This window comes from Dendropsophus ebraccatus, chromosome 7, assembly GCF_027789765.1.
Source record: "Dendropsophus ebraccatus isolate aDenEbr1 chromosome 7, aDenEbr1.pat, whole genome shotgun sequence".
Lineage (NCBI taxonomy): Eukaryota > Metazoa > Chordata > Amphibia > Anura > Hylidae > Dendropsophus > Dendropsophus ebraccatus.
The window spans coordinates 2,085,046-2,157,134 of NC_091460.1; the positions used below are offsets into that span (position 1 = coordinate 2,085,046).

General features: G+C 48.8%; 1 protein-coding gene across 1 annotated transcript; it reads left to right on the forward strand.

Moving 5' to 3' along the window:
* Positions 1 to 2,256: 2,256 nt before the first annotated feature.
* On the forward strand, positions 2,257 to 41,144 carry LOC138797201 (zinc finger protein 268-like). The gene is made up of 4 exons (XM_069977038.1): positions 2,257 to 2,347; positions 2,532 to 2,619; positions 16,335 to 17,557; positions 40,167 to 41,144. Exons 2-4 carry the CDS (start codon positions 2,577 to 2,579, stop codon positions 40,959 to 40,961), a joined length of 2,061 nt encoding a protein of 686 aa, XP_069833139.1. The 5' UTR covers positions 2,257 to 2,347; positions 2,532 to 2,576; the 3' UTR covers positions 40,962 to 41,144.
* Positions 41,145 to 72,089: the final 30,945 nt, after the last annotated feature.

Sequence of the window (72,089 nt, forward strand, 5' to 3'; positions counted from 1 at the left end):
ACCCCTCCCCCTGTAAGCTTACCTTACTGCTGGGGTCACACTGATAGTAACACAATGTAACATCCCTCCTCCTGTAAGCTTACCTTACTGCTGGGGGGGGTCACACTGATAGTAACACAATGTAACATCCCTCCTCCTGTAAGCTTACCTTACTGCTGGGGTCACACTGATAGTAACACAATGTAACATCCCTCCTCCTGTAAGCTTCCTTACTGCTGGGGTCACACTGATAGTAACACAATGTAACATCCCTCCTCCTGTAAGCTTACCTTACTGCTGGGGGGTCACACACTGATAGTAACACAATGTAACATCCCTCCTCCTGTAAGCTTACCTTACTGCTGGGGGGGGTCACACTGATAGTAACACAATGTAACACCCCTCCTCCTGTAAGCTTACCTTACTGCTGGGGTCACACTGATAGTAACACAATGTAACATCCCTCCTCCTGTAAGCTTACCTTACTGCTGGGGTCACACTGATAGTAACACAATGTAACATCCCTCCTCCTGTAAGCTTACCTTACTGCTGGGGGGGTCACACACTGATAGTAACACAATGTAACACCACTCCTCCTGTAAGCTTACCTTACTGCTGGGGTCACACACTGAGAAGCAGAGATCTCCACACACAACACAACAGCAGTGACTGCCCGACCAGGAGCTGCTCTGTATCTGGGAGATGCTGGAGGTGTAGGACCTGTGATGATGTCACAATCATGTGACCAGTACATGTGGGGGCGGAGCTCAGCAGTGCAGGATAGAAGAGATTGTGGTGAAGGACCTGTGATCATGTGACAGGAGTGGGCGGGGCTCCCCACACACTGCACTGCCAGGACCTTATACCCTTCTATATGATGGAGAAGGACAGGAATGAGATCAGTAAGAGAATATTACACGTCACCTTGGAGATCATCCGCCTGCTGACCGGAGAGGTAACTTCTCTAGATTTCCACCATTGTTGTCTGGGCTCTTTGGCCCCTCCCTCCCTCCCCCGCTCTATGTTCTGGATCTGGTCTCCTCTCTGTAGGTGCGGTGGTCTCCAGCACTGACCCCAGTAGTCCAGATGTGTCTCCTCCTCCTCCTCCTCCTCCTCCTCCTCCTCCTCACTAGAGCTCTATACAGGGGGACAATCTCCTCTTTGTAGTGAGGAGGAGGCAGGAATACTGGGCTCAGTCCCCTCATTGTCTCTCTCCATCCCCAGGATTACACCATAGTGAAGAAGACATGGGGGGAGGGTGTGGCCTTCCCCCAGGAGTCAGGAGGGCGGAGCAGGGCCCGGGGCCCCATCACGGAGCCTCCATCACTGATACATGAGCAGAAGATCCTAGAACTCACCCACAGGATGACTGAGCTGCTGACTGGAGAGGTGACACTGGGGAATGCTGGGAGATGATAGAGTAATCCAGGAGGCAGCAGGCTGGGGGGGATGACTGTGTGATCATTGTGTGTGTCAGGTTCCTATAAGGTGTCAGGATGTGGCCGTCTATTTCTCCATGGAGGAGTGGGAGTATGTAGAAGGACACAAGGATCTGTACCGGGGGGAGCAGCCGCTCATGATGGAGGATCAGCCGCCCGGCCTCACAGCACAAGGTAAGAGGAGACCTTCCTGAAGCTAGAGAGCAGGGGGGAGGGGCCCCTAGATGCTCCCATCCTCCTCCTCCCATCCTCCTCCTCCTCCTCCTCCCATCCTCCTCCTCCTCCCATCCTCCTCCTCCCATCCGTCTCCCATCTTCCTCCTCCTCCCATCCTCCTCCTCCTCCCATCCTCCTCCTCTTCCTCCTCCCATCCTCCTCCTCCTCCTCCCATCCTCCTACTCCTCCTTCCCCCCATTCTCCTCCTCCTCCTTCCCCCCATTCTCCTCCTCCTCCTTCCCCCCATTCTCCTCCTCCCATCCTTCTTTTCCTCCTCCCATCTCCCTCCTCTTCCTCCCATCCTCCTCTTCCTCCCATCCTCCTCCTCCTCCCATCCTCCTCCTCCTCCTCCCATCCTCCTCCCATCCTCCTCCCATCCCCCTCCCATCCTCCTCCTCCTCCCCTCCTCCTCCTCCTCCCCCCATCCTCCTCCTCCCATCCTCCTCCTCCTCTTCCTCCTCCTCCTCCTCCCATCCTCCTCGTCCCATCCTCCCCCTCCTCCTCCCATCCTCCTCCTCCTCCTCCTCCTCCCATCCTCCTCCCATCCTCATCCCATCCTCCTCCTCCTGATGACATGTAGCAGTGTATAATGGATTGGCTTCCTGTGTGTTCCCTACAGATGGAGGCAGTGACAGGAATCCACCAGAGAGGTGTCCCCGTCCTCTGTATTCCCAGGACTGTCCAGAGGGAAATGTCCCAGCAGACAATCAGCAGGTAGATGAGGCTGATGCTATAGCACTATATCTCTATAGCGCCCCCCGGTGCTGGTGGTTGTTGCTCCTGCACTCATAGATGTGATGAGGCTGATAGATACATGTTGCTGGTTTCTTATGTTGATGTGTTAGATTTTCCCTCCTGTCTGCTGGATTGTACTGAATTGTTCTATATGTCCCATCAGGATAATTTTTTGACCATTATTAAAGTGGAGGATGAAGAAGAAGAAATGATGATTGTGAAGGAAGAATTAGCAGAAGCCAGTACCGCAGGTATGTAATAATGGAGTTATACCGGGAAGTTAACACCTTTTTTACATTGTCCCTCTCATTTCAAACAACTTCCCAACATGTGATCACCTATGTGATTCCAAGCAGCTGTGTACAGGATGAGAACTCTGGGCTGGGGTGATTTTTGGTAGAGTGCCGGGGAGGGGGAGCATGAAAGAAGTAATGTGTTTTCACCTCCCCGACTCCAGCGCTGATGGCGATATTGGGCTCCCGCCTTGGCTGCTGACAAGCTGGCACATCATGTCCCAGGTCTCGACTCAAACCTAGAAGCGTCCGGGACTGGAAGACTGGAGCTGCAGGATATCGGCATCAGTGCTGGAGGCCGACAGGCGAGCATGTTACTTCTTTCATCCTCCCCGACCCCTCTCCGGAGTTTTCCTGTAACTACTTCCTTCTGGGGAAATCTGTGCCTAGTAACAAGTAGTTTAGAAAAGACCATGCGATATGGGTGTCGCGTAGCATGTACCATGTGCGCTTGTGAGCTGTGTGCCTGTAAGCTCAGCCTGGGTGCCTGCTGAGGATGATCCATACTCCTGAAAGGTAAATCAATGTGAGGAATATGGAAGGCCTTGTCTTTATTCATGAATATGTGAAGTGATATTAGATGTGCTGTGCTTTTATATGTATTTTTACAGTGGTACCTCATATATTCTTCATATATTGCTCAGAGATGAGTAGTGAAATCTTCAAAAGCTCAAAATTCAATTAGAACGGACTGCAATATTTTTTGACTATTGGATTGAGTATCGAACCCCATTAAAGTCTATGGGAAAAAATGCTTGTGACTTGGTGACCTCCACGTGGTCAAATTTAGGTTTCCAAGTTCATAATGGTTAGAAAAACCATAATGGAAGATACCCCAATGTACCGAACACAAATGGATCTTAAGAACCTACTGAAGAAACTGGCACAACTGAACAGCGACATCTTCTTAAAATCCCAATGCAAAAAGGATAATTTAATCCCCAAGGGTCTGATGGTCAAGAACCCAACCGGTGTCCGTACAATACTTACTTTACACAGAAACTGTGCTACAGAACATCTGAACGTCTAAGGAACCACCTCATCCACGTTGTCTACAGCAAGGACCAACACAACACAAGGACGACACAAGGACCAACATTTTGCTCAACAAGAGAAATACTTTGGAAGCCTGGATTACTATTGGGTATTTTGGATAAACAACACAACCAAACACATAACCTCAGTGCAGAGGAAAGGAAAGCTATAAAATCCCTAAAACTTAACAAAGATATCACTATTAAAGCGGCAGATAAAGGAGGAGCTGTAGTGATTATGAACACGTCTGATTATATCAAAGAAGCAAAGAGATAACTCCAGGACAGAAGATACTACAAGCCATTGCAGGAGGACCCCACCAAACTATATACTAAGGAACTTTTAAACGCCATAGGGAGCTCCAACTCTACATCTACCAATCTACTGAACCTTGTACCGGACAATCCCAAAATGGGGACTTTCTACATCCTACCAAAAATACATAAAGAAGGTGATCCAGGGAGACCAATCATCTCTGGTATTGGGACACTAACAGAAACCATTACTGGCTGGGTTGAAAATATTTTAAAGCCTTTGGTGAAGCAAACACCCAGTTATGTCCAGGACACCACCGACATTGTCTACAAACTATCAGCCCTGGGCCCATTACCAGGGGACACAATATTGGCCACCATGGATGTAGAATCTCTGTATTCAAACATCCCCCATGGGGATGGCATTGCTGCCTGCCAACACTTCCTTCAGAAACACAGCAAAGCCATGGAACCAACAACACAGATCATCAGGTTTGTGCTTAAAGGGGAACTCCAGATAAGAAAAACTTGTTTTCTATTAAAAGTACATTAAAAGTTATATAGATGTGTCTATACAATGTATTACCGTATCTGTACAGTTCTGCCACACTGGTAGCTGATAGAAATCCAGGAAGTGAAAAAAAATGGCATGTGTGCCAATCCACATTGTCTTCTGCTCCTTCTGCACCTTAGGAAACAAATCTTCCATGCCTGTGTGTGTTTGCTGAGGACAGGCTGATGATGCAGACAGGGGGCAGGGTGTGATGTCACAGGAGGCGGGGCTGGATCCCCCAATCCCCTGAGTGATCCACCATTTCTGAATGGCCAGAAGCAGGTGCAGCACTAATTTTACTGATTGTGATGGGTGGGGGCTGTGATGGTCAGCTGAGGGAAAGCATTGCATTCTGGGAACTGCTCAACCAGGAAGGACAGAAACACAATACAGAACAAAAAAACAAATGGATTTTTGGTAGTTTAAAAACTGGGATACTCGAGTTCCTTTATTACTTTTGAGCTCTAACTCCCTTTGACTTAGTAGGGTATTTTCTTTGATGTTTATGCAAAGTTTCTGTGTACATGACCATTTTACAACTGTCATTTGCCATTTGCACATTGATTCTGTATTGTATAAAACAAAAACTTTCAATAAAAATTACAATTTTAAAAAAAATAAAAACTAGGATAGACAGGTAAGTAATGCTATATGCTTCTGCAAAAGTTTCATTTTTTTAACCTCTACCTGGAGTTCCCCTCTAACCATAACTATTTTTGTTTTGGGAAAGCCATGTATCAACAACAAAGGGAAATATGTCAATCTTTTCATGGCCAAGTTGGAGGAGGAGTTCCTAATGACTTGTATGATCAGACCTCTAGCATATTTCCGGTACATAGATGATTTACTCATAATTTTGACAGCATCTGAAGAGGAACTGCTCACCTTCCACAGCAACTTTAATAACTTCCATCCCACCATCAAACTCACACTCAGCTACTCAAAATCCATTTCCTGGACACAACCATATCTATAGAGAACACCACCATACAAACCTCCATCTACAAGAAACCTACAGGCCACCCAGCATACCTACAATGGAACAGCTTTCATCCAAACCACACAAAGATGTCCATCATCCATAGCCAAGCCCTCAGATACATCAGGATCGGTTCCGATGATAATGATAGAGAACATCACCTATCATCTCTAAGAGAGACATTCCTAAAACAAGGCTACCACCCAATAACCATTGATGAACAGATCCACAGAGCCAAAAGAATTCCAAGACAAAGCCTCCTGGAATATAAGCAGAAGGAGGAGAACAGCCGGGGACCATTAGTGGTCACCTATAACCCTCATATGAAGATCCTAAAAAAGATTGCTGCTAAACTACAACCAATATTCCAGAGGGACAACAGACTAAGATTGTCCCAGAATTACCTCTTCTTTCATTTAAAACCCCCCCAAATTTAAGAAACCTCCTTGTTAAAAAGCGCTCTGACATCAACAACATAGACTGGCACCTTCCTCTGCCACATCAGAGGCTAGCACCTTCCCCTGCCACACCAGAGACTGGCACCTTCCCCTGCCACACCAGAGACTGGCACCTTCCCCTGCCACACCAGAGCCGGGCACCTTCCCCTGCCACACCAGAGACTGGACCTTCCCCTGCCACACCAGAGACTGGCACCTTCCCCTGCCACATCAGAGACTGGCACCTTCCCCTGCCACACCAGAGACTGGCACCTTCCCCTGCCACACCAGAGACTGGCACCTTCCCCTGCCACACCAGACACTGGCATCTTCCCCTGCCACACCAGGGACTGGCACCTTCCCCTGCCACACCAGAGACTGGCACCTTCCCCTGCCACACCAGAGACCGACACCTCCCCCTGCCACACCAGAGACCGGAACCTTCCCCTGCCACACCAGGGACCGGCACCTTCCCCTGCCACACCAGGGACTGGCACCTTCCCCTGCCACACCAGAGACTGGCACCTTCCCCTGCCACACCAGAGACTGGCACCTTCCCCTGCCACACCAGAGACTGGCATCTTCCCCTGCCACACCAGGGACTGGCACCTTCCCCTGCCACACCAGAGACTGGCACCTTCCCCTGCCACACTAGAGACTGGCACCTTCCCCTGCCACACCAGAGCCGGGCACCTTCCCCTGCCACACCAGAGACTGGCATCTTCCCCTGCCACATCAGAGACTGGCACCATCCCCTGCCACACTAGAGACTGGCACCATCCCCTGCCACACCAGAGACTGGCACCTTCCCTTGCAACAACAGAGAATGCAGCACATGTCCCCACATACTACAAACAAACACAATCCACATCCCCAATACACAACGGGACTATACAATCACCAATGCTTTCTCATGTCCATCCTCCAATGTGGTCTCTATGATAAAGTGTACACGATGCCCCACAGGGATTTACATTGGGGAAATAAAACTTACAGAAATTACAAACTAGAATGAACTTACATAGACTTACAATAAAAAGAAGCCTCAACACCCCTGTAGGCCACATCAGGACTGGGCCATAGAACAAGATTTAAAGGTTATGGTGCTCAGAGGTCAGAGAGAGGAAAGTGTGGGAATTCACAGTGATAGAAACCTTCCAGTCACTTACACATGGACTAATACACCAGGACGCATGACCCACTACGTGGACTAATACACCGGGACGTATGACCCACTACATGGACTAATACACCAGGACGCATGACCCACTACATGAACTAATACACCGGGATGTATGACCCACTACATGGACTAATACACCGGTATGTATGACCCACTACATGGACTAATACACCGGTATGTATGACCCACTACATGGACTAATACACCAGGAGGCATGACCCACTACATGGACTAATACACAGGATGTATGACCCACTACATGGACTAATACACCGGGATGTATGACCCACTACATGGACTAATACACCGGGATGTATGACCCACTACATGGACTAATACACCGGGATGTATGACCCACTACATGGACTAATACACCGGGATGTATGACCCACTACATGGACTAATACACCGGGATGTATGACCCACTACATGGACTAATACACCGGGATGTATGACCCACTACATGGACTAATACACAGGATGTATGACCCACTACATGGACTAATACACCGGGATGCATGACCCACTACATGGACTAATACACCGGGATGTATGACCCACTACATGGACTAATACCCCGGGATGTATGACCCACTACATGGACTAATACACCGGGATGTATGACCCACTACATGGACTAATACACCGGGATGTATGACCCACTACATGGACTAATACACCGGGATGTATGACCCACTACATGGACTAATACACCGGGATGTATGACCCACTACATGGACTAATACACCGGGATGTATGACCCACTACATGGACTAATACACCGGGATGTATGACCCACTACATGGACTAATACACCGGGATGTATGACCCACTACATGGACTAATACCCTGGGATGTATGACCCACTACATGGACTAATACACCGGGATGTATGACCCACTACATGGACTAATACACCGGGATGTATGACCCACTACATGGACTAATACACGGGATGTATGACCCACTACATGGACTAATACACCGGGATGTATGACCCACTACATGGACTAATACACCGGGATGTATGACCCACTACATGGACTAATACACGGGATGTATGACCCACTACATGGACTAATACACCGGGATGTATGACCCACTACATGGACTAATACACTGGGATGTATGACCCACTACATGGACTAATACACTGGGATGTATGACCCACTACATGGACTAATACACCGGGATGTATGACCCACTACATGGACTAATACACGGGATGTATGACCCACTACATGGACTAATACACCGGGATGTATGACCCACTACATGGACTAATACACCGGGATGTATGACCCACTACATGGACTAATACACGGGATGTATGACCCACTACATGGACTAATACACTGGGATGTATGACCCACTACATGGACTAATACACTGGGATGTATGACCCACTACATGGACTAATACACCGGGATGTATGACCCACTACATGGACTAATATACGGGATGTATGACTCACTACATGGACTAATACACCTGGATGTATGACCCACTACATGGACTAATACACGGGATGTATGACCCACTACATGGACTAATACACCGGGATGTATGACCCACTACATGGACTAAACCTGGCACCTGGATTCATGACCCACTACATGGACTAATACACGGGATGTATGACCCACTACATGGACTAATACACGGGATTCATGACCCACTACATGGACTAATACACGGGATGTATGACCCACTACATGGACTAATACACCGGGATGTATGACCCACTACATGGACTAAACCTGGCACCAGGATGTATGACCCACTACATGGACTAATACACCGGGATGTATGACCCACTACATGGACTAATACACGGGATGTATGACCCACTACATGGACTAATACACCGGGATGTATGACCCACTACATGGACTAAACCTGGCACCAGGATGTATGACCCACTATATGGACTAATACACCAGGATGTATGACCCACTACATGGACTAATACACGGGATGTATGACCCACTACATGGACTAATACACCGGGATGTATGACCCACTACATGGACTAATACACCGGGATATATGACCCACTACATGGACTAATACACCAGGATGTATGACCCACTACATGGACTAATACACGGGATGTATGACCCACTACATGGACTAATACACCGGGATGTATGACCCACTACATGGACTAATACACCGGATGTATGACCCACTACATGGACTAAACCTGGCACCAGGATGTATGACCCACTATATGGACACCCTCCACAGATAAGACTTAACTGACCAAGAATCTTGGACTTCTAAATAAGCTTTAATTTACAACAAGTTCTTTTTATTGCCCTGGCTTCTATCTATGTGATGTATATATGTATATGCTCCCCCCCCCCATTCACAGATGTCTTTCCCTTCTTGTTTGTAACATTCCTATAATGTTGCGCTGTTTCTGTAAGTCAGTCATTTGTGAACTTGTCTGATGAAGGAATCTTTTGAATCCCGAAAGCTCACAGCTCTAACAATTTTTTGTTGGCCAATAAAGGTCACTTTAAAGGTCACTCCTAAAATACTTTCGTCACGAGTATTTACCACGATACAAGTCCACAATGGTAATTCAGATAATGATGCCAACATCTCTGAAATGCAACTGGGACAGCAGGGGAAGCATGCCTGGCTGCATCTAATATGCCAAAGTCGCAGCATTACGCCACCATCACAGCCTGTCTACAATACACTCCACACACAATATAACCTCTATGTAAAGTGGGAAAAAACACCAGGAAACCTTCTCTCCTCTACATTGACATGGACAGGAAGCCAAATTGTAAGCAACAGAATTGAAATTGAGGCCGTTGATTGAGGTGAGCCCTCCAAAAATTCTGGGAGTTACAGGAGAACTGATAACAATACAGTCGTCCTAAGATACCCTGGAAGTTGATTGTTCACACTTAAAATCCTTTATAGAGTATCTAAGAGAGGGCAAGTGCAGTAGCTCTGGAAAACCAGGATACAAATTTTTTAGGCGCTCTATATTTAAAAAAAAAAAAAAAAAGAAGATATCGAAATTTAAATTGAATTTGATGGAAAAGCCACCCACTACTACTGCCCCTACCGACCTGGTTGATCCTGCCTAATAAACAGTGTGTTCTTCCACTTAAAGGCATAAGAATAAGAAAAAGCAGTGACCAAAAATAAGATTAGGGCGCCAAAAATGGAGTTAAGGCCCTTGATTTTTTAGTTGATTTGATATAAAAAATAAATAAATAAATGAAAATTTTGACTTGAATCTGATTTGAATTTTAAAATGAAGATTCTGCCTTTCAAACAGCTACTTAATGCAAGGAAGCCAGAAGACACCCACAAAAAGTTTGTATCCAGAAATAAAACGATATGAGATGGACAACACAATGATCCTCCTAAAATAGCAAGATTCTGATTCAAAAGGGATATTGCCCAGTTTTTGCCCCACACCCTGATGCAATTGTGCATGAGAACCTAATTATTGGAGGTAGTGACAAAGTAGTAACAATACCGTTTTCTTAAGAGGACCTGAAATTCGAATGATTACACCTTTAAATCCTTTAATGACTACCTAAGAGAGGGCAAGTGTGGTAGCTTTGGCAAACCAGGGTACTCCCTCTACCTTCAAGGCCCAATTTTCAAGTACAGCATCCAGGAAAGCCAGAAGGCACAAAAATTATCAATACTAATTCGGATGAGTATTGACAAAAAAGGTGAGTCCTCCAAAACTGAGTTTAAAGCCCTTGAGGTAAGCTCTCCAAAAATGGAGTTAGACAAGTGGGAATTGAGACCTTCCAAAAATTAATTTTGATGCTGTTGAGGTGAGCCCTCTAAAAATTTATTTGGAAGCCTTTGAGTTGAGCCCTCCGAAAATTTAGTTTAATGACGTTGAGCTGAGCCCAACAAACAAATTTTTAGACCCTTGCTATGAGGCCTGCAAACATTATTTTTTTTAGGCCCTTGAGATAAGCCTTTAAAAAATTATATTGATGCCCTTGCAAAAAGTCTATGGATGGCCCTTGAGGTAAGCCCCGTAAAAATTATATGCATGGCTCTTGAGATGAGCCCTGTAAAAAATGTGTGTGTCTGTTGTAGTCCTGCCTTTAAAGATTTTTTTAAATGGCCCATTTATACGGTGGTTGAGGAGGAGAAGGAGGAGGTAATTAGCTTCAGCAGAAATGGCACTTTATGTTGTGCTGCTTTCCACCAGTGGAGAAGCAAACTCTGGTTCAATCCAATGGCTGTTCATTTTGATAAGTGTCCCCCACCTTGGAGAATGTTCCCCTGATGGACCTGCTGGAAGTTTTCAGACTCTGGGGAACTCTCCTCGCTACCGCCAGTGACGTTAGGTGGGAAGATTTCTATCATGTTCTGCAGCAGTTCCCTTTATTCAGAGAGTCCTTTCCTCTACCGGAATAAAAGAGGAGACCTTGGGGCTCTTTTATTAAAGAGTCTAATGTGTGCAACCATTCTAATGAGGATTGATGTGTATTTTATTCCAATATCTTGTGACTGATTCATTAAAATGTAGCACTGCCATAGTAAATGTATCTAAGTAAAAAGTCGCAAAATTGTGCAAATATATTCACCTGATACTGACCAGACAAGACTTCGCATATGTCTGCCATCTATGGCCACTCATGGTTGGCAAACTGAGGGAGCTGAGTTGGCGGGTTTTGTAGCTGGTATTCCATCAAAGCTCTTTGCTGCTCACACACCCTGGGCACCATATAATTTGTGGAATTGCAGCGAGTGCTCATGTCAAACAAGAGACTGTGCTTCTTATCGCTCAAGCTGATGAGCTTCAGCATGGCCTGCTGACGTCTCCCCACGCCAGTGCTGCAGCATTTCCAACTAGCGGCTGAGGAGTTTTCCACCGCGATCAAACCCGTGGGATATTGACAAATGATGGGACAAGGCACATGATGATGCAGGCACAGGACTGGACGCAGGCGAAGGGGCGGCTGAAGGAGAAGGTCCCAAAGTGGCGAAGCAGAGGCAGATGTAGAGGTGTCCTGGCTGGTGGTCTGGACTGCAGTGCCAGCACACAAAACAACGGCGGGGGCAGGTTGTCCAGCATATGCCCTCTCCCGCTCAACCAAATGCTTGGCTTCCAAGTGAGGCTGCATGCCTGTGGTGGTCAGATTGCTCTTCTCAGAGCCCTTGCTCAATTTGAAATGGGAGAGTGTGCAAACCGTGCTCAGTTGATCGTCCGCGCACGCGTTAAAAAATCTCCACATCAAAGAAGAACGTGCCCTCGATGGGGAAGCTTTGCTTGACTGACTGCTACTGGGAAGAGCTTCGGCCCTGCCGGCTATGGCCTGACTTCTCTGAACCGATTGTCCTCTGCCTCTGGCCATCCCCCTGACTCTTGCTGCCTTTTGCGGTGCTGCACAGGCCCCCACATCTCCACCGCTTTCCCTGCTGGACAGGCCAGGTCGGGTAGGTCACTTCGTCGTCCAACACCTCCTCTTCCACTTCCTCACTCTGCTCTTCCTCCTGCCCACCGGACATCTCAACAGCCTCCGTTGATGGCAACTGTGTCTCATCATCATCGTTCATGATTTCAGATGCAGATTGCCAGTCCACACCACCAAAATCACCAGATGACAGATGTTCCAGTGTTTGGGCATCACTACGCACAAAATCCTCAGCTAGCACCTGGGATTCTTGCTGTATTTCAACGGAGTCCAATTCCGGAAAAGGACCTGAAAAGAGCTCTTGGGAGTGGACAAGGGTAGGATGACTCTGTAGGTAACATTGGGCAGGTCGGGAGGAAGGAGGGTCAGAGTGAGATTCCTGCAGTCCAGACTCTTGGCTAGCGACGAGACTGGACTGTGTGGATGACTGGTTGGAAGAGAATTTACTGGAGGCATTATCCGCTATGCATTTTACCTCCTATTCCTGCTGCTCGGACCTCAACACCGGTGCACCCCGCCTGCTGCTTAACTCTCCGATGAAGACAGGGATGTTGCATGAGCGCAATGCTGGCTGCCCCTCACCAGCACGCATTGTATCTCCATGGGCTTGACCGCGCCTTGTGCCCCCACCAGCATTTCCGCTCCTTTGTCCCTTCGCGCTAGCCTTCTGCATTTTAAACTGTACACAAAGTTGTGTGATATATCTCAGTGAAGTTTTTTATTTTTTGTGAATATGTCGCAGAGCGCAACAGACTATTGCAACTGCTTGATATCTCAGCAGAAGTACCCCAATTTTGTTCCTCCTAGTGTGTAAGCTCCTGTGTCTCCCCCAGTCCTCCTAGTGTGTAAGCTCTTGTGTCCCCCCCCAGTCCTCCTAGTGTGTAAGCTGTTGTGTCTCCCCCAGCCATCCTAGTGTGTAAGCTCTTGTGTCCCCTCAGTCCTCCTAGTGTGTAAGCTCTTATGTCCCCCCCAGTCCTCCTAGTGTGTAAGCTCTTGTGTCCCCCCCAGTCCTCCTAGTGTGTAAGCTCCTGTGTCCCCCCAGTCCTCCTAGTGTGTAAGCTCCTGTGTTCCCCCAGGCATCCTAGTGTGTAAGCTCCTGTGTCCCCCAGTCCTCCTAGTGTGTAAGCTCTTGTGTCCCCCCCAGTCCTCCTAGTGTGTAAGCTCTTGTGTCCCCCCCAGTCCTCCTCCTAGTGTGTAAGCTCTTGTGTCCCCCCAGTCCTCCTAGTGTGTAAGCTCTTGTGCCCCCCCTTCCTCCTAGTGTGTAAGCTCTTGTGCCCCCCCTTCCTCCTAGTGTGTAAGCTCTTGTGTCCCCCCAGTCCTCCTAGTGTGTAAGCTCCTGTGTCCCCCAGTCCTCCTAGTGTGTAAGCTCTTGTGTCCCCCCCCCCAGTCCTCCTCCTAGTGTGTAAGCTCTTGTGCCCCCCCACTCCTCCTAGTGTGTAAGCTCTTGTGTCCCCCCACAGTCCTCCTAGTGTGTAAGCTCTTGTGTCCCCCAGTCCTAGTGTGTAAGCTCTTGTGTCACCCCCAGTCCTCCTAGTGTGTAAGCTCCTGTGTCCCCCCCACAGTCCTCCTAGTGTGTAAGCTCTTGTGTCCCCCCTTCCTCCTAGTGTGTAAGCTCTTGTGTCCCCCCCTTCCTCCTAGTGTGTAAGCTCTTGTGTGTCCCCCAGTCCTCCTCCTAGTGTGTAAGCTCTTGTGCCCCCCCTTCCTCCTAGTGTGTAAGCTCTTGTGTCCCCCCCCTAGTCCTCCTAGTGTGTAAGCTCTTGTGTCCCCCCCCTAGTCCTCCTAGTGTGTAAGCTCTTGTGTCCCCCCCCTAGTCCTCCTAGTGTGTAAGCTCTTGCCCCCCCCAGTCCTCCTAGTGTGTAAGCTCTTGTGTCCCCCCCTAGTCCTCCTAGTGTGTAAGCTCTTGCCCCCCCCAGTCCTCCTAGTGTGTAAGCTCTTGCCCCCCCCCCCCAGTCCTCCTAGTGTGTAAGCTCTTGCCCCCCCCCAGTCCTCCTAGTGTGTAAGCTCTTGTGTCCCCCCCTTCCTCCTAGTGTGTAAGCAGGGGCGTAGCTAATGTCTCTTGGGCCCTGGTGCAAGAGGTCAACTTGGGCCCCCCCTTTCTCGATGCTATTGGTATATATATATCTCAAGACAGATATGACCAGTATTACCAGTATATAGGAAATATCACCATACATATTACCGCCATACTGTTACTAACCAAATCCTGTATACTGACCAATATTACCAATAATACCAGTATACAAGAGACAAATATTATATAGTCATATAGAAGTAGCCCCAGCCCTACACACGCTCTGTACACCATATACATTACAGTGCAGTTATATCAAGTGACTCACAGGGGACGTCTTCTCCATCTGTCCTGGGCCGTTATGAGAACTTCTCCGAGCCACAAATCCACAGAATCTGCCAGACAGACATATTAGGCTCCACACACTGTCACCATCCTCATCTCTATACACACTGCACATCTGTATTGGCCCCTTTACACCTTCATTTAGTGGCTAGGCTGACTCTATGTGACCCCCTTATAGTATATGCCCCCCTCTGTGTGGTCCACTATAGTACATGCCCTATTGTAAACACCCCCGTGTAATCCCCCTTATAGGTGCCCCCCCCCCCGTGTTATACTACTACCCCTTTCATCCTCCTGCCCATCATCATCATACTACAACCACCTCCATCATAATACTACTACCCCTTCATCCTCCTGCTCCTCCACCTTTATATTACTACCCCCTTCATCCTCCTCCATCATCATACTAATACCCCGTCATCCTCCTCCTGGACTTTCATCATCATACCACTACACCCCTCATCATCCTCTTGTTCCTTCATCATCATACCACTACATCCTCATCATCCTCTTGTTCCTTTACCATCATACCACTACACCCTTCATCATCCTCTTGTTCCTTCATCATCATACCACTACACTCTTCATCATCCTTTTGTTCCATCATCATACCACTACATCCTCATCATCCTCTTGTTCCATCATCATACCACTACATCCTCATCATCCTCTTGTTCCATCATCATACCACTACATCCTCATAATCCTCTTGTTCCATCATCATACCACTACACCCCCCATCATCCTCTTGTTCCATCATCATACCACTACATCCTCATAATCCTCTTGTTCCATCATCATACCACTACACCCCCCATCATCCTCTTGTTCCATCATCATCATCATCATACCACTACACCCATCATCTGTATTTAAAACAAAAAACGCTATACTCACCTGTATAGTTTCCTAGCACTCCTGTCCCTGCTTACATGAACAATGCCACCCGGAGGGGGCGGGGCTTCCCGTGGCGGGGCCTCCCGGGACACGGTTTTGCTGGGGCTGTCTCCTCAGAAGCGGGACAGTCACGGCAAAACTATGCAGCACACACATCAGTGAGACGCTCCCTGCTCCGGAAGTAGTTCCCCGGCGCACACAGAGCTCACTGGTGTGTGTGCCGCCGGGGACAGAGCCAGGGAGCTGCAAGTCAGCCGGGCCCGTCCCAGCCTCCCTCTTGGGATCGCAAGCAAAACATTGCTTGTGGTCACAAGAGGGAGTGGGAGGACGGCAGTACAGTGGCAAGGGGGGGCCTCGTGGGCTACGCCACTGTGTGTAAGCTCTTGTGTCCCCCCCAGTCCTCCTAGTGTGTAACTTTTAGGTTTATTTTTTTATTTTTTAGTGCTATAATGTGTAGCCCCTGTATGGTATAATAATAATAATAATACTAACAATAATAAAGAGCTGCCGATTCTGTGGTGATTATATACAAATAAATATCATTATTATTTAATCTCAACAGAAAATCCCAGCAAGAACTCCATGTTATCCCTGTATTATAAGGAAGAAGCTGGCGGTGCGGAGCAGCGCTCCTCAGGAGAAGCCCTCCTCCCCCTTACTGTACATCCAGGACGTCACACTACAGATCTATCATATAATCCTCCTGACCATGAGGAACCTTCTCCTGACCAATCACACACTGCGACCACAGGGACGGAGCACAGAGGAGGGGAAATTAATCAATGTGATGAGTGCGGAAAACAGTTTACAAAAAGCTCAAGTCTTTATGCACACAAAAGAATTCACACAGGAGAGAAGCCCTATTCATGTTCCGTATGTGGGAAATGCTTTATAAGTAGATCAAATCTTGTTTCACATGAAAGAATTCACACAGGAGAGAAGCCATATTCATGTTCAGAATGTGATAGGTGCTTTACAAATAAAGCACAGCTTGTTAAACATGAGAGAAGTCACACCGGAGAGAAGCCATATTCATGTTCTGAATGTGGGAAATGTTTTGCAAATAAATCAAATCTTGTTACACATGAAAGAAGTCATACGGGGGAGAAGCCCTATTCATGTTCAGAATGTGGAAAAGGTTTTGCAAACAAATCAAATCTTGTAATTCATGCTAGAATTCACACCGGAGAGAAACCTTATTCATGTTCAGAATGTGGAAAATGTTTTACAAGTAACTCACAGCTTGTTATACATAAGAGAAGTCACACAGGAGAAAAGTCATATTCTTGTTCAGAATGTGGAAAATATTTTACCATAAAATCACACCTTGTGACACATAAAAGAAGTCACACAGGGGAGAAGCCATTTTCATGTACCGAATGTGAAAAATGTTTTACAAAGAAATCATATCTTGTTACTCACGAGAGAATTCACACTGGAGAGAAACCATACTCATGTTCTGAATGTGGGAAATGCTTTATTAAAAAAACACTGCTGGTCACACATGGGCGATGTCACACAGGAGAAAAGCCGTATGCCTGTTCAGAATGTGGAAAATGTTTCACAACAAAATCGCGTCTTGGTAAACACGAGAAGATTCACACAGGAGAGAATCTATATTCATGTTCAGAATGTGGGAAGTGTTTCACGGACAAATCAAGTCTTGTTGTACATAGGAGATGTCACACAGGAGAAAAGCCGTACTCATGTTCTGACTGTGGGAAATGTTTTACACAAAAATCCCAACTTACTACGCATGAGAGAAGCTGTATTCATGTCCAGAATGTGGGAGAAGGGGAGAAGCCATCTTAATCTTTTAGGTGCAAGAAGTTTTAGAAGGAAAAGACTCCGTATCACAATAGAGAAGGAACTGTTTTCTTGTTAAGAATGTGAGAAATGTTTTAAGACAGAAAAAGAATATTTTAACACATGAAAATTATTCTGGATCTGCTGATCATCCAAATTATCCAGGAGAGTCGCCGGGGATGTAGAGAAGAGGGAGGACTCCGCATGGAAGGGCAAACACAAAGAAAAAAAAACAAAAAACTCTGCATGTAAGGGACGTTCTTGTGGAAATATTATTTGATCTTTGCTGATATAGAAAGGTAAAAATGATGGAACCGAATAAAAATAATCATTTCAAGGTGTTTCCTTCTGTGGCTTAGATACCTGTGTATCATCCTGTGACACCTAATGTGTATGGGGCCCTAACACTCTCTAGATCCCCAGGAGGTCTCGCTGACCATCTAATGTGTACGGGGCCCTAACACTCTCTAGATCCCCAGGAGGTCTCGCTGACCATCTAATGTGTATGGGGCCCCTAACACTCTTTAGATCCCCAGGAGGTCTCGCTGACCATCTAATGTGTATGGGGCCCCTAACACTCTTTAGATCCCCAGGAGGTCTCGCTGACCATCTAATGTGTATGGGGCCCCTAACACTTTCTAGATCCCCGTGAGGTCTCGCTGACCATCTAATGTGTATGGGGCCCCTAACACTCTCTAGATCCCCAGGAGGTCTCGCTGACCATATAACGTGTATGGGGCCCTAACACTCTCTAGATCCCCGGGAGGTCTCGCTGATCATCTAATGTGTATGGGGCCCCTAACACTCTCTAGATCCCTGGGAGGTCTCGCTGATCATCTAATGTGTATGGGGCCCCTAACACTCTCTAGATCCCCGGGAGGTCTCGCTGATCATCTAATGTGTATGGGGCCCCTAACACTCTCTAGATCCCCGGGAGGTCTCGCTGATCATCTAATGTGTATGGGGCCCCTAACACTCTCTAGATCCCCGGGAGGTCTCGCTGATCATCTAATGTGTATGGGGCCCCTAACACTCTCTAGATCCCCGGGAGGTCTCGCTGATCATCTAATGTGTATGCACACAGACCTGGAGATAGCAGTGAAGCAGCAGCACTCTCTTTGACCCAAAGGGGTTAAGGACAGTGTGAGGCGGCAGCAGTCGCTTCTGCCCAAAGGGACCAAGAACAGTGAAGCCAACAATAAAAGTATCATCACACATAAAAACCTCTTTTTAGATATAATGTAATGTTAGTGTAATATTTGTTGGTGTAATGTTAGTGTAATGTTTGTTGGTGTAATGTTTGTTAGTGTAATGTTTGTTGGTGTAATGTTTGTTGGTGTAATGTTAGTGTAATGTTTGTTGGTGTAATGTTAGTGTAATGTTTGTTGGTGTAATGTTAGTGTAATGTTTGTTGGTGTAATGTTGGTGTAATGTTTGTTGGTGTAATGTTTGTTGGTGTAATGTTTGTTGGTGTAATGTTAGTGTAATGTTTGTTGGTGTAATGTTAGTGTAATGTTTGTTGGTGTAATGTTAGTGTAATATTTGTTGGTGTAATGTTAGTGTAATGTTTTTTGGTGTAATGTTAGTGTAATGTTTGTTGGTGTAATGTTAGTGTAATGTTTGTTGGTGTAAACCAACAAAGCCCATGGGGTGGAGAGAGGCCAAGACTTACACCGATTTCATCAAATAAAAAAGTGGCAATTTATATTTCTACAACTAAACGTCCTCCTGGTAGTTGGTTGAAAACATTCGTTCACAATACCTCGTTGAGCACGGTCCTACAAGACGTGCAGACATATAGAGGCCGGTTCTATGTTCTAACAAAGGGCCGCTGCATCTCTTCATGGATCTCTGGGTGTTACACCGTCTCCAGCTGGGAAGGCGGAAACCCCTGATGGGATACGGGAGCGACCGTCCTACCCTCACCCCGATGGTGCACTCCCATGTCGCTGCGGCAGGGCTGCTGTGTAAAACCATCTGTATGCCCGTCCGCACTGTGTAGACTTTCAGTAAAACTCATTGTGGAACTATCTCATTCTGCGCTGAACTTTGTATTATCTGCTGAAATACTAAAAAGGCAGATGAGATGGACCACGTGGTCTTTTTCTGCTGACTATCTTCCATGTTTATATGATGGTGGCTGAAAACCACAAACCAAGAAGACAATGTTCCCGGGGTTCCTCGTCCTCTCTGGATCCTCAGAAGGACTCTAACACCTGAAAGAATTATGTTTCTGCTAGTATCTTCTCTTCTTTTTCGCTCTCCTTGGACAGTGTTTGGGTTTTCCCACTACTTGTTCCCTGTATTGAATGACTCGGGGTTCCTTGTGAAGCTTTTATAGTCCACAGCGCTCTGAATGCACTTTGCGCTGAGTTTTTACTAGGTAAAAGCTAGGTTAAAGCTTGGCTGGGTCCTTCCCGGAGGAATATCTGGCTAGTCCTGTGTTTTGAGACTCCTAAATGAGGCTCCACGGGCTCTTCTTTTGCATATTCATGTTTCCATCAGTTATATTACCTATGGAGAATTGACCACATCACAGAGAAAATATGCACCGTCTATTCCCATCCCCACAAGACCCACTCCAGAAAAGACTACTTTTTTGGCAATTTACCTATGGTCTGCCTTCTCCAAAGAGCATGCATTGAACTCATATTGTGCTCTGATCATGAATGGTCTTGGTGCAACTGGCAGCTTTGACCACACCTACTCGTGTCACTGGCGCCTACACGAATCTCTTTAAGAACCAAATTTGTCTTACGTCATACTTTCTGGAGAATGAGGGAACAATGTCTTCCAATGCAGTTCTATGGGGGGCCCATAAGGCTGTTGTTCAGGGTCATTGTATTGCCCTTGGTCCTTGCCTAAAAAGAGATGGCCAGGCTGCCCTAGCTGTGAGGAATTTGGAGCGTGCCTTGGCCGCCTGTCCCTCCTTAAGGACTTTGGAAAAGCTGACCGTGGCCAGAAGGCACCTAAAAGAACTGTCCATTGTGAAGGTTGAGCATCTCCTCCTTTACTCAAGGCAACGGTTCTATGAGAAGGGCAATAAAGCCCTTTTCCTGTGAACTCTCTCCTCACCTATTGGCGCTTTTTAACTTTTTTCTGCAGGGGACGGCAATCCCATCCTCTATGCAACACTTCTACATTCCCCTTATCCCAAAACTGGGTAAAGACCCTCATAAATGTGACAGTTATAGACCAATAGCCTTGATAAATTCCAACCTTAAATTATTTACCAAAATTTTGGCAGCAAGATTGGGTTATTGGTTGCTGTCTTTGGTGCACAAAGACAAAGTGGGTTTTGTGGTGGGCAGACAGGGTGGGGACAACACCAGGAGGGTGATAGACATAATTGACGCGGTTAATCAGCAGTTGGATAGGGCTTTTGACCACCTAGGGTGGGCGTTTGAGACATTACAAGGGTTTGGTCTTACTGGACCCTTCCTTACTGCTGTGCCTAGTCTTTATGCACGCCCTACTGCAGCACTTAAATTTCCACATATGCTATCAGAGGTTTTTACACTTTCGAAGGGCACTCGCCAGGGCTTCCCGCTTTCGTCTCTTCTATTTTATATGCTTTCAAGGTATAAGAATAATACTTCCAAGTCAGAGGCTATGTCTCTGAATCTCCCGGCCTCCACTGTAGCCACACTAAGGTTAATTTTCAGTTTCGCTAGACCTCCTCTTCCCTTTGGTATTTGGGCATCCGGTTGACCACTTTTTTTTTTTTTTTTTTGTAGTTTAATTCTTTTATTTTACATCTCAAATCAACAACATTGATAAAATAGAAATCAGCACAAGTAGGGTCAGTGGAAGCCAAAAACATTTCTCCACCTACCCCTCCTAAAGCTAGATCTAAACACATATCCAAACAAAAAACCAATCAAGCAATTATTCCCCTACCCCCACCCCACCCCACCCGTCCAGGTGAAAGAGAGAAAGACTGAGGCAGAGAGAGAACCATAAGAAAGAGAGAAGAAAAAAACAAACAAAAACAAAACAAAAAACCACCAAACCCTTCTTCACATTCGGTTACTAATCCATTTAAACCATAATCTATCATACTTTCGCAAAGCTTTATAGGATTTGGTTCTAGCGGGGCACCTCTCATAGCTGCATATTCTATCCACTAAAGCTCTCCACTCTGCCAAGGTCGGAGGAACTTCCCCCACCCATTTACGGGACACTATAACCTTGCCCAGTGCCCAAAGTTTATTCAGCAAAGAGCCATCTGAACCATCATTATTATGCCCACCAAACAAAATCAAAAAGGGGCCCTCCCAAACCGCAAGAGAGAGGCAATTTACCATATACTCCCTCCAAAATTCCTGTATCTTGGGGCAGTCCCAGATCATGTGGAAAAAGTCGGCATGTTCAGAATTACACTTAGGGCACCGAGAGGACTTCCAGCAACCCACCATACAAAGTTTCTGTGGGGAGTAATAAACGCGATATAAGATTTTGAGTTGGATAAGTCTATGTGATGGATTTAGAGCCACAACTCTATTGTTATGAAGCGCTGCCTCCCATCTATCCTGTGGAATTACCCCAATTCTAAGTTCCCACTTTCGCCTGACTTTCTTAACATACGGATTATCCCAGGCCCGAACAAGACATCTATAGATGCCTGACAGCAATTTCTTACCCTGTGGAGGGTCTCTCAGGTGCTCAGAAAAGGAGTGAGATTCATAATGCCAAATCTCCTTATTTTGTATATTTTTAAAAGCCCCTTTAACCCTTAGGGGACACAGCCAGTTTTCATTTTTGCGTTTTCATTTTTCCCTCCTAGTGTATATAAGGCCATAGCGCCTGCATTTTTCCACCTAGAGACCCAAAAGAGCCCTTATTTTTTGCGCAACTAATTGTACTTTGCTATGGCAGATGTAATTTTTGCCTAAAATGTGCCGGGAAACCAGAAAAAAATTATATGTGTGGTGAAATTGAAAAAAAAAAAGTTTTTTTTTTATTTGGGGAGGGGGGGGGGGGGGTTGTTTTTACTCCGTTCGCCCTGGGGTAAAACTGACTCGTTATATATGTTCCTTAAGTTGTTACGATTACAACGATATGTAACATGTATAACTTTTATTTGATTTGATGGCTTGTAAAAAATTAAAACCTTTTAAAGAAAATATATGTTCCTTACAATCGCTCCATTCCCCGGCTTATAGCGCTTTTATCCTTTGGTCTATGGGTCTGTGTGAGGTGTCATTTTTTTGCGCCATGATGTGATCTTTCTATCGGTACCTTGATTGCGCATATATGACTTTTTAATCGCTTTTTATTACAATTATTCTGTATTTGATGCGACCAAAAATGCGCAATTTTGCACTTTGGGATTTTTTTGCGCTGACGCCGTTTACCGTGTGAGATCAGGAATGTGATTAATCAATAGTTCGGGCGATTACGCATGCGGCGATAGCAAACATGTTTGTTTATTTATGTGTTTATTTATTTTTATTTATAAAATGGGGAAAGGGGGGTGATTCAGACTTTTATTAGGGGAGGGGATTTTGTGTTATTAAAAATACATTTTTCTTTTACTTTACACATATACTAGAAGCCCCCCTGGGGTTAGGGTTGTTCCTCCCCTGGGGTTAGGGTTATTCCCCCCCTGGGGTAAGGGTTATTCCCCCCCTGGGGTTAGGGTTATTCCCCCCTGGGGGTTAGGGTTATTCCCCCTGGGGTTAGGGTTATTCCCCCCCTGGGGTTAGGGTTATTCCCCCTGGGGTTAGGGTTATTCCCCCCTGGGGTTAGGGTTATTCCCTCCCTGGGGTTAGGGTTATTCCCCCCCTGGGGTTAGGGTTATTCCCCCCCTGGGGTTAGGGTTATTCCCCCCCTGGGGTTAGGGTTATTCCCCCCCTGGGGTAAGGGTTATTCCCCCCCTGGGGTTAGGGTTATTCCCCCCTGGGGGTTAGGGTTATTCCCCCTGGGGTTAGGGTTATTCCCCCCCCCTGGGGTTAGGGTTATTCCCCCTGGGGTTAGGGTTATTCCCCCCTGGGGTTAGGGTTATTCCCTCCCTGGGGTTAGGGTTATTCCTCCCCTGGGGTTAGGGTTATTCCTCCCCTGGGGTTAGGGTTATTCCCCCTGGGGGACTTCTAGTATATGCACTCTGATCTCTCATAGAGATCCATGCAGTATAGTTATACTGCATGAATCCATGAGATCGGTGTTCTATTGCTTTTGGCTGCTGCAGCCAAAAGCAATAGAATGCCGAGCCGGGATCAGCGCCATTACGGCGCAGACCCCGGCCCGGGATGGATGCGGGGATCTCCCCCCCCGCAATCGCCCCGCAGGGGGGCGATCCCCCCACTAGACCACCAGGGATGGATATGAGCAAGTATTTAGAAGCAGCTGTCAACTTTGACAGCTGCTTCTAAGTACTTAATTAGCGGGCCCGAACTCCCATAGCGGCACGAGGACGTTCAGTAACGTCCTGGTGCAGCTATGGGTTAATCTGTGCATCCCATAATACTTGTGAATTTGTGAGGCCAAATATGGCCTTACATTCCTCCAAACTAATAATGTTTCTATCTGTGACCAGCTGATGTATATACGCGAGATCCCTATTAAGCCAAAAATGAACATCTTGAATTTTAAGAAATTCCTCTAACAGTTGATTCCGCCACATTTTCACATATTTATTAACCTGTGCTAATTCATTATAACCCCTGAATCCAGCGTCCACCCCAACCAGGGCATCTGCATATTTCCAACCACAGTGATCCATAATATATTTGAGCACCTGAGAGGTCCGCCATCGCGGTCCTGGGCTCCCATTGCAAGAAAATATAATGCAAAATCTGGCAAAGCCATACCACCCTCGCCGATTGCCCAAGTACAGTTTTTGTTTTTCAATCTGGGTTTCTTTCCCCCCCCCCCAGATGAAAGAATTGAGGATAGTAGTTAGCTTCCCGAACCATTGGTCGGAGATCCACACCGGAGAGGAGAAGAGAAGGTACAGCACCTGAGGGAGAATAATCATTTTTATAATAGCCATTTTATCTGACATATCTATGGGGAGTCTGGACCAGAAGTTCACTTTCTTCTGAATCTTGTTTAGTAAAGGAGTGAGATTAAGTTCGGCAAATCTACCGATAGAGGAGGAAATATGAATACCCAGATATTCTACCGAGTCCACCACCCGGATGGGCAATCCTCCTAGTGCCTCCACAGTAAAGTTGTCATATAAAGGCAAATGGCAAGATTTGCCCCAATTTACCTCAAAACCTGAAACAGCACCGAACCTCTTTACAATAGCCATAGCCCCATGGATCGCCTCCTCGCGACCTCGTAAAAAAAAAAGGACGTCGTCCACATAGAAAAGACACTTATCGTCGAGCCCCTTCAGACCAAAACCCCTAACCTCGGATGAGGATCGGAGACAGGCGGCCAGAGGTTCTATATAAAAAATAAAAAGAAGGGGAGAAAGCGGGCACCCTTGACGGGTGCCCCTGGATAGAGGGAACCAGTTCATAGTGTCCTCATTAACCACCACCCTAGCCCGGGGAGAAGAATATAACAACTTAATCCATGCAGTAAGGTTCTCCCCCAAATCAAACCTCTCCAGTACCCTCCAGAGGAATCCCCACTCCACCCTGTCAAACGCCTTGGTGGTGTCTAAGGACAGGATGGAGCGGGGGGCCTCCCGGTCAAGCTGAATGTTGGCAAAAACCCTAGCGATGTTGTCATGTATGATCCTGCCGGGTACAAACCCCGTCTGATCCTCTCCGATGAGGTCCGCCGCTACCTCAGCCAAACGCAGAGCAATAGCCTTTGCAATAATCTTACCATCTGTATTTAATATTGATATGGGGGATATGACTCAATTCTGTCAAGATCTTTATTTTTCTTGCTTATGAGAACAATGCAGGCCTCTCTCATGGAGGGAGGAAGAGAACCCTCCAAGAGAGTCCCGGAAAGTCTCCAGAAGCCATGGAAGTAAGATGTCTCTTACTCTGAATACTCCTTATAGAGCTCAAAGGGCAGCCCATCAGTCCCTGGGGCTGACTGTCCCAGGAAACTTTTAAGGGCTCTGAGGAGGTCCCCCACCCCGAGCGGCCTGTTCAACAAAGCTTTCTTATCAGGATTAATTTTAGGTAAATCCAGACCCTCGAGGAATGCTTGGATTTCCTTTCCATCCCCTCTCCCACTAGAGGTATACACTTCCTGGAAGTATTCTAGCTTCCTGAGCTCTTATAATATTAGCCATATATTTGCCAGGCCTCCCGCCCTCTGTAAATCTTTTTTGGCCCTGGAAAAAGACCTTCTGTTGATCTTTATAGATAGTAAATTCGGCATATCTATCCTGTGCAGCCTTAAGAGCGTCCCCGTTAGTCCTAGACGGATCAATGCTGAAAGTCCCCTCGGCACGCTCCACTTCCTGTCTCAATTTATTTTCTTGAGCCAGGAAGGATCTCTTCTAATAGATGACCTCCCTACAAAGGCACCCCCTTAGGAAGGGGGCAGGGGCAGTGGCGTAGCCACCGTGGTCGCGGGGGTCGCCGCCGCGACCGGGCCCGCCACAAGGGGGGCCCGCGGGGCCCCCCGATCAATCACTCTTGTGACCGCAAGCATTGTTTTGCTTGCGGTCACAAGAGACTGGCTCCGTCTTTCCCCGGCTTCTGCGCGGCTGCCGGGGGTGTCGCGTCTTACCCCCGGCAGCGCGCGCATCCCAGAACTCCCTGCGCGCCTTGGGCCCTGACTTCCGGTTTCCGGCGCGCAGGGAGTTCTGGGATGCGCGCGCTGCCGGGGACAGACCGAAGGCGAAGGAGTGAGGATCAACGTGGGAGCGCGATGTCAGGTGAGTTAAGTTTTGTTTTTTTATCAGCCTGTACGGGTGGGGGGAAAGGAGGGGGGCATCTATGAGGGTGGGGGGAAAGGAGGGGGGCATCTATGAGGGTGGGGGAAAAGGAGGGGGGCATCTATGAGGGTGGGGGGGAAGGAGGGGGGCATCTATGAGGGTGGGGGGGAAGGAGGGGGGCATCTATGAGGGTGGGGGGGAAGGAGGGGGGCATTTATGAGGGTGGGGGGGAAGGAGGGGGGCATCTATGAGGGTGGGGGGGAAGGAGGGGGGCATCTATGAGGGTGGGGGGGGAAGGAGGGGGTCATCTATGAGGGTGGGGGGAAAGGAGGGGGCCATCTATGAGGGTGGGGGGAAAGGAGGGGGGCATCTATGAGGGTGGGGGGAAGGAGGGGGCCATCTATGAGGGTGGGGGGAAAGGAGGGGGGCATCTATGAGGGTGGGGGGAAGGAGGGGGCCATCTATGAGGGTGGGGGGAAAGGAGGGGGGCATCTATGAGGGTGGGGGGGGAAGGAGGGGGGCATCTATGAGGGTGGGGGGAAAGGAGGGGGGCATCTATGAGGGTGGGGGGGAAGGAGGGGGGCATCTATGAGGGTGGGGGGGAAGGAGGGGGGCATCTATGAGGGTGGGGGGAAAGGAGGGGGGCATCTATGAGGGTGGGGGGAAGGAGGGGGCCATCTATGAGGGTGGGGGGGAAGGAGGGGGGCATCTATGAGGGTGGGGGGGAAGGAGGGGGGCATCTATGAGGGTGGGGGGAAAGGAGGGGGGCATCTATGAGGGTGGGGGGAAGGAGGGGGCCATCTATGAGGGTGGGGGGGAAAGGAGGGGGGCATCTATGAGGGTGGGGGGGAAAGGAGGGGGGCATCTATGAGGGTGGGGGGGAAGGAGGGGGGCATCTATGAGGGTGGGGGGAAAGGAGGGGGGCATCTATGAGGGTGGGGGGAAAGTGGGGGCCATCTATGAGGGTGGGGGGAAAGGAGGGGGCCATCTATGAGGGTGGGGGGAAAGGAGGGGGCCATCTATGAGGGTGGGGGGAAAGGAGGGGGGCCATCTATGAGGGTGGGGGGAAAGGAGGGGGGCATCTATGAGGGTGGGGGGAAAGGAGGGGGCCATCTATGAGGGTGGGGGGAAAGGAGGGGGGCATCTATGAGGGTGGGGGGGAAGGAGGGGGGCATTTATGAGGGTGGGGGGAAAGGAGGGGGCCATCTATGAGGGTGGGGGGGAAAGAGGGGCCATCTATGAGGGTGGGGGGAAAGGAGGGGGCCATCTATGAGGGTGGGGGGGGGGAAGGGGACCATCTATAAGGGAGGGAGGAAGGGGACCATCTATAAAGGGAGGGAGGAAGGGGACCATCTATAAAGGGGGGGAAAGGGGACCATCTATAAGGGAGGGGGGGAAAGGGGACCATCTATAAGGGAGGGGGGGAAAGGGGACCATCTATAAGGGAGGGGGGGAAAGGGGACCATCTATAAGGGAGGGGGGGGAAGGGGACCATCTATAAGGGAGGGGGGGGAAGGGGACCATCTATAAGGGAGGGTGGGGGGAGAGGGGGCCATTCATAAGGGAGGGTGGGGGGAGAGGGGACCATCCATAAGGGAGGGTGAGGAGGGAGGGGGCCATCTATAAGGGAGGGGGTAGAGGGGGCCATCTATAAGGGAGGGGGTAGAGGGGGCCATCTATTTGGGGGGGCAACATAGGGGGAGAGGGAATACACAGAGGGGGGCATATATTAGGAGGTCACATAGAGTCAGGGCTACCCACTAAATGAGGGTGTAAAGGGGACAGTACAGATGTGCAGTGTGTAGAGAGATGGAGATGGTGTCAGAGTGTGGAGCCTAATATGTCTGTCTGGCAGATTCTGTGGATTCGTGGCTTGGAGAAGTTCTCATAACGGCCCAGGACGGATGGAGAAGATGATGAAAAGGAAAGAACTCCGATCAGAGAAGACGTCTCCTGTGAGTCACCTGATATAACTGCACTGTAATGTATATGGTGTATAGAGCCTGTGTAGAGCTGGGGCCACCTCTATATGACTGGATGAGGTGATTTAGTATACTGGATTTGGTCAGTAACAATATGGTGGTGATGGTAGTGGTTGTGGTGTGGCGGTAATGTTTCCTCCCTATATACTGGTATTACTGGTAATATTGGTCTCAGTATACAGGATTTGGTCGGTAACAGTATGGCGGTAATAGGTAATATCTGTCTTGGTGTGTGTGTGTGTGTATATATATATATACAGTGGTACCTTGGTTTAAGAGTAACTTCGTTTAAGACCGTTTTGGTTTAAGAGATCACAGTTTTTCAAAATTGTGACTTGGTTTAAGAGCATTGCTTTAGTTTAAGAACTTCCTGTATTGGGTGGGAGCGCGAGTGGAGAAGGGGCATGGCCTGCATAGCGGGGTCTACAGCACTGTACTCTAAACACCTTCCAAATCATAGCAGATCCCCTTCAGGCTGGGGCTTACATCAGGGGACAGGACTGTGGGGGGGGGGTAATCTCTCCATAGCTGTAACCCCTCTCTCCCCGGACAGAGAGTGCTGCATGTATGTGCCCACATCTGTCCTGCTCATTCCTTCATGCTCCCTGCAGTCTCTGTCAGCCCTTGTGTTTCCCATCCTCTCCATTACTGTACAGTACAGAATAATAAATATATTTGGGGTGTGGAACCAATTGTCTGCATTTACATGATTTCTTATAGGAAAATTTGCTTTGGTTTAAGAGTGGATTTGGATTACAAGCACGGTCCTGGAACGAATTATGCTCATAATCCAAGGCACCACTGTGTATATATATATATATATATATATATATATATATATACACACACACACACAACAATAGCATCACTTGGTCGTGAAAGGAGGGGGGGGGGGGACGGGGGGGTCGTGAAAGGAGGGGGGGGGGGGCCCAAGTTGGCCTCTCGCACCAGGGCCCAGGAGACATTAGCTACGCCCCTGGGCAGGGGCGCACTGTATATAGAAGTCAATGGTACTCATTGACTTGTATATAGAGCGCCCCCTGCTGGACACGCCATAGGAATTACACCCTTCGTCGTGACGTCACTGGTTCTGAGAAAATTCTAACATTTCCTGATACACTAAATTAAGGGCAATAGCAGTATATGAGCATTTCCCATAATTAATGTACATTAGAAAATTGTATAACTTTCCATAAGTAATAACATATAAAAAATAAATTTTGGCCGGACTTCTCCTTTAAGAAGTGAAGGAAAAGAAGGAAAAAGAAAGAAAAAAAAAAAGGAAAAAAAAGAAAGGGAAACTGCCCCCCTCTCTGCAACCCTCCCCCCCCCCCCCCCGCCTGGACCCCAAGCCCCCACCCTCTTCCACCGCCACGACATCCCCTACCTCCAAAATGGTCGCCATAACGACTGCCTCTCTGCTTACCGGACTACCACAACACCCCCTCCTCCCTCCGAATCCCCCCAAAAGAATAACAATAAAATAGCAATTAAGCCCTGCAAATCTCATAAACCTTCCCCGTCCAACCAATTAACGGCATCCTGAGGGGAAAGAAAGAAATGTACAGAATCCTTATAAACAACTCACAGTTTTGCATGAAAAATTAATGAAAAAGAAATCTGAGCCTGCGCCAGTCTTTTCTTAATATCCCTGAATTGCAGCCTTTTGACCTGGGTGGCCTTAGAGAAGTCAGGGAAAAACGACACTCTGCAGCCATTGTAAACAATATCGTTCCTAGTCCTTGCCAGTCTCAGGATGGCGTTGCGGTCTCCTGAGCATATCGTCTTGAGCAGAATGACCCTGGGGTTACTCCTCGGGGGAAGCGGCCGCAGAGGGACCCTATGGGCACGTTCCAGGCCAAACATAGGAGAGAACGAGGTCCTGTCAAATAGTTCCAAAATCCATGCTTGACAGAACTTTAGGGCATCCCCTTCCTCCACACCTTCCGGGAGACCCACAATCCTGACATTGGACCACCTGGAGCGGTCCTCTAGGTCCGCAAGTTTATCCTTCATAGTTTTTAGCTGTGTATCATGTGTCTTAACCTTCCCCCTCCAGCTCCAGTTTAGGTACTGTAGTTTCCAGCAAACCCAATCTCTCTCTCGTTTTGCCCAAGTCTGCTCTTATAAGACTGACATCAGATGACAGAGAGCCCATGTTCGTTGTCAGATCCGCTAAGGACCTTCTGCAGATCAGAAGTTCAGCAAGAATAGTATCTAGTTTGCTGGAAGAGCAAGCTGCACCTTCTTCGCTCTCCTCCTCCACCCCCTCCTCCCGCAATACTGCAAAACGAGATCCAGACAGAGTCCCATTAGGGAAGACTGCGGTATAGGGCTTGAGCAGGGAGAGTGCAAAAATTTGCACTGACTGAAGATCGGAGACGGAGGTCGGCACGTGACAGGTATGTATAGCGCACCACACTTCCGGGTACACAGGTGGGGGTGGTGGGACACGGGGAAGGGGGCCATTCACAGACATAACATACATTACAAAGTTGTATAACTTTGTAATGTGTGTTATTCTGTGAATAATTCTTTACCGCCGCACTACCCCTTTAAGAGAAGGACCTGGGTCACGTGATCTTCAGGGGCGACCGAGGATAATGCCTGCCCGGATCCTCCAGCAGAGCCGCGGCCTGGCCCCGTCCCCTCCCCATTCTATCGGGAAAGAGCGAGCCCAGGACCAAGCACCCAGCCCGGTGTCCGGCAGTAACGCCCAGAGCGAGACCTCCAGTCAGGCCCGAGTACGGCACCCACTGCATCCAGGCCCCCAGGTAACCACATGACCGCATCTTCAAGCCAACCAGCGGCACATTCGCCAGAAAGGCCGGACTACATCAAGGGCAGGCCAGGAGAGCCGGAGCGGGGGTAGGAGGGAGGAGGAGCAGGATGCAGCGCGTCCTACGTCATGACGCACCGGGCCCCCTACTTTTCATCCGGTTGACCTTAACCTATTCATCCTTGTACGCTACCAACTATCCTCCTATTTTTCGAGAGATTAAGTGTTTAATGACTAAATGGTCCTCACACTACATCTCCCTCCTGGGCCGCATAGCCTCTGTCAGGATGTTTATACTCCCTAAATTATTGTATATTTGTCAGACTTCAGTGCAAAGCTCCATGTTTAAATTTATTTGGAACTCTAAAGTCGGTAATGATGAGTAGTAGGACCAAGGGGGCTTGTCAGTTCCCATTGTTCTGCATTACTATTGGGCAGCCCATATGAGGCAGATCCCAGCTTGGTCTAAATATCATGCATATAAAATATGGTCTGAAAAAGAAAAGCTATGGTTGGCCCCCTTTCGACCGATTTGTTCCTGTGGCATGCCTCTCCTGCTTACCTCTCTCGCCTTTCTTTGCTAGGTCCTATGCGCTCACTTTTTCTATTTGGTCAGACTGTGCAACCAAATTCAAGCTTTACTCGCCCAACTCTCCTCTTACCCAGGTTCGGACCTGGTCTGTTAAAAAACTTTTTCAGTTGGCTGATGTGGTGGATCCCCTCTGCTTCCCTTCGAGAAACTGGTAGATAGAAACGATCTCCCCACCTCTGAACACTTTTCAAATTTACAACTGCACCCTTTCATGTTGCGTCGTCTGGGGTTATTCCACAATGGGAATGCCCTCTTATTAAGGGATTTTGGTCTGAGGTGTGTCCTCCGGATCCGGTGATCTGCTTACTTAATCTTACTCCTAAGCTCCTGGGGAACCAAGGTGACCAAACTGTTTCTAGTTGGGTCTGTATTTTGCGATGAGCTGTCCGCCCGTGCATAGAATAGTGTCTATGGCACGGGCGCAGATGCGCGCCGCTGCGTCCGGGTACGAGCGACGGAATCCGCCGCAGGTCATACTCGGCAATTCCATAGTGTGCACACACCCTAAAACTTTCTAGTGTTACTCACTGCGGCTAAATCATTGATTGCTCGGTCTTAAAAGCAGACGTCTCCCCCATCGGTAGACTGTTTGCTAGGGAGAATGAAGGCGTTGCGATCTCTAGAGCGCCTGACAGCCTCTTTAAATAACAAGCTAGACCTCTTTATTGCTGTATGGTCCCTTTGGGATGACTATTTCTTGGCAAATGTTGCCTGAGTAGACGGGTACCTCTCCCCCTTCCCTCTCCCCCAGTTCCCTCTTCCTTCCCTTTATCTTCCCCTCATTGGTCTTCGTTTTTGTACCCCTTTGTCCCCTTGTTTCTTGTGTCTTGATGTTTTTTGACTCTTCTCACGTTACTCTGCCTAGTTGTTCTTGTTTTATAAAAATGTCAGGCCTTGAGCCTACTCTGGCTCTGGCTTTCCTAGGCCATGATTGTTAGGCTGATATTTATATCCACTGTATTTCTATGTTTCTGTGTTTATAAAAGAAAAAAAAATCAATAAATATTACATTTATAAAAAAAAGAAAAAAAAAGAAGGGATATCAAGGTTTTAGGAACTCATGCACCTTTTGTTTGCGGAGTGCACACACAGGTTAATTTCATTAGTGCCACTTGTGTCCAATGATCCCACAGATAGTTGGTTTCGAGTTTGGCTAATGGCTAGTGTGGAGCTTGAACTCTGGAGGAGCCAATCAACAACCACGCCTATTGTTTTTAGCAGTACCATGACCCCTTGTTCCGCCTCTTCTCCCATCTTTACTGCTACTTCTGCCGCTGCCACTGGCCATAACATGGACAGGGCCAGACTTTTAATGCTTGGACATAATGTTATTATTAGACCTAACCTGCAAGATGCCTCAGTGGGTTAACTTCACCCAGGAGAGCAGTGAATTTGTGGCCACACACAGATTTCTGACAGGTCACAGATGTAACCTGCCGGATGATTCAAAAGGGTCAACAACTAATGGTGGACAGCATCCACTGACACACTGAGTGACGGCTCCTGCACCAAAATCATTCCTGCCTCACTACACCACACTAACTTCTAACTCTATATTTCCTTGCCTCTTGCTATAACCTATTTCTATCACTTTTTACTTAAAGGTTCGAACAAACAACAAAACAATAAGTTTGGTTTGTTAAGTAGCCGAACTTTTTGCCAAGTTATAGTTGAATTTGGTTTGACGGGTGTGCTCTCTCATCTCTAATAGTAACTCTGTGGTCTCCTCCTCCTCATACATAGTAACCCTGTGGTCTCCTCCTCATACATAGTAACCCTGTGGTCTCCTCCTCCTCATACATAGTAACCCTGTGGTGGTCTCCTCCTCCTCATACATAGTAACCCTGTGGTCTCCTCCTCCTCATACATAGTAACCCTGTGGTCTCCTTTTCCTCCTCATACATAGTAACCCTGTGGTCTCCTTTTCCTCCTCATACATAGTAACCCTGTGGTCTCCTCCTCCTCCTCATACATAGTAACCCTGTGGTCTCCTCCTCATACACAGTAACCCTGTGGTCTCCTCCTCCTCATACATAGTAACCCTGTGGTCTCCTCCTCCTCCTCATACATAGTAACCCTGTGGTCTCCTCCTCCTCATACATAGTAACCCTGTGGTCTCCTCCTCCTCATACATAGTAACCCTGTGGTCTCCTCCTCCTCCTCATACATAGTAACCCTGTGGTCTCCTCCTCCTCCTCATACATAGTAACCCTGTGGTCTCCTCCTCCTCCTCATACATAGTAAACCTGTGGACTCCTCCTCCTCATACATAATAACCCTGTGGTCTCCTCCTCATACATAGTAACCCTGTGGTCTCCTCCTCATACATAGTAACCCTGTGGTCTCCTCCTCCTCCTCATACATAGTAACCCTGTGGTCTCCTCCTCATACACAGTAACCCTGTGGTCTCCTCCTCCTCCTCATACATAGTAATCCTGTGGTCTCCTCCTCCTCACACATAGTAACCCTGTGGTCTCCTCCTCCTCATACATAGTAACCCTGTGGTCTCCTCCTCCTCATACATAGTAACCCTGTGGTCTCCTCCTCCTCATACATAGTAACCCTGTGGTCTCCTCCTCATACATAGTAACCCTGTGGTCTCCTCCTCCTCATACATAGTAATCCTGTGGCCTCCTCCTCATACATAGTAACCCTGTGGTCTCCTCCTCCTCATACATAGTAACCCTGTGGTCTCCTCCTCCTCCTCATACATAGTAACCCTGTGGTCTCCTCCTCCTCAAACATAATAACCCTGTGGCCTCCTCCTCCTCATACATAATAACCCTGTGGTCTCCTCCTCCTCCTCATACATAGTAACCCTGTGGTCTCCTCCTCCTCCTCATACATAGTAACCCTGTGGTCTCCTCCTCCTCCATAGTAACCCTGTGGTCTCCTCCTCCTCATACATAGTAACCCTGTGGTCTCCTCCTCCTCATACATAGTAACCCTGTGGTCTCCTCCTCCTCCTTCTCATACATAGTAACCCTGTGGTCTCCTCCTCCTCATACATAGTAACCCTGTGGTCTCCTCCTCCTCCTCATACATAGTAACTCTGTGGTCTCCTCCTCCTCCTCATACATAGGTTAGGGACCTCCACAATCTTCTCTGTCCCTCTGGGCCACAAGGCAGGGTCGAGTGATACTGATCTGACAAAAGCCATGTCTCGAAACGCGTTATCTGCACAATAAAAACATTTTTTTACTACTACTCCCATCATTTTATGGTTGAGTACCAGATCCTGCCATTCAACGCCTAGAAGTCCTGGATCATCTGCTTGTCTGCACCTCCAGCTGGCATATCTCCTCCATTTCGACACCGGGATTCCCCGACTCTGTGGACTAGCTGCAATATTCAAAGAAGTATTCGGCTGTGTCATGCTCGCAGCACGACCGCCCAAGGTGAACGGCATTTGTGCCATATCTTAGTTCAACTGTTGGTTGCTGTATCACACTATGTGCGCCCCTGATGTTTTCCATTTCTTCTAGCCACGCAGAAGAATGGACATGTCAATTCTTTCAGGCTGAGAGGCACGAAGAGAGGAGGCGCGCGAGCCCTTCTATAGACAGCCAGTATGACACAGAGGTTGGCAGGATTCCATGGCGGAGAATTCCACAAGTTTTGCTCCATGTGAACTGGCCCTAAAGGGAACAATGACAAAAAAATAAAAGCTGCCCCGAAACCTGACAGCATCTATAGCCGGAAAACTGGGGGTGAATGTGTGACCCCCATCTACAGCACACCGGGGTCTACTCCACCTAATGGCCACATCCAGAAGGTTGTGTCAGCCTCAGGGTAGACACGAATCCGACCCAATACTGGAGGCTTCCACTCCCTACGTATATATGTATCTACTCTGTATCTGTGGATCTAGCGCCATCCACCCAGGAGAATTGAGACTGCACCTGATCAGCACTCAAGGACGTGTGGAGACTTACAGACCATTGCTGCTCCACTAGGAATTCTGGGAAGAAAGAATATGCAAAGTAGCTCTCACACCTCTAAGGAGAGTCATTACCCCTTTGACCCACCTCAATAGACCTCTCACTATCCAGCCAACACCCTGCTCTGCACTGATGAGGGTCAAAAACCCGAAATAGCTGTCTGCAGATGGGAAATCTTTCCTTTTGGAGAGATAGTTTGGCTTGGCATAAAATCTCCAGTCAATGTCCTTGACTGAGCGAGACTTGACTTGAAGGGACATCTCTTTGCTTAAGAGGTGTGAGAGCTACTTTGCATATTCTTTCTTCCCTGATCAGCACTGAAAGAGTGTCTAACCAGAGCCCCGCCCACTCCTGTCACATGATCACAGGTCCTTTACTACAATCTCTAATCTCTTGCACTGCTAAGCTCCGCCCCCACATGTACTGGTCACATTTTTGTGACATCATCACAGGTCCTACACCTCCAGCATCTACCAGATACAGAGCAGCTCCTGGTCGGGCAGTCACTGCTGTTGTGTTGTGTGTGGAGATCTCTGCTCCTCAGTGTGTGACCCCAGCAGTAAGGTAAGCTTACAGGAGAAGGGGTGTTACATTGTGTTACTATCAGTGTGTGACCCCAGCAGTAAGGTAAGCTTACAGGAGGAGGGATGTTACATTGTGTTACTATCAGTGTGTGACCCCCCAGCAGTAAGGTAAGCTTACAGGAGGAGGGGTGTTACATTGTGTTACTATCAGTGTGTGACCCCAGCAGTAAGGTAAGCTTACAGGAGGAGGGGTGTTACATTGTGTTACTATCAGTGTGTGACCCCAGCAGTAAGGTAAGCTTACAGGAGAAGGGGTGTTACATTGTGTTACTATCAGTGTGACCCCAGCAGTAAGGTAAGCTTACAGGAGGAGGGATGTTACATTGTGTTACTATCAGTGTGACCCCAGCAGTAAGGTAAGCTTACAGGAGGAGGGATGTTACATTGTGTTACTATCAGTGTGTGACCCCAGCAGTAAGGTAAGCTTACAGGAGGAGGGATGTTACATTGTGTTACTATCAGTGTGACCCCCCAGCAGTAAGGTAAGCTTACAGGAGAAGGGGTGTTACATTGTGTTACTATCAGTGTGTGACCCCCCCCAGCAGTAAGGTAAGCTTACAGGAGGAGGGGTGTTACATTGTGTTACTATCAGTGTGTGACCCCCCCAGCAGTAAGGTAAGCTTACAGGAGGAGGGATGTTACATTGTGTTACTATCAGTGTGTGACCCCAGCAGTAAGGTAAGCTTACAGGAGGAGGGATGTTACATTGTGTTACCATCAGTGTGTGACCCCAGCAGTAAGGTAAGCTTACAGGAGGAGGGATGTTACATTGTGTTACTATCAGTGTGACCCCCCCCAGCAGTAAGGTAAGCTTACAGGAGGAGGGATGTTAAATTGTGTTACTATCAGTGTGTGACCCCCCCCAGCAGTAAGGTAAGGTTACAGGAGGAGGGATGTTACATTGTGTTACTATCAGTGTGTGACCCCCCCAGCAGTAAGGTAAGGTTACAGGAGGAGGGATGTTACATTGTGTTACTATCAGTGTGTGACCCCAGCAGTAAGGTAAGCTTACAGGAGGAGGGGTGTTACATTGTGTTACTATCAGTGTGACCCCCCCAGCAGTAAGGTAAGCTTACAGGAGGAGGGATGTTACATTGTGTTACTATCAGTGTGTGACCCCAGCAGTAAGGTAAGCTTACAGGAGGAGGGATGTTACATTGTGTTACTATCAGTGTGACCCCCCAGCAGTAAGGTAAGCTTACAGGAGGAGGGATGTTACATTGTGTTACTATCAGTGTGTGACCCCAGGAGTAAGGTAAGCTTACAGGAGGAGGGGTGTTACATTGTGTTACTATCAGTGTGACCCCAGCAGTAAGGTAAGGTTACAGGAGGAGGGATGTTACATTGTGTTACTATCAGTGTGTGACCCCAGCAGTAAGGTAAGCTTACAGGAGGAGGGATGTTACATTGTGTTACTATCAGTGTGTGACCCCCCAGCAGTAAGGTAAGCTTACAGGAGGAGGGATGTTACATTGTGTTACTATCAGTGTGTGACCCCAGCAGTAAGGTAAGCTTACAGGAGGAGGGATGTTACATTGTGTTACTATCAGTGTGTGACCCCCCCCCAGCAGTAAGGTAAGCTTACAGGAGGAGGGGTGTTACATTGTGTTACTATCAGTGTGACCCCCCCAGCAGTAAGGTAAGCTTACAGGAGGAGGGATGTTACATTGTGTTACTATCAGTGTGTGACCCCAGCAGTAAGGTAAGCTTACAGGAGGAGGGATGTTACATTGTGTTACTATCAGTTTGTGACACCAGCAGTAAGGTAAGCTTACAGGAGGAGGGATGTTACATTGTGTTACTATCGGTGTGACCCCCCCAGCAGTAAGGTAAGCTTACAGGAGGAGGGGTGTTACATTGTGTTACTGTCAGTGTGACCCCTGCAGTAAGGTAAGCTTACAGGAGGAGGGATGTTACATTGTGTTACTATCAGTGTGTGACCCCAGCAGTAAGGTAAGCTTACAGGAGGAGGGATGTTACATAGTGTTACTATCAGTGTGTGACCCCAGCAGTAAGGTAAGCTTACAGAAGGAGGGATGTTACATATGCTGTGGCCCCTGTATGGTTTGGGGCCCCTGGCTGTGACATAAAGGCCCTGGCAGGATTAGACCCTCTTTGTGCTCCAGTTGTCTCCTCTTCTCCCCCAGACGCTCCTCCTCCTGAATGACCCCCCAAGGATGGAGAAGGACAGGAATGAGATCAGTAAGAGAATATTACACGTCACCTTGGAGATCATCCGCCTGCTGACCGGAGAGGTAACTTCTCTAGATTTCCACCATTGTTGTCTGGGCTCTTTGGCCCCTCCCTCCCCCCCCCCGCTCTATGTTCTGGATCTGGTCTCCTCTTTGTAGGTGCGGTGGTCTCCAGCACTGACCCCAGTAGTCCAGATGTGTCTCCTCCTCCTCTTCCTCCTCACTAGAGCTCTATACAGGGGGACAATCTCCTCTTTGTAGTGAGGAGGAGGCAGGAATACTGGGCTCAGTCCCCTCATTGTCTCTCTCCATCCCCAGGATTACACCATAGTGAAGAAGACATGGGGGGAGGGTGTGGCCTTCCCCCAGGAGTCAGGAGGGCGGAGCAGGGCCCGGGGCCCCATCACGGAGCCTCCATCACTGATACATGAGCAGAAGATCCTAGAACTCACCCACAGGATGACTGAGCTGCTGACTGGAGAGGTGACACTGGGGAATGCTGGGAGATGATAGAGTAATCCAGGAGGCAGCAGGCTGGGGGGGATGACTGTGTGATCATTGTGTGTGTCAGGTTCCTATAAGGTGTCAGGATGTGGCCGTCTATTTCTCCATGGAGGAGTGGGAGTATGTAGAAGGACACAAGGATCTGTACCGGGGGGAGCAGCCGCTCATGATGGAGGATCAGCCGCCCGGCCTCACAGCACAAGGTAAGAGGAGACTGTATGTACATGTGATATAATATTTATCAGTTCTGCAGATATTTCAGGATATGAGACATCTGTTGGGTTGTTATACACCTGGGACTGGCTGGAGGTTGTAATGTACTGGTAGAGGGTGATGCAGTGTGCGCAGGAGCGGGCGGTTAGGGATTCGGTGTACGCACGCTGCTATTGAAGCCAGGAGATATAACACTGCTGCTGTAGAAGACGCATGCTGTCCGCCTATAAAGCCCAGTAGTTTGCTGGAATTATTGTTAATCTCAGAATAAGATTGTGGAATAAATAAGAATTTTTGTAATAGACTGGTAACCCCACAAAGTATGGGACAAGGAGCAGAGAGCAGGCGGGTATATGGAATGTAAAGCTGTGGGGTAGAAATGGCTTCTATATTACATTCTGTCCTCCTGATGAGTGACACCATGGATGGTCTTGTAGGTCCAGAGCGCCTTTTCATTCCGCCTCCCAGATCTGCAATTGGAGCTCCTCTTCGCATTTTTTGTAAAAACTTTTGACGTGTCATACAGATATGTATGAAGTTTTGAGTGTTCAGACCTGTACCGATCAGAAAAGAATTAAAATCAATGTAATCCTCTTACAGGAAATCCCAGTGAGACCCGTGAGGAAGACTGGTTATCAATACATAGTAAAGAAGAAGCTGGCAGTGCGGAGCAGCGCTCCTCAGGAGAAGCCCTCCTCCCCATTACTGTACATCCAGGACGTCACACTACAGATCTATCATATAATCCTCCTGACCATGAGGAATCTTCTCCTGACCGCTCACACACCGCTACCACAAGGACTGAGCAGGAAGGGGAGAGGATTCAATGTGATGAATTATACTCATGTTCAGAATGTGGGAAATGTTTTACAGATACATTAAGTCTTATTCTACATGAGCAAAGTCACCTAGGTTTTACATCATATTCATGTTCAGAATTTCTCAACTCAAATTTCTCTGCTCAATCACTACTTCATACACATGAGGGAAGTTACTCAGAAGAGAAACCATATTCATGTTTAGAATGTGGGAAGTGTTTTGCTTATAAATCTAATCTAGCTAAACATGAAAACAGTCACACAGGAGAGAAGCCGTATTCATGTACCGAATGTGGAAAATGTTTTACAAATAAATCAAATCTTCTTAGACATGAGAAAATTCACAGAGGAGAGAAGCCATATTCATGTACAGACTGTGGAAAATGTTTTATAAGTAAATCAGATCTAGCTAAACACAAGAGAAGTCACACAGGAGAAAGGCCATTTTCATGTTCGGAATGTGGGAAATGTTTTTCAGAAAAATCAAATCTCCTTAGACATATGAGAATTCACACAGGAGAAAAACCATACTCATGTACAGGATGTGGGAAATGTTATGAAGATAAATCAAGTCTAGTACACGAGCAAAGTCTCATAAGATTCAAACCATATTCATGTTCAGAATGTGGGAAGTGTTTTTCAAATAAATCAGATCTACTTAAACATGGTAGAAGTCACACCGGAGAGAAGCCGTATTCCTGTACAAAATGTGGGAAATGTTTTACAGATAAATCAAATCTTTATAGACATGAGAGAATTCACAAAGGAGAGAAGCCGTACTCATGTTCAGACTGTGGAAAATGTTTTATAAGTAAATCAGATCTAGCAAAACATGAGAGAAGCCACACAGGAGAGAGGCCATTTTCATGTTCAAAGTGTGGAAAATGTTTTTCAGAAAAATCAAATCTTCTTAGACATAAGCGAATTCACCCAGGAGAGAAACCGTATCCGGGTTCAGACTGTGGGAAATGTATTACATAGAAATGTGGACATTTCATTCATGCGGAAAATAAAGATAGAGGTGATGGGACTGAATAAAAAGAAGCAAACCAATGTATCCCCTTCTCTGCCTTAAAGTCTTGTTTGGAAAAACTTTTGAAATGTCATCAGTCCAGGTCTGACCTGTACCAAGAGCAAGCGAGGAGATTCTGTACCCACAATCTGACCCCCCCAAACCACTTGTACCTTCAGATAAATAATACAACATCTGTCCTGGGGCATGTGATGCAGTTATTGTCCTAAAAACTAACTTTTAAACTTGCAGCCCCGTGCCTAACGGGAGTATCGGTGCCCTAACTTTGCACCACCCCTCCATCCCTCCTGCCCACCCTCTTCATCATTAGGAATGCCACTGAAACATTTCCTCCTGTCTGAACATTGCATAGGTGTCTTAATGATCCAGCCCATGTGCCATGCTGACACAGGTGAGGAATAGCAGGCAATCTGCCTGGAGCATTCCTAATGATGAGGAGGGACAGAGGAGCGGTGCAAAGTTATGGCACAGATACTCTAAGCCCCGGCTGTTTGACACAGAGCTGCAAGTTTAAAAGTGTTTTTTAGGACAATAACTGCATCACCTGCCGAACGGACCCCGGGACAGATCTTGGATTAAAATCAGCTAACCGAAGGTACTAGTGGTTTGGGGGGGGGTCAGATTGTGGGTAAAGAGTCGCTTTAAAATACTTTGTCTCTGTGACATGAAAGCATAGGAAAGTCTGACTACCAGGTCCGTCCTAGGATCATCAATGATCGATAACAGAAAATCTGAGTCGGCAAAGAGGTAGCGAATCCAACAGGCTGGGAGCCAGAAGATCCTGTGAAGTGGCCAGTCATCAGCAGGCGACACACACGGCCTTAAAGGAGAAGTCTTGCAAAATTCAAATAGGAGAAGGCGGGGGGAAAAATAATAAAGTAAACATCCCTGTTCCCGCGCCTCCATAACACCGGGATCCCCTGATAGCTGCCACATGTCATCTTCAGCTGGAATATGGGTACGTCACAGCCCGGCCGTGCAATTGCCCTCTCAGACAGTCAGTGACCACCCAATTGACTGATTAACTGAACGGCCAATCAATCACCCGGGTAGGTGAAGTAGACTAGCTGCAGATGGGCTGTGGCCGGGAGCTGGACCGGGAGCGGCGCTATGGGGCATGAGGAGAGGTAGAGGTTAATATGTTCTTACAGGTATAGGTCAGTACTAACTATAGGTATGCTCTGAGACTGAAGGTTGTAGTTTGCTGCTCCCACCACTTGGTGCCGCTGTTTCCCAGTACACATTGCACAGCTGAAGGAGAAAGGGTTAACTGATTCATGTGTTTACTCTATGACTCTGTCAGCTGATTCTATGTCTAACCAATCCCTGATTTTGCTACCTCAGAGGTCCCCAACCTATCCTTGAGGGTTATCTTAGATCCCCCCTGAAGAGCCATATAAATATTGGGGTTAGGACTAGTTGGGGCAGTTCTTGATTCCAGAGTATTGACAGAGAGAGCACGTATTATAGAGGAGATTCTTCCAGAGCCAGGACCCATGTGCGGGACTATTCCTTATTTCTCATGTCTGTCACTGTCCTAGCTATGTCCGGCTAGAGCGATGAGGCTGCGGTGAAAAGGTGGGGCTAATGCTATCCATGCTGGGCGGCATCTTCACAGTTCCTGATGATCACTACAGAACTGAAGTCAGTAGCTAGGTAAGAAGTGTATTGCTAGGTTTGCTAAGGTGTCGCCTGGATGGCTAGCTTTCCCACTAGGTGGGCCTATGTCACTCTTTGCCCACAAGATAGCTTAGGCGGATGTTTATTCCCGTATACGTAGGACTGTTTTACTCACTGCCCCCTGGCTGAGAACCCTTGGGGCTGTATAGGGTCCCCTAACCTGTGACCGGCAGTCCCAAGTCACCAACGCTGTACTGAAAGGTTATTACAGTTACTACTACAAAGCCTAGTAACATGTATATACTATATTCAGAGACTATACCAGGTTCTTCCCAGTGTCAAGGCCGTGCTCAGTTACTAGTATCCTTCCTTATCTACCAGCTGTGATTCCTAAGAGTGAGGAAACTACAGGTGTTCATTGTCTTAGTAAACATAGTAACATAGTAAATAAGGTTGAAAGAAGACAAGAGTCAATCAGGTTCAACATAGGGAAATCCTACTGTGTTACTCCAGGGAAGGCAAAACCCCCCCGCGAGGCAGACGACAATTGCCCCACCACAGGGAGAAAACTCCCCCCCGACTCTAATGGCAACCAGAATAATCCCTGGATCAAAGAATCACCGGAAATCTAATGCCCATAACTTGTAATATTATATTGTTTTAAGAAAAGCATCCAGGCCTCCCTTGAACTTATTTAATGAATCGGCCATAACAACATCATGTGGCAGAGAGTCCCACAGTCTTACCGCTCGTACAGTAAAGAACCCGTGTCGATGCTGATGATAAAATCTTCTTTCCTCTAGACGTAGAGAATGCCCCCTTGTCATGGTTACAGACCTAGGAGTAAGGAGACCCCTACAAAGATCTCTGTACTGTCCATTCATATATTTGTACATTGGGATCAGATCGCCACTAAGACGTCTTTTTTCTAGCGTAAATAACCCCAAGCGTGATAACCTGTCCTGGTACTGTAACCCCCCCCCCCCCATTCCCTTAGTGACCTTTGTCGCCCTCCTCTGCACCCGCTCTAGTTCAGCTGTGTCCTTCTTATATACCGGTGCCCAAAACTGTACACAGTATATACCATATGTGGTCTGACTAGTGATTTATAAAGAGGCAAAACTATGTTCTCATCTTTAGCATCTCGACCTCTATTGATGCCTCCCATTATTTTATTAGCCTTGGCAGCTGCTGCCTGGCACTGATCACTAAATACCAATACCCCCAGGTCCTTTTCGGAAGTAGTTTTACCCAGTGTTTTATTATTTAGCACATAACTGTACTTATTATTTCTATGGCCCAAATGCATAACCTTACATTTATCCACATTAAACTTCATTTGCCATTTCTCCGCCCAAGCCTCCAGCTTCTCCAAATCCCTCTGTAATATGATATTATCCTCCTCTGTACTGATTACTTTACCCAGTTTAGTATCATCTGCAAAAATGGAGATTCTACTCTGTAGCCCCTCCACAAGATCATTAATAAAAATATTGAAAAGAAGTGGACCCAACACTGACCCCTGTGGTACCCCACTAGTAACTGTGACCCAACACTGACCCCTGTGGTACCCCACTAGTAACTGTGACCCAACACTGACCCCTGTGGTACCCCACTAGTAACTAAAACCCAATCTGAATATGTTCCATCAATGACCACCCTCTGTTTTCTATCACACAACCAGTTACTTACCCATTTGCATACGTTTTCCCCAAGTATGCAAAGTAAAGATTAGGATAACTTTGAGGAGACTATTGTATACCATATATTGCACTTTGAGATATTTCAGTAAAGACTTTCCATTGTTTCATGTTACCTGTATTTCCTATTGCACAACACCTTGGCATACACGCAGCCTACAAACTAAGAGAGCTAATGTCCGTGTATACAGGGGTAGGCGCTACCACTCCTGGCCACCAGGGGTACACATCACCTCACCGGCCACATTATCTGGCCCCCTGGGTCACTGGATCCAGAATTCAGAGCTATTTTGTTGGTGTTAAAATGGCAGACTAGAGCAGGGCAGACTAGATGGACCAAGTGGTCTTTTTCTGCCGACAATCTTTTATGTTTCTTTGTCAAAGAAAAAAACTTGAGCATTGTTTTGATAATCTGTTGCCCTCGGTTACACCCCACTAAGGTGGTTGGGCATGCTCAGTTTGACTGCAGTGTCCATAAAGTACTGGCAGTTGGTCTCCACTAAGCCTGCAAGCAAGAGGGATTGTGGGAAAGTGTGTGCTCTGTTGCATGGAAACATTAAGGTCATAGTTTAGAGAAGAAACAAGGAAGTGGTTAAATCTATTGGAGAGAAAAGCAGTCCAGGGATATAAGTACAGCACGATATGTATGTATTTGGTACGCTGCCAAATATTGCAGGTTTCCCCGCCTACCCAGGATGGAGAGGTGTGTCATTTTTATGGTAAGTACACTTCACCTGTGAGAGACAGAATCTATAGGAAAAATTCTGGACAACAAAAATGTTGCTTTCTGAAAACCTTTGGATTCATCTTGTCTGCACGCTGAACACGAAGATCACCATGAAATGTCCCCATCACGTACCGTTTGAAATCTTCTGTTTGAGTGTTTTCAGCCTCTCCGTGTACATATAAGTTATGTTATGGATAGGCAATCAGAGGTATGATGAGTTCCTGGCATTTCAGTGAGTTTTACTTCAGTGGAAAAGTTACAGACTAGGCACCTGGACATGTCTGGACGCTGCTGCAGAGGCTGTAATATCTGCCTGCAAAGATTCTGCAAGTGATTTCACATCTAAGCTGCTATAAACTACTACAGTCCCATCTTATACAGCTGAAAGTCTTAAGCCTCAAAGGTGCACTGTAACGACTCTGGATGCAAGATCGGTGATCAAGACAAATCCTGGACTCCTCACATCTGTTGTGTTAGATGGGATGTTGGCTGAGAGGTTCACGCTAGTCATTGCAGTTTGCTGTCCCAATGAAATAGCGGGAACGGAAGGATCATGAGACCAATGTTACGTCTGTCTAGCCGCTGACTCTGATTTGCATTTACTATCCTTACAGTAAGAATGTATTGTTGTGTGATCTGGAAACTGACATATATGTATATACCATATGTACAGTATATCCTTCATGTATATCTGTGCGGTCGGGTTCGGTGGCTGCAGGAAAGATACAAGGATCGTCCGTGAGGCCTGGCCACTCAATTTCTCATGTAAAGGCATTGCAGACGAGCGCTGATCTCACTGATTAGTGCTCGTTGGCAGACAAATCTGCTCATGTAAAAGGACCTTAAAGGGAAAGCGTCACCTAATTTATTTATTTTAATCCAGAGATTAAAATGGATTATTCAATTTTTTTTTTTTAAATATCTTTGAAAATTCTTTTTTAATTTATTAGGTTTTAAGCTTTAATAGACAAAAGGTCCAGTGATTACAGGAATAAAGATACGATAAGACAACCAACATACACACACATCATCTCTCCGCCCTGCCCCCAACCTGGACATACTGCGAGTCTGCTAAAGCTCCAGGTCAGAGGAGGACAGTCTGCGTGGAGCAGTCTTATTGCCCATACTGGGCCAACAGGCTGCGCTGATAGTGTGGTCCAAATCGGCTCCCTCTCAGCGCCATCTTGCTCCAGCTCATCCCCTAAACTTTATCACATATTCCACCGCCGTGACGTCCTGGGTCTCCTAAGATCAAGGGGTCCCCTTAACCTTCTTCCATAATGGAGTTCAGATGGTGGGAACCTGGTTGAGGCCTGGGTAAGTTATGGGTCCACCAACAATAGCCTTGCTGCCCACTTTAACAGATTGAAGATGGTCATTGTTCTTCTCTTGAGCCCCAGCTACAAGCAAGACAGAAGGGAGGGCTTTGAAGAAGTAGGGGCACTCTTCTACTTATCGGGACAAGCAGCAGTAACATGCCCCACCTGGTTACATGAAGAGCATCAACGTTTGTCAGTAAAAGTATGCGTGGTTCTTGGGGCCCCAGGAGGAGTAAAGGTACAGTGCTCGGATGATCGGTTGGGAGAGAGAGGGGGGTCCTCGACAGACTTACCTCTCCTCCACCAGGGCTCAGACGTCTTCTAGACTTCCTGTTGGCATTGTAGGAATCGGCCATCAGTGCAGCTTGGTCAGCCTTAGGACAGAGATGAAGGAACGGGTCCTTGATCATCAGATCTTCCAGGTCCTCAAAGCTGGTAACAGAGTCTGCCTGAAGGTGGTTCTCAGACGGCCCACAACACCGGCAGAACTGGCAGTAGGACCCCTCTGTAGACTGTGGAGCTTCTTGCTGTACACCTGCGCGGTTGTATTTCTTGATCAGAGCTAGGGATGGTCCGAACCCGCCGAGGTTCCGGTTCAGATGAACCCGAACACTCAGCATCAGTTTCCCGCTGTCTGGCCGCTCCGTGCAGTGGGTGGATACAGCGGGACGACCGCCTGGAAAACTGGGATACAGCCTATGGCTATGGCTGTATCCCAGTTTTCCAGGCGGTCCTCCCGCTGGATCCGCCCGCTGCACAGAGCGGGCAGACAGCGGGAATCATTACCGAGGGTTTTGGGTTCATACAAACCTGAACCGAACTCGGTTCGTACCATCCCTAATCAGAGCCTTTTAAGAGAATCACAGTCTCCATCTTGCTCAGGTCAAAGGTCAGAAAAAACTTCCCAGGCTTTGCCCTTTAATCCTGGGGTTAGATACTGTGCCCATTGATCTTGTAGGAGATGATATTGTCTACAGGTTTTCTCAATTCCCCGAAGAAAAGTGTCCCAGTCCCTATTCAATTCCATTACAGGAAAGTTTTCTCATCTCGGTCTCATGCATTTGTATCCTGGTAGTAGGGTTGTGGTCAATTGCTACCCCTTTAAAGCTGCAGCTGGTACTGCCTCTCTGCGTTCTACCGCCTCTCCCTGTCTGGAATCCTACAGTCTCTCTCTCTCTCTCTGGCCGGCTTTCTGCGGCCTCTCTCTCTCTGGCCGGCTTTCTGCGGCCTCTCTCTCTCTCTGCCCGGCTTTCTGCGGCCTCCCTCTCTCTGCCCGGCGTTCTGTAGCCTTTTACAACGTGCTGTGTGGTGTTACCGGTAGAGAATACAGCGTGCTGTGTGGTGTTACAGGTAGAGAATACAGTGCTGTGTGGTGTTACAGGTAGAGAATACAGCGCTGTGTGGTGTTACAGGTAGAGAATATAGCGCTGTGTGGTGTTACAGGTAGAGAATACAGCGTGCTGTGTGGTGTTACCGGTAGAGAATACAGCGTGCTGTGTGGTGTTACAGGTAGAGAATACAGCGTGCTGTGTGGTGTTACAGGTAGAGAATACAGCGCTGTGTGGTGTTACAGGTAGAGAATACAGCGCTGTGTGGTGTTACAGGTAGAGAATACAGCGCTGTGTGGTGTTACAGGTAGAGAATATAGCGCTGTGTGGTGTTACAGGTAGAGAATACAGCATGCTGTGTGGTGTTACAGGTAGAGAATACAGCGTGCTGTGTGGTGTTACAGGTAGAGAATACAGTGTGCTGTGTGGTGTTACAGGTAGGGAATACAGTGTGCTGTGTGGTGTTATAGGTAGAGAATACAGCGTGCTGTGTGGTGTTACAGGTAGAGAATACAGCGTGCTGTGTGGTGTTATAGGTAGAGAATACAGCGTGCTGTGTGGTGTTACAGGTAGAGAATACAGCGTGCTGTGTGGTGTTACAGGTAGAGAATACAGCGTGCTGTGTGGTGTTACAGGTAGAGAATACAGCGTGCTGTGTGGTGTTACAGGTAGAGAATACAGCGTGCTGTGTGGTGTTACAGGTAGAGAATACAGTGCTGTGTGGTGTTACAAGTAGAGAATACAGTGCTGTGTGGTGTTACAGGTAGAGAATACAGTGCTGTGTGGTGTTACAGGTAGAGAATACAGTGCTGTGTGGTGTTACAGGTAGAGAATACAGTGCTGTGTGGTGTTACAGGTAGAGAATACAGTGCTGTGTGGTGTTACAGGTAGAGAATACAGTGCTGTGTGGTGTTACAGGTAGAGAATACAGCGCGCTGTGTGGTGTTACAGGTAGAGAATACAGCGCGCTGTGTGGTGTTACAGGTAGAGAATACAGCGCGCTGTGTGGTGTTACAGGTAGAGAATACAGCGTGCTGTGTGGTGTTACAGGTAGAGAATACAGCGTGCTGTGTGGTGTTACAGGTAGAGAATACAGTGCTGTGTGGGTGGGAACACAATAAAATCATAAAGTACTGCAAATAATTCAGTAACATAATGAAACTGCCCTGTGTGAACACAGCCTAGATGTTCTGCAACAGATTTGGGCTGGGAATAGGCAGGGTGGGGACTGTGATGAACAGCTGAGGGAAAGCAATGCATTCTGGAACCAGTACTGCATTCTGGGAACTGCTCAACCAGGACGTATAACCACACAATACAGAACAAAAAAAACACAAAAATGATTTTTTGGTAGTTTCAAAACTGGGATAGATAGGTAAGTAATGTTATATGCTTCTGCAGTTTAATGTTTTTAGCCTCTACCTGGAGTTCCTCTTTAAATGAGGCCTCCGTGTTTTGTCTCTTGTACCGGGTCACCATATCACACAGCACCCTTAGCCAAATAAAAAACAGGAAAGAGAAAACTGCACGTATGTGAAATCACTGGGTTAGGTGTACTCCATGCACAGATACTGTCAGCCCTTAAGTGCAGGGAATAATTGCTTAAACCAAGCACTAATGCTCTAATAACAGTAAAACTATCCCACCGCTGCCACCAAATAGTCACGTACAATATCCCACCGCTGCCACCAAATAGTCACGTACAATATCCCACCGCTGCCACCAAATAGTCACGTACAATATCCCACCGCTGCCACCAAATAGTCACGTACAATATCCCACCGCTGCCACCAAATAGTCACGTACAATATCCCACCGCTGCCACCAAATAGTCACGTACAATATCCCACTGCTGCCACCAAATAGTCACGTACAATATCCCACCGCTGCCACCAAATAGTCACGTACAATATCCCACCGCTGCCACCAAATAGTCAGGTACACACTTACCGGCAGGTGACGGAGATACCACTGCGAGGGGTAACTATTTCCACTCACCTTCACTCAGGAGGCAAATTGAGCATAAATCCCACCCAGCACAGTCCGGGCACCACAGTACACTACACCACGCTGCCCGGACCCCTTCAAGTGATAGGGAGGAGGATGGGAGGAGGAGGAGGAGGAGGATGGGAGGAAGAGGGGGAGGAGGAGGATGTGAGGAGGAGGATGGGGGGAGGAGGAGGAGGATGGGGGGAGGAGGAGGATGGGAGAAGGAGGAGGATGGGGGGAGGAGGAGCATGGGAGGAGGATGGGAGGAGGAGGAGGAGGATGGGAGGAGGATGGGGGGAGGAGGAGGATGTAGGGGCCCCTCCCCCTGCTCTCTAGAATCAGGAAGGTCTCCTCTTACCTTGTGCTGTGAGGCCGGGCGGCTGATCCTCCATCATGAGCGGCTGCTCCCCCCGGTACAGATCCTTGTGTCCTTCTACATACTCCCACTCCTCCATGGAGAAATAGACGGCCACATCCTGACACCTTATAGGAACCTGACACACACAATGATCACACAGTCATCCCCCCCAGCCTGCTGCCTCCTGGATTACTCTATCATCTCCCAGCATTCCCCAGTGTCACCTCTCCAGTCAGCAGCTCAGTCATCCTGTGGGTGAGTTCTAGGATCTTCTGCTCATGTATCAGTGATGGAGGCTCCGTGATGGGGCCCCGGGCCCTGCTCCGCCCTCCTGACTCCTGGGGGAAGGCCACACCCTCCCCCCATGTCTTCTTCACTATGGTGTAATCCTGGGGATGGAGAGAGACAATGAGGGGACTGAGCCCAGTATTCCTGCCTCCTCCTCACTACAAAGAGGAGATTGTCCCCCTGTATAGAGCTCTAGTGAGGAGGAGGAGGAGGAGACACATCTGGACTACTGGGGTCAGTGCTGGAGACCACCGCACCTACAAAGAGGAGACCAGATCCAGAACATAGAGCGGGGGAGGGAGGGAGGGGCCAAAGAGCCCAGACAACAATGGTGGAAATCTAGAGAAGTTACCTCTCCGGTCAGCAGGCGGATGATCTCCAAGGTGACGTGTAATATTCTCTTACTGATCTCATTCCTGTCCTTCTCCATCCTTGGGGGGTCATTCAGGAGGAGGAGGGTCTGGGGGAGAAGAGGAGACAACTGGAGCACAAAGAGGGTCTAGTCCTACCGAGGCCTTTATGTCACAGCCAGGGGCCCTTAACTATACAGGGGCCACAGCATATGTAACATCCCTCCTCCTGTAAGCTTACCTTACTGCTGGGGTCACACTGATAGTAACACAATGTAACATCCCTCCTCCTGTAAGCTTACCTTACTGCTGGGGGGTCACACACTGATAGTAACACAATGTAACATCCCTCCTCCTGTAAGCTTACCTTACTGCTGGGGGGGTCACACACTGATAGTAACACAATGTAACATCCCTCCTCCTGTAAGCTTACCTTACTGCTGGGGTCACACTGATAGTAACACAATGTAACATCCCTCCTCCTGTAAGCTTACCTCACTGCTGGGGTCACACTGATAGTAACACAATGTAACACCCCTCCTCCTGTAAGCTTACCTTACTCCTGGGGGGGGGGGGGTCACACACTGATAGTAACACAATGTAACATCCCTCCTCCTGTAAGCTTACCTTACTACTGGGGGGGGGTCACACTGATAATAACACAATGTAACACCCCTCCTCCTGTAAGCTTACCTTACTGCTGGGGTCACACTGATAGTAACACAATGTAACATCCCTCCTCCTGTAAGCTTACCTTACTGCTGGGGGGGAAGGGTCACACACTGATAGTAACACAATGTAACATCCCTCCTCCTGTAAGCTTACCTTACTGCTGGGGGGTCACATACTGATAGTAACACAATGTAACATCCCTCCTCCTGTAAGCTTACCTTACTGCTGGGGTCACACTGATAGTAACACAATGTAACATCCCTCCTCCTGTAAGCTTACCTTACTGCTGGGGGGGTCACACACTGATAGTAACACAATGTAACATCCCTCCTCCTGTAAGCTTACCTTACTGCTGGGGTCACACACTGATAATAACACAATGTAACACCCCTCCTCCTGTAAGCTTACCTTACTGCTGGGGGGGGTCACACTGATAGTAACACAATGTAACATCCCTCCTCCTGTAAGCTTACCTTACTGCTGGGGTCACACACTGATAGTAACACAATGTAACATCCCTCTTCCTGTAAGCTTACCTTACTGCTGGGGGGGTCACACTGATAGTAACACAATGTAACATCCCTCCTCCTGTAAGCTTACCTTACTGCTGGAGGGGGGGTCACACACTGATAGTAACACAATGTAACATCCCTCCTCCTGTAAGCTTACCTTACTGCTGGGGTCACACTTATAGTAACACAATGTAACATCCCTCCTCCTGTAAGCTTACCTTACTGCTGGAGGGGGGGTCACACACTGATAGTAACACAATGTAACATCCCTCCTCCTGTAAGCTTACCTTACTGCTGGGGGGGTCACACTGATAGTAACACAATGTAACATCCCTCCTCCTGTAAGCTTACCTTACTGCTGGGGGGTCACACTGATAGTAACACAATGTAACATCCCTCCTCCTGTAAGCTTACCTTACTGCTGGGGTCACACTTATAGTAACACAATGTAACATCCCTCCTCCTGTAAGCTTACCTTACTGCTGGGGGGTCACACTGATAGTAACACAATGCAACACCCCTCCTCCTGTAAGCTTACCTTACTGCTGGGGTCACACACTGATAGTAACACAATGTAACATCCCCCCTCCTGTAAGCTTACCTTACTGCTGGGGGGGTCACACTGATAGTAACACAATGTAACATCCCTCCTCCTGTAAGCTTACCTTACTGCTGGGGTCACACACTGATAGTAACACAATGTAACATCCCTCCTCCTGTAAGCTTACCTTACTGCTGGGGGGGTCACACTGATAGTAACACAATGTAACATCCCTCCTCCTGTAAGCTTACCTTACTGCTGGGGTCACACTGATAGTAACACAATGTAACATCCCTCCTCCTGTAAGCTTACCTTACTGCTGGGGTCACACACTGATAGTAACACAATGTAACATCCCTCCTCCTGTAAGCTTACCTTACTGCTGGGGGGGGGGTCACACACTGATAGTAACACAATGTAACATCCCTCCTCCTGTAAGCTTACCTTACTGCTGGGGGGTCACACACTGATAGTAACACAATGTAACATCCCTCCTCCTGTAAGCTTACCTTACTGCTGGGGGGGGGTCACACTGATAATAACACAATGTAACATCCCTCCTCCTGTAAGCTTACCTTACTGCTGGGGTCACACTGATAGTAACACAATGTAACATCCCTCCTCCTGTAAGCTTACCTTACTGCTGGGGTCACACTGATAGTAACACAATGTAACATCCCTCCTCCTGTAAGCTTACCTTACTGCTGGGGTCACACACTGATAGTAACACAATGTAACATCCCTCCTCCTGTAAGCTTACCTTACTGCTGGGGGGGTCACACACTGATAGTAACACAATGTAACATCCCTCCTCCTGTAAGCTTACCTTACTGCTGGGGGGGTCACACACTGATAGTAACACAATGTAACATCCCTCCTCCTGTAAGCTTACCTTACTGCTGGGGTCACACTGATAGTAACACAATGTAACACCCCTCCTCCTGTAAGCTTACCTTACTGCTGGGGTCACACACTGATAGTAACACAATGTAACACCCCTCCTCCTGTAAGCTTACCTTACTGCTGGGGTCACACACTGATAGTAACACAATGTAACACCCCTCCTCCTGTAAGCTTACCTTACTGCTGGGGTCACACACTGATAGTAACACAATGTAACATCCCTCCTCCTGTAAGCTTACCTTACTGCTGGGGGGTCACACTGATAGTAACACAATGTAACATCCCTCCTCCTGTAAGCTTACCTTACTGCTGGGGTCACACACTGATAGTAACACAATGTAACACCCCTCCTCCTGTAAGCTTACCTTACTGCTGGGGTCACACTGATAGTAACACAATGTAACATCCCTCCTCCTGTAAGCTTACCTTACTGCTGGGGGGGTCACACACTGATAGTAACACAATGTAACATCCCTCCTCCTGTAAGCTTACCTTACTGCTGGGGGGGTCACACTGATAGTAACACAATGTAACACCCCTCCTCCTGTAAGCTTACCTTACTGCTGGGGTCACACACTGATAGTAACACAATGTAACATCCCTCCTCCTGTAAGATTACGGTGGAGGCTAGAATGTAGTTGCCACAGGTAGGTCTTGAGGACCTTTGATGACGTCATGCCCATGTGACCAGCCTCATGTGTGGGAGGAGCTATCTTCCTCTGCTCGGTTTTCTATGAGGCGGCTGGTTTCCCGCTTTTCATGAGGCAGCAGTATAGTGAGTGCAGTGTATATGATCAGCAGGAGGTAGACCACTGTTTTGAGGGGTGTGTGGGTGCACTGTTATGTGATGCTCTGCAGCGACAGGTTTGTGGGTGCACTGTTATGTGATGCTCTGCAGCGACAGGTTTGTGGGTGCACTGTTATGTGATGCTCTGCAGGGTCAGTGTGTGTGGGTGCACTGTTATGTGATGCTCTGCAGGGAGAGGTTTGTGGGTGCACTGTTATGTGATGCTCTGCAGGGAGAGGTTTGTGGGTGCACTGTTATGTGATGCTCTGCAGGGACAGGTTTATGAGTGCACTGTTATGTGATGCTCTGCAGGGTCAGTGTGTGCGGGTGCACTGTTATGTGATGCTCTGCAGGGAGAGGTTTGTGGGTGCACTGTTATGTGATGCTCTGCAGGGTCAGTGTGTGTGGGTGCAATGTTCTGCAGGGAGAGGTTTGTGGGTGCACTGTTATGTGATGCTCTGCAGGGAGAGGTTTGTGGGTGCACTGTTATGTGATGCTCTGCAGGGAGAGGTTTGTGGGTGCACTGTTATGTGATGCTTTGCAGGGAGAGGTTTGTGGGTGCACTGGTATGTGATGCTCTGCAGGGAGAGGTTTGTGGGTGCACTGTTATGTGATGCTCTGCAGGGACAGGTTTGTGGGTGCACTGTTATGTGATGCTCTGCAGGGTCAGTGTGTGCGGGTGCACTGTTATGTGATGCTCTGCAGGGACAGGTTTGTGGGTGCATTGTTATGTGATGCTCTGCAGGGACAGGTTTGTGGGTGCACTGTTATGTGATGCTCTGCAGAGACAGGTTTGTGGGTGCACTGTTATGTGATGCTCTGCAGGGTCAGTGTGTGTGGGTGCACTGTTATGTGATGCTCTGCAGGGAGAGGTTTGTGGGTGCACTGTTATGTGATGCTCTGCAGGGTCAGTGTGTGTGTGGGTGCACTGTTATGTGATGCTCTGCAGTGAGAGGTGTGTGGGTGCACTGTTATGTGATGCTCTGCAGGGTCAGTGTGTGCGGGTGCACTGTTATGTGATGCTCTGCAGGGACAGGTTTGTGGGTGCATTGTTATGTGATGCTCTGCAGGGACAGGTTTGTGGGTGCACTGTTATGTGATGCTCTGCAGAGACAGGTTTGTGGGTGCACTGTTATGTGATGCTCTGCAGGGTCAGTGTGTGTGGGTGCACTGTTATGTGATGCACTGCAGGGAGAGGTTTGTGGGTGCACTGTTATGTGATGCTCTGCAGGGTCAGTGTGTGTGTGGGTGCACTGTTATGTGATGCTCTGCAGGGAGAGGTGTGTGGGTGCACTGTTATGTGATGCTCTGCATGGACAGGTGTGTGGGTGCACTGTTATGTGATGCTCTGCAGGGACAGGTTTGTGGGTGCACTGTTATGTGATGCTCTGCAGGGACAGGTTTGTGGGTGCACTGTTATGTGATGCTCTGCAGGGACAGGTTTGTGGGTGCACTGTTATGTGATGCTCTGCAGGGAGAGGTTTGTGGGTGCACTGTTATGTGATGCTCTGCAGAGACAGGTTTGTGGGTGCACTGTTATGTGATGCTCTGCAGGGTCAGTGTGTGTGGGTGCACTGTTATGTGATGCTCTGCAGGGTCAGTGTGTGTGTGGGTGCACTGTTATGTGATGCTCTGCAGTGAGAGGTGTGTGGGTGCACTGTTATGTGATGCTCTGCAGGGTCAGTGTGTGTGTGGGTGCACTGTTATGTGATGCTCTGCATGGACAGGTGTGTGGGTGCACTGTTATGTGATGCTCTGCAGGGACAGGTTTGTGGGTGCACTGTTATGTGATGCTCTGCAGGGACAGGTTTGTGGGTGCACTGTTATGTGATGCTCTGCAGGGAGAGGTTTGTGGGTGCACTGTTATGTGATGCTCTGCAGGGTCAGTGTGTGTGTGGGTGCACTGTTATGTGATGCTCTGCAGGGACAGGTTTGTGGGTGCACTGTTATGTGATGCTCTGCAGGGACAGGTTTGTGGGTGCACTGTTATGTGATGCTCTGCAGGGACAGGTTTGTGGGTGCACTGTTATGTGATGCTCTGCAGGGAGAGGTTTGTGGGTGCACTGTTATGTGATGCTCTGCAGGGTCAGTGTGTGTGGGTGCATTGTTATGAGATGGTCTGCAGGGGGGGTGTGGGTGCACTGGTATGCAATGTTCTGCAGGGTCAGGGGTGTGTGGATGCACTATTGTGAGATGATCTGCAGGGTCAGGGGTGTGGGGATCCATTGCTTTGGTTGAAAGCCCAGTGCACCCCAGCCGCCAGCAGTGATACCCCCACCCTGTGGCACTGACCGTACCCCTTTGTCCCCTGGACCTTCAGTGCTGGCCACCACAGCCCCCAACTCCCCTTCCCCCCGCCACCTGGACCCCCCCCCCCCCGACCCCCAGTGATGTTCACAAAGACCGGACACCATCAACCACCCCCACCCAGGACCGCAGTAATGATCCGGCTCTCTGAGTGGCACAACTACCCCCCCCCCTGAACTTACTGATGAAGACGGGCTCTGGGCTTCTGCTCCTGAATCGCTGTAATGATTGACAATGCCCCCCCCCCCCTGGACCTCTGCAGTGCTGGCCGTCACAGCCCCTAACCAGCCTGTTCCCTCCCCCCCCATCATCCCCCCCCCCCCCCACCCGGGTTCGCAGTTAAGATCATGCCCCCTGAGTGGCACAGCTCCCCCCTCACTGATGAAGACGGGCCCTGGGCTCCTGGACAGCTGTAATGATTAATGATCGGGCCCCCCATTCCTGGATTGTTGCCATGGTGCCCAACTGCAGCTTTAAAGGAAGGCCCCAGCGGGTGAGATGGGGGGAGCTCACAGTGCAGAGTGATGAGTGCCCCTCTGACCGGGAGCCCGATGGAGTGGTGCCCCTTGTATAGCGCCCTGCTTGCTTTCCCCTCCGTCCACCTCCACACTCCCCCTTCCCCTGAACCTCAGAAGTTCTCCGACCCCCCCCAACTGAAGGCGAAGATCCCCCTACCTCACCATACCCCGGACCCCCACCCGAACCTCAGCAGTCCAACCGTCCCCCGGACAAAGGGGCTGATCCTCCATCCCAGGTCTGACGGACCTCAGCGGTGAAAATATCAGCAGTGACAGCCTGACAGGACCGGAAATTGACAGGAGAGGTGAGATTACCCCCTAAAACTACAACCCCCACCATGTTCTGCTAACAGCTCATGATGGGAGTTGTAGTTTTGAAGCCTGTGGCCATCCAGAACTACAACCCCCATCATGCTTATAGACTGATCATTTTGGGAGTTTTAGTTCTGCAGCAGATTAGAGGATGACAGCATAGGAGGAGGAGGAGGCAGTGGCACAGTAGAACTACATCTCCCAGCATGGTGTGGTGATATGAAGCACTACAGTACACAAGGGGACATGTGATGTGTGTGGAATGTATGTTGGCGCACTAGACCATAGGGCTGGGCGATTAATCAAATTCAATTAATTTGCCCAGAATTTTAGAATTGATTTGAATTTTTTGTGAAAATCGTAAATTCATCGTAAAAATCATTGCGGGCGGTGAGGTGTACGAGGAGAGAAAGAGCTGCACAAGGCAGAACATGGGGCCGCTGAACGTGGTTCTTGTGGCCGGCATTCTCTACCGGCCAAACACCAGGAGCGAGACGCCCATCACAGTCACTCTACCGCCGCAGGCGAGTGACCATCTGAACCCATGCAGTGCGCGGGTTCAGAGGTGGGCGGTGCCTGGGAGCAGAGGGTGCACTCCGTACTGCAGGGGAGAAGGACATGTCCCAGAGAGTGCCGGCCACATGGGGACTACCGCCTCCCTGTACAGCCGGCAGCGGAGCGCCCCCAGATGTCACAGCACACTGGCACCCGGGGGAAGAGCAAGCGGAACGGGTAAATACAGCCCTGCTCCCCGGTCTCTGGAGGAGGCTGCGGGGGCTGCAGGGTAAGGTGATCGCATTGCTACGAGTCCTGGAGCTTTACAGCAGGATCAGGGGGTGCAGTGTAAACCCCCAATCCTGCTGTACAGCCCCAGAACCTGCAGCAATGCTATCACCTTATCCTGCAGTCCCCGCGGCCTCCAGAGACCGAGGAGCTCCATGTGCGGCCGGGAGGAGGTGTGTCCAGCTACCCCAGTCCCATCTGGCACCCCCAGCCCCTCCCCCAGCTGCCCCACTTCACTCTGTTCCCCCCAGATGTCCCCCCCATTCACCGCAGTCCCCCTCTGTCACCCCCAGCTGCCCCAGTCTCCTCTGTTCCCCCCAGCTGCCCCAGCCCCCCCCCCCCCCCCCCCCCCCTCTGTCGCCCCCAGCTGAAGGGGAATTTTTCTGCTCTCATGGTTCCTGGTCAGGCCACCTCCAGTTCGGTCAGGCTGTCCATCACTGCTGATGTCTTCACTGCCGAGATCTGAGGTGGGGTAGTTGGGGACAGTTGGGATGTGGAGGATCACTCCTGAGGTCCTGGTGGTATTACTCCTGAGGGGAAGGGGAAGTAGGGGAGCATTTTTGAGGTTCCGAAGGGTCCAGGGTGGAGGATTGCTGTGGATCGGCAGGGACACAGGGGAGAGTGAGTAGTGCGCTGTGCTCTGCGTTGACACAGCCGGGAGATACAAGGGGTGCTACACAATCAGGGTATGGGGTGCGCTCCTTATTGCAGGGTAGGGTCCGGGTGGCAGGGGTGAGGGTGGGTAAGGGGAACTCATCGTTGCACAGTGAGGTCTGTAAAAGGAACACTGGGGCACCAAATCAGGAGTTCTGGATGCTTTCCTGGTGTGCATCAGGAAAGCATCCGGAGTTCTGGTGCTCCCGTATAGTTCTACGGGGGCATCTGTGCCAGAATTTCGGATGAAATTAGGATAGAATGTGAAAAATTCTGACCTATTTTCCGGAACAGACGCCCTTCAGAAAAAAATCCTGAAATGTGTCCATGACTAATGTACCCCTATGGGTCTGGAAATCTGGACAGATTTTCCGGATTTGTGACACATGATAGGTGTGTGGGGGGGGGGAGGAGTTGTTTCTTAGCAATTATCACTGCTGGCGAGAATGAGATGGGTGGGGCTGCAAATATCACTGCTGCGGTCCCGGGGGACTTAGCGATCATCATTGTGCTGAGGTTGGGGGGGTAGCTAGATAGAGGAATGCTGACAAGATTGCCTGTGGTCTGCTCCCAGCCTAGTGCTCCCAGTCTAGTGTCTGCTGCACTGGCACTGTGTCTGCCTGGGAGGGGGGGCTGGTGCCTGCAGCTCCATGCAGGCGCCCAGCCCCGGCCTGTCACTTGCACCCAGCCTGGCCTGTCACCAGAATTCCGGACACTTTCCTGATGTGCATCAGGAAAGTGTCCAGAATTCCGGCACTTCCATAGACCTCTATGGGCTGTCTCAGACATCTTTGCGACATATCCCTGCATCGGATCCCAAAAAAAACCTGTGAATATAACCTTAATTTTCAAAATAAAGGTATAATATTGATTGCATAAAAAGCCTTGTACACACTATTAGTTTATACAACCAGAACCTGCTGACAGATCACTGTGCAATATGAATCTTTAAATTGTTTGTAATAAAAGTTTATTTAAAAAAAAAAATGGTTTCATGTTTTTATTGGGGTGGGGGAGAGCTGGGGCTGTTGTTTCATTGTGTTTATTGGGGTGGGGGAGAGGTGGGGCTGTTGTTTCATTGTGTTTATTGGGGTGGGGGAGAGGTGGGGCTGTTGTTTCATTGTGTTTATTGGGGTGGGGGAGAGGTGATCAGCTGCTGATTGGCTGAGCTGACACTGCACAAGTCTTTGCTCAGCCAGTCATCGCCTGCAGCAATGCCCCGCCTCAGCCGCTGAGTGGCTGATGGTAGATTTGAAGAGACAGAGCACAGCACACTAAAAGCTCAGTGTGCTGGGCTCTGGAGAAGGAAGATGTTGAAGGTGAGTATGGAAGCTTTACCCGCACTGCACCCATCCCAGAAAGGAAGGGGGCGTTTAACCCCCCTTCCTTGTGGGGATGGGTAAAGAGTGAGATTGGTCTGGCCACTAGGGAGTTGGTGTGGATACAGTGCATCCTCACAACCCCATCGTTGGCCACATTGTTCAGTATGGCACCAAAAGGGTTAAGTGGAGATGTGATGCATCCTCACTTAACCCCTTGTGTACCGGACTGTAAGCAGCATCTGGCAAGATGCTGTATATTGTAAGGTGCAAAACACCTGTCAAAATGATGGGTGTTCTGCTCCTGCCCTTTTTTGTGTCTCCCCTTTTGTTTTTCAGATATTGGTAAACAGGCTTGTGACTGATTCGGTGGACAATGTCAATGACCAGTGTGGTCAACGAGGAGTGTGTGGGGGGGTTATTTTTTGAATAAAACATTATTTTTTTCAATTTGTCATCTTTACTTTACAGGCTGACAGATGGCATCCATGATTCAGGGCTTAGTGTTAGCTGGTATAAAATGGCTAACACTAACCCCACCTTCCCCCATTATTACCCCAGTACCCACTGCACCAAGGTTGCTGGGTACCCTATACACACACATACATATATATTCCGAGTGAGTTGGGGGATGCGTCTCCCTGCGTGCTGCTCATTGGCAGGGTTCAGAATGTAAAAGTTACAACATTTCCCCATGTGGGTTAGTTTTTTCTTTTTCTAAATTTTTAAGCTTTAGGCTATGTTCACACTGCGAATGAATCCAGCCGTAGTTCGTACGCCGCCGTACATGTGCGGCCGAAACTACGGGCGTGGGAAAAATCGACACGCGGCCGGATGATACAAACTGTGAACATACGCCCGTAGTAGAGTTCTGCTTCCCTAGCTTGTTTCGTAGTGATCTGAAACAGGTCATTTACTTGGAATTCTTCGCCCAGCCCAATAAAACACACAGAACCTTTTGGATCGAAAAATCAAGTTTAATTTGGCTGAAATAAGTACTTCGTACGGGACCGCATGGGAATCCACGGCCGTGAGTTACAACATTTCCGTCCTCAAACAATGGTCTTGTTCATTTTTCATGGCGCCGTATATGATCCGGCCGTAAGCTCATACGTAGTGTGCATTGTGCGGGCGTATATCGTATACTTCCAAGCGAACGCATCAACCTCAAAACTACATGCGTATATTCGCGGTTTGCACTACGGACAGAAAAATACGCAGTGTGAACATAGCCCCAAAGTGAATCCGTCAGTGACTGGACCCGAGGTGCTAACAGTGTGTATCCCCTTGTGTGCATTGAACCTGTCTACAAAGCCTCTGTGCAGTGGGATTTTTCCACTTTACAAACAGTCTAACCAAGCGTCAAAGAGGAGTGGTGGCTTGGCATTTGTGCCGCATCTCGGCCCGCCTCACCACTACTTCTTCCTCCCCTTTTTAATGCATATATACCTATTCGCCTGCCTCCTGCTCCCCGATATCATTATGTTGCTAATCGTGCATACGTTGTTGGGCAGAAGTGCGGTGCACACATGCTGAGGGCCTGAAGCCAATGCCCTCTGCACCCTCCTCTTCCGCCCTATGGTGCATGCAGGAATGGTGTTATCAGGAGCACGCCCTCAGAGGGAATTGTCTGTGCAGACGTGCAACAACGTGACTACGACGGGGAGCAGGAGGCAGGCTAATGGGTAAAATGCATGAAAATGGGGTGAGGCGGGCCGAGGTGTGGCCCAAATGCCAAGCCAGTACTCTGTGACACTTGGTTAGAGTGCGTTTGTGGGAGTTTAAACAAATTACTGCAGGGAGGCTTTGTAGAAAGTGACCATGCACACCTATACTACACTGTCAGCACCTGGGGTCTGGCCCGGTGCTGACAGATTCCCTGTAAAGCCTGCCTATCAGAAACAACCTCTTTTAGATTATACGGCATGGAGAGAAAGGAGCTGCTGCACCTCACACCTATGGCTGACACTAAGGGGCTGTTCACACAGAGCAAGAACGGCGGAATGCCGCCAGCCTCCGTGTCATAATGACCTTGTATGGGAGGCGCACGCGGCTCCTCTCCCCGCGCTGAAGAATGAACATGTTCATTCTTCAGCGCCGAGAGATGCAGTGCGCACCTCCCATAGAGTGTCATTAAGACACTAAGGCTGGCGGCATTCCGCCGTTCTTGCTCTGTGTGAATGGGCCCTAATGCTTCTCGGCTACATTTAAAAACCAACGCCAGGATGATGGTATATAATTTGATTAAACCATATTGCCTCGTGTACCACGTGCAGGTCCCCTGAGTGCCTACACTACACACTGTCGGTCAGTGACCGCAAAGCGAGCGCAAGCAGGGAAGGGAGGCCATAGAACGGCCCTGCAACCTCTTTTAGATTACTTTATTTCCAGTCTGGAGAGCAGGAGAGGTTTTCTATGTGGATTTTCTACTGCTCTGAACAGTTCCTGACACGGACAGAGGTGGCAGCAAAGAGCACTGTGTCAGACTAAAGAGAATACATCACTTCCTGTAGGACATACAGCAGCTGATATATACTGGAAGGTTGGATCTTTGTTAAGGAAATTACATATCTCTGGCACTAACCCTTACAATACCCATGTGCTGACATCTCTCCTGCCTGTATAATGGGGCAGATGGATCAGTGAGTTCCATCCACCTCCCATTCTCCTTGTAGATGGATCAGTTCCCTCTGTGTGGTGCAAGGACTGTGGCTGTCTCTCTCTCTCTCTCTCTCTCTCTCTCTCTCTCTCTCTCTCTCTCTCTCTCTGAGCTTGTCAGGCTCAGCTTTTTAGTGAGTGATGAGTTGCTATGGAGGTTACCAAAGGCCCCCACCCCCAATCTCTGACAACCAGGGACTCCAGGGGTAGGACCTACCTCTGGCAACTGCATTCTAGCCTGCTCACAGTGAATGAGCTAGATTCCGGACTCCAGGGGTAGGACCTACTTCTAGCAACTACGGGCTCCAGGGGTAGGACCTACCTCTGGCAACTACATTCTAGCCTGCTCATAGTGAATGAGCTAGATTACGGACTCCAGGGGTAGGACCTACTTCTGGCAACTACAGACTCCAATGGTAGGACCTACCTCTGGCAAGTACATTCTAGCCTGCTCACAGTGAATGAGCTAGATTCCGGACTCCAGGGGTAGGAGCTACTTCTGGCAACTACATTCTAGCCTGCTCACAGTGAATGAGCTAGATTCCGGACTCCAGGGGTAGGACCTACTTCTGGCAACTACAGACTCCAATGGTAGGACCTACCTCTGGCAACTACATTCTAGCGCGCTCACAGTGAATGAGCTAGATTACGGACTCCAGGGGTAGGACCTACTTCTGGCAACTACAGGCTCCAGGGGTAGGACCTACTTCTGGCAACTACGGGCTCCAGGGGTAGGACCTACCTCTGGCAACTACATTCTAGCCTGCTCACAGTGAATGAGCTAGATTCCGGACTCCAGGGGTAGGACCTACTTCTGGCAACTACGGGCTCCAGGGGTAGGACCTACCTCTGGCAACTACATTCTAGCCTGCTCACAGTGAATGAGCTAGATTCCGGACTCCAGGGGTAGGACCTACTTCTGGCAACTACGGGCTCCAGGGGTAGGACCTACCTCTGGCAACTACATTCTAGCCTGCTCATAGTGAATGAGCTAGATTCCGGACTCCAGGGGTAGGAGCTACTTCTGGCAACTACAAACTCCAATGGTAGGACCTACCTCTGGCAACTACATTCTAGCCTGCTCATAGTGAATGAGCTAGATTACGGACTCCAGGGGTAGGACCTACTTCTGGCAACTACGGGCTTCAGGGGTAGGACCTACCTCTGGCAACTACATTTTAGCCTGCTCATAGTGAATGAGCTAGATTCCGGACTCCAGGGGTAGGACCTACTTCTGGCAACTACAGGCTCCAGGGGTAGGACCTACTTCTGGCAACTACGGGCTCCAGGGGTAGGACCTACCTCTGGCAACTACATTCTAGCCTGCTCATAGTGAATGGGCTAGATTCCGGACTCCAGGGGTAGGACCTACTTCTGGCAACTACAGACTCCAATGGTAGGACCTACCTCTGGCAACTACATTCTAGCCTGCTCATAGTGAATGAGCTAGATTCCGGACTCCAGGGGTAGGAGCTACTTCTGGCAACTACGGGCTTCAGGGGTAGGACCTACCTCTGGCAACTACATTCTAGCCTGCTCACAGTGAATGAGCTAGATTCCGGACTCCAGGGGTAGGACCTACTTCTGGCAACTACAGACTCCAATGGTAGGACCTACCTCTGGCAACTACATTCTAGCGCGCTCACAGTGAATGAGCTAGATTACGGACTCCAGGGGTAGGACCTACTTCTGGCAACTACAGGCTCCAGGGGTAGGACCTACTTCTGGCAACTACGGGCTCCAGGGGTAGGACCTACCTCTGGCAACTACATTCTAGCCTGCTCACAGTGAATGAGCTAGATTCCGGACTCCAGGGGTAGGACCTACTTCTGGCAACTACGGGCTCCAGGGGTAGGACCTACCTCTGGCAACTACATTCTAGCCTGCTCATAGTGAATGGGCTAGATTCCGGACTCCAGGGGTAGGACCTACTTCTGGCAACTACAGACTCCAATGGTAGGACCTACCTCTGGCAACTACATTCTAGCCTGCTCATATTGAATGAGCTAGATTCCGGACTCCAGGGGTAGGAGCTACTTCTGGCAACTACGGGCTTCAGGGGTAGGACCTGCCTCTGGCAACTACATTCTAGCCTGCTCACAGTGAATGAGCTAGATTCCGGACTCCAGGGGTAGGACCTACTTCTGGCAACTACAGACTCCAATGGTAGGACCTACCTCTGGCAACTACATTCTAGCGCGCTCACAGTGAATGAGCTAGATTACGGACTCCAGGGGTAGGACCTACTTCTGGCAACTACAGGCTCCAGGGGTAGGACCTACTTCTGGCAACTACGGGCTCCAGGGGTAGGACCTACCTCTGGCAACTACATTCTAGCCTGCTCACAGTGAATGAGCTAGATTCCGGACTCCAGGGGTAGGACCTACTTCTGGCAACTACGGGCTCCAGGGGTAGGACCTACCTCTGGCAACTACATTCTAGCCTGCTCACAGTGAATGAGCTAGATTCCGGACTCCAGGGGTAGGACCTACTTCTGGCAACTACAGACTCCAATGGTAGGACCTACCTCTGACAACTACATTCTAGCCTGCTCATAATGAATGAGCTAGATTCCGGACTCCAGGGGTAGGACCTACTTCTGGCAACTACAGACTCCAATGGTAGGACCTACCTCTGGCAACTACATTCTAGCCTGCTCAGTAGAGAACAGTCTAAATTCTGTACTTCAGGGGTAAAAATTACTTTTTAGCAACTCCTGGGGTAGGACCTACCTCTGGCAACTACATTCTAGCCTTCTCCTACTGAATGAGCTAGATTCCGGACTCCAGAGGTAGGACCTACTTCTAGCAACTACATTCTAGCCTGCTCATAGTGAATGGGCTAGATTCGGGACTCCAGGGGTAGGACCTACCCCTGGCAACTACATTCTAGTCTCAACCATTACCTTACTGTTGGTATCTGGTATTTGAGATAGTGGTGAAGGACCTGTGATCATGTGACAGGAGTGGGTGGGGCTCAGTAGAGTAAGCAGGGTTCTAGCCGATGTGGTGAGAGCACAGGACGCTTGGAGAGTGGTAGCAGCAATCCAGGGAGAGGACAGATAGAGGATAAGGGTACGTGCACACTACGGAATGGTGACAGAAAACCTGTCATGGATCCTGAAGCTCACTCCCGCTCGCTGACTCTGGTGGCTGCGCACATTTTCTCCCATGTCATAGACTCCATTCTATGCTTATTCCCAGTACTGATGGAAGTCATTGATGAATCCGGCTCTCCTGGAAGTTCCTCCCTCTTCTATAAAAGATAGAGACCCACCAGAAATGGGGTCATGCCGTCCAATCTCCTAGCCCGGTGTGTAAGGTAGTGGAGGGGGGGGGGGGACGTGTGTAAGGTAGTGGAGGGGGGGGGGGGGGACGTGTGTAAGGTAGTGGAGGGGGGGGGGACGTGTGTAAGGTAGTGGAGAGGGGGACGTGTGTAAGGTAGTGGAGGAGGGGGGGACGTGTGTAAGGTAGTGGAGGGGGGACGTGTGTAAGGTAGTGGAGAGGGGGGACGTGTGTAAGGTAGTGGAGGGGGGGACGTGTGTAAGGTAGTGGAGGGGGGGACGTGTGTAAGGTAGTGGAGGGGGGACGTGTGTAAGGTAGTGGAGGGGGGGGACGTGTGTAAGGTAGTGGAGGGGGGGGGGAGACGTGTGTAAGGTAGTGGAGGGGGGGGGGGACGTGTGTAAGGTAGTGGGGGGGGGGGGGGGACGTGTGTAAGGTAGTGGAGGGGGGACGTGTGTAAGGTAGTGGAGAGGGGGACGTGTGTAAGGTAGTGGAGGGGGGGACGTGTGTAAGGTAGTGGAGGGGGGGACGTGTGTAAGGTAGTGGAGGGGGGGACGTGTGTAAGGTAGTGGAGGGGGGGACGTGTGTAAGGTAGTGGAGGGGGGGACGTGTGTAAGGTAGTGGAGGGGGGGGGGGGGACGTGTGTAAGGTAGTGGAGGGGGGGGGGCGTGGTAAGGTAGTGGAGGGGGGGGGGGACGTGTGTAAGGTAGTGGAGAGGGGGACGTGTGTAAGGTAGTGGAGAGGGGGACGTGTGTAAGGTAGTGGAGGGGGGGACGTGTGTAAGGTAGTGGAGGGGGGACTGTGTAAGGTAGTGGAGGGGTGGGGACTGTGTAAGGTAGTGGAGGGGGGGACGTGTGTAAGGTAGTGGAGGGGGGGACGTGTGTAAGGTAGTGGCGGGGGGGGACGTGAGTAATGTAGTGGCGGGGACGTGTGTAAGGTAGTGGAGGGGGACGTGTGTAAGGTAGTGGAGGGGGGGGACGTGTGTAAGGTAGGGAGGGAGGGGGGACGTGTGTAAGGTAGTGGAGAGGGGGACGTGTGTAAGGTATTGGAGGGGGGGGACGTGTGTAGGTTAGGGGAGGGGGGGGACGTTTGGTAAGGTAGTGGAGGGGGGACGTGTGTAAGGTAGTGGAGGGGGACGTGTGTAAGGTAGTGGAGGGGGGACGTGTGTAAGGTAGTGGAGGGGGGGGACGTGAGTAATGTAGTGGAGTGGGGACGTGTGTAAGGTAGTGGAGGGGGGACGTGTGTAAGGTAGTGGAGGGGGGGGACGTGTGTAAGGTAGTGGAGGGGGGACGTGTGTAAGGTAGTGGAGGGGGGGACGTGTGTAAGGTAGTGGAGGGGGGGGACGTGTGTAAGGTAGTGGAGGGGGGGGACGTGTGTAAGGTAGTGGAGGGGGGGACGTGTGTAAGGTAGTGGAGGGGGGGGGGGACGTGTGTAAGGTAGTGGAGGGGGGGGGGACGTGTGTAAGGTAGTGGAGGGGGGGGGGGGACGTGTGTAAGGTAGTGGAGGGGGGGACGTGTGTAAGGTAGTGGAGATGGGGACGTGTGTAAGGTAGTGGAGGGGGGGACGTGTGTAAGGTAGTGGAGGGGGGGACGTGTGTAAGGTAGTGGAGGGGGGGACGTGTGTAAGGTAGTGGAGGGGGGGACGTGTGTAAGGTAGTGGAGGGGGGGGACGTGTGTAAGGTAGTGGAGGGGGGGGACGTGAGTAATGTAGTGGAGTGGGACGTGTGTAAGGTAGTGGAGGGGGACGTGTGTAAGGTAGTGGAGGGGGGGGACGTGTGTAAGGTAGTGGAGGGGGGGGGGGACGTGTGTAAGGTAGTGGAGAGGGGGACGTGTGTAAGGTAGTGGAGGGGGGGACGTGTGTAAGGTAGTGGAGGGGGGGGACGTGTGTAAGGTAGTGGAGGGGGGGACGTGTGTAAGGTAGTGGAGGGGGGGACGTGTGTAAGGTAGTGGAGGGGGGGACGTGTGTAAGGTAGTGGAGGGGGGGGACGTGAGTAATGTAGTGGAGTGGGACGTGTGTAAGGTAGTGGAGGGGGACGTGTGTAAGGTAGTGGAGGGGGGGGACGTGTGTAAGGTAGTGGAGGGGGGGGGGGACGTGTGTAAGGTAGTGGAGGGGGACGTGTGTAAGGTAGTGGAGGGGGGGGGACGTGTGTAAGGTAGTGGAGGGGGGGGGGGGACGTGTGTAAGGTAGTGGAGGGGGGGACGTGTGTAAGGTAGCGGAGGGGGACGTGTGTAAGGTAGCGGAGGGGGACGTGTGTAAGGTAGTGGAGGGGGGACGTGTGTAAGGTAGTGGAGGGGGGGACGTGTGTAAGGTAGTGGAGGGGGGGACGTGTGTAAGGTAGTGGAGGGGGGGACGTGTGTAATGTAGTGGAGGGGGACGTGTGTAAGGTAGTGGAGGGGGGGACGTGTGTAAGGTAGTGGAGGGGGGACGTGTGTAAGGTAGTGGAGGGGGGACGTGTGTAAGGTAGTGGAGGGGGGGGACGTGTGTAAGGTAGTGGAGGGGGGCGTGTGTAAGGTAGTGGAGGGGGGCGTGTGTAATGTAGTGGGGGGGGACGTGTGTAAGGTAGTGGAGGGGGACGTGTGTAAGGTAGTGGAGGGGGGACGTCCCTGTTAGCTGGGATGAGATGGTAACAGTCAGCAATGTGGTTCTGTCCTGCAGAGTTATTCTGCTGACCTGTTATTCAGTAATGTCGGCCTGGATGTTACTGGAATGGCCGGTAGGTTTGGTAGTGTGACCGGCCATTCCCTCCCCGCTCCAGTACACAGGGATTGCTGAGAACCTGAGACCTGGTCACACACTGCTGCCAACAACTCTGTGTGTGAGCTGAGGCCTTTGCTTAGTAAGAGCCCAGCCGTGCAGGTGGTTAGTTTGTGTCCCGTTTTTATTGTCTTTCTATGTTTCCGTTTGCCTGAACTTTTACGCACCACAAATAAAGCCAAATTAGAATTTTTTTTTTTTAAGATTTTCCTATGGACTGCTTCATTATATGCTAGCCCTACTGATGGATATAACAATCCCTCTAAGGTGATGGCTTCATTATATGCTAGCCCTACTGATGGATATAACAATCCCTCTAAGGTGATGGCTTCATTATATGCTAGCCCTACTGATGGATATAACAATCCCTCTAAGGTGATGGCTTCATTATATGCTAGCCCTACTGATGGATATAACAATCCCTCTAAGCTGATGGCTTCATTATACACTGCCCCTACTGATGGATATAACAATCCCTCTAAGGTGATGGCTTCATTATACACCGCCCCTACTGATGGATATAACAATCCCTCTAAGGTGATGGCTTCATTATACACTGCCCCTACTGATGGATATAACAATCCCTCTAAGCTGATGGCTTCTAGAACTCAGCAGATTATATTGGGGTGGGTTGGCCCAGATCAGAATAGGTTTATGCCCCGGCCGATCCGTATTTACCAATATAGAAAAGGTTATTGACAATTTACACTGAGGATGAGGGACCCCACTCCGGACCCCTTCAAGTGGTAGGACACTGTGACCCCAAACACTGCTCCGCGGCACTCACAGGGTTACAACACTACAACCAAAGGCCATGGATTCTCAGAGCATACAAAGTATTAAGCTTTAATAGACAAAAGGTCCAGTGCTTACAGGAAGAAAGGTAAAATAGTACAAATATACATTATATATATATATATATATATATATATATATATATATATATATATATATACACACACACACACACATATACATTCTGTACATAAACACATATACACACACACATACATTCTGTACATACACACATACACACACACATATACATTCTGTACATACACACACACATACATTCTGTACATACACACATACACATTCTGTACATACACACACACATACACATTCTGTACATACACACACACATATACATTCTGTACATAAACACATATACACACACACATACATTCTGTACATACACACATACACACACACACACACACATATACATTCTGTACATACACACACACACATATACATTCTGTACACACACATATACACACACACACATATACATTCTGTACATACACACATACACATTCTGTACATACACACACACATACACATTCTGTACATACACACATACACACACACATATATACATTCTGTACACACACATATACACACACACACATATACATTCTGTACATACACACATACACATTCTGTACATACACACACACATACACATTCTGTACATACACACATACACACACACATATATACATTCTGTACATACACACATACACACACACATATATACATTCTGTACATACACACATATACATTTATTTATTTATCTATTTATTTGCATTTATACACCTTCACTTTTGCACTTTGCTTTGCACCATTTTGCACTATTTTGCACAGGCACCGATGATTTTCTCACGTACTTTGTCATTCTTATACACTGGATCTATCATTCACTCTTTTCTGTCTCTCACTTTTTCATTAATACTACTTGTGTGTTATATGTCCATGTCCCGTTTTTGCTTTATTGCGCATGCGCGGGCCCTTTGATGTGTGATGCGGTCCTGGTCATGTGACCGGGATCGCATACATGTTGCTATGGTTTCTTTATCCTCCAGGGCATACTCGAGTGACGTGAATTGCTTCCGTCATGCCCGGAAGTGATGTAGATAGCCGAATGACGTGACGAAAGTCACGTGATCTGTTGCCGTTCATGTGACCGGTCGTCACTTCCTGTTTTCCGGCCCTCCATGAACCAGGTACTTAGTGGGGCTGATTATTATGAGAAATATGTTACACCTGCAAGGGGGAGAACATGGAATCTGTGGAGAGGATTGTGATTGGTTGGGGCATGATTGAGGAGTTACCGGACAGATGACCACAGTGTGTATGTGATCGGTGTTTGGGGAAAAGCAAGAAGCGATCTGACCGCCACTACCCGTGATAAAGCTCGTACAGCGTCGGGTGAGGGGTAATACTTGGCACTATACAATTTGGGCCCTGAGGTTTAGCTATTATTTGTCTTTTCATAAGTTTGCTTTGTAGCCTAATCTAGCACATGTGATGCTGCACTTGTCTGCACTTGCAGCTATATATATATATATATATATATATATATATATATATATATATATATATAGATAGATAGATAGATAGAGAGAGAGAGGTCATTTTAGCTTTTTGAGTCTTCAGTTTACTTGCACTAGCGCACCTTCTGTGCCTCCGCGACTCAGCGGACATACCATTGTTTGTTCAGCATATACAGCATTGAACCCTCTGATGTATGTAATGTATAGTTTTTACTTCCTTTTTTAAATGATTTTAACTATATATTTTTTGATAATAAAGTATTTATTTATAAATGGTGATTTTGTTGTCCAGCATTTTTTATATAGTTGTAGGTTATATATATATATATATATACACACACGCAATAACAGTCATAAAATAAAAGGGAGAAATGAGCAGAAGCTAACACTTACAATGGTTGTTCCCAGAGGTGGGGGAGAATCCTGGGCCGCCGCTCAGTCAGACGGACCCCCTGCACTAGGACCAGTGTTTCCTGTTGCCGCCATATTATATACAGTCAAATGTCAGCAATCAGGGGAATGAGCTGTCTCTGATTGGCTGATTAGGTGACAATGAGGCAGGGGGTATATGTCCCTGGACTGTACCATTGTACTTTGGTTGGGGGGTTGTGGTTGGATGAATCTATCCCACCTTTAAGTGGATAAAACTTCAGGCTGCATATCAAAAGTCACACTGAGAGATAATCTGTTATCCCCCCCAATAACCCAGGCCTAGTGTTACTGACCAGAGACCCCCAAATAACCCAGGCCTAGTGTTACTGACCACAGACCCACAATAACACAGGCCTAGTGTTACTGACCACAGACCCTCTATAATCCAGGCCTAGTGTTACTGACCAGAGACCCCCAATAACCCAGGCCTAGTGTTACTGACCACAGACCCCCAATAACCCAGGCCTAGTGTTACTGACCACAGACCCCCAATAACCCCGGCCTAGTGTTACTGACCACAGACCCCCAATAACCCAGGCCTAGTGTTACTGACCACAGACCCCCAATAACCCAGGCCTAGTGTTACTGACCACAGACCCCCAATAACCCCGGCCTAGTGTTACTGACC

What these genes read in the sequence shown, in the direction of transcription:
- LOC138797201 (XM_069977038.1), top strand. Translation starts at nt 2,577, where the DNA reads ATGATGATTGTGAAGGAAGAATTAGCAGAAGCCAGTACCGCAG. An exon ending in AGCAGAAGCCAGTACCGCAG is followed by an intron (nt 2,620 to 16,334) that starts GTATGTAATAAT and finishes TAATCTCAACAG; the next exon opens with AAAATCCCAGCAAGAACTCC. An exon ending in GCTGTATTCATGTCCAGAAT is followed by an intron (nt 17,558 to 40,166) that starts GTGGGAGAAGGG and finishes TACTCAGAAGAG; the next exon opens with AAACCATATTCATGTTTAGA.